We start from the raw sequence: 60,434 nt of genomic DNA on the forward strand, positions 1-60,434 counted from the left end.
AGCATTGCCAAATTTGCATAAGGCGGGAAGTTAAAGTTCAATGGACGTATATGTTGCAGCAAATACATTACACTACACAAGCCCGGGAAGCTTAATAAAATAAAATAGAGTTGTTATATTGCCCTACACATGAGCCCAGTGTATAGTTTATGTGCCATATGTTAGGAAATGTAGGGGGAAAGTCGGTTACCCCAAAAAGAATTTACACTTTTTTTCAGCCTATCACCCTGAAGTAGTAAAAGACGCTAGCGTTTTTTGGGACTATTCAACTATTTTTTTAGGAACTCCTATCTAATCTATTGCACTTCGCCTAGTCTGAGGTGGCGAAGGCAAGTCTAGCGAAGAGGTAACACTCCGTAAAATCCGCATCTTAGTGAATTTGTGTAGTTATATCCATTCACCAGAGCACAAATTCGACAGCTGTTAGGGAACTAAGTACCGATAGAGTCAATCTCCTTCTCTAGCGAAGTTACGTCAACGACCATTAGTAAATTGGTGAAGTACCAAAATGACGTCACACTGCTGAATTTTCGCCCGTGTTAGTCACTTCGCCCTTTAGTAAATTTGCCCCTAGAAGTGAATTCATCTGCCAAACTAATGTATGTTTTAGAAAAGTGGTGTCATATCTTTTATTGTAAAATCAGAAAATGAGTCAATTCTCATCTTCCTATCTTTATACTCCAATGACAATGACAATGAAATAAAATGAGTAGAATCCTCTATAAACTTGAAACAAGTTGTCTCACAGATACTGTGAGGATACACTTGGTTAAGACAAACGATACACTGGGCTGTTTCTTACAACCCCCAGACCTGGATTTGTGGGAAGGCTACAAAGGCCCAGGCCTAGGGCGGCAGGATTGTAGGGGTGGCATGCTGCCCAGCCGCATCTGAATTGGTTTCCGTAGCACTGGGGATGCGTGGGAGATTTGATAGCTCTTTAAATCTTCTGTGAGCCAATCCCCAGGACTCTGGACATGACAAGGAAAGACTTGCCCATGCGTGTGTATGCAAAGGGTATGCCAGGGGGTAATGAGTCATGACAAACTTGGGCCATCCATCCAGGCCTGATAGCCTCATCTGCTATTTTCAGTGTCAGCAAAAAAATTGAGAAAATTCTGGTGCAAAATGTATACTTGTGTTCTAGCACTAAAATCCGCTCCATGTGTCTGAACCCAGGTTGGCACAGTGGGTTATATCTGACAGCAGATATAATCAGAGGGACTGCTTCACATCTTGCACTTATAGGGCAAGTCAACCCCAAAATAAAAATTGCCTAATAAGAGAAAACATAATTCTAAGCAACTTTCCAATATACATTAATTAAAAATGTTCAATTGCTATTGAAAGCAGCATTTGCTCAACTCCTGGTTGTTAATTTTTAAACAAGTTGCAAAAGTCTTGGTTCCCTAGCAAAGACAGGTCTGTTAATCAGCTGCCTTGTCTTACATTGTATCAACAGTCTGAATCACCAGGGCAGAGAATAGACAGGGACAGACAAACACTACCAATACATATACTACTAACTGAAAAACCATAGAAAATGTGTAATGAATGTATACTGCAAAGTTGCTTCGAACTATATTTTCTATTACGCAAAATGTTATTTTTTGGGTTGATATTCCCTTTATACACATCTCTGTGGACTATATAAAAAGGAAAACATTACACAATTACATCTGCGGCTGCAATACGGTACTAAGTGCAAATGGGTTAAATGTTGGGAAGATGGAAAAATTGCACAAAAGTCTGAGTGGGAAGAGGCAGGGTACTATTGATCACAATGCTGCACTGGACAAAAGAGCCACTGACCATGTCCTACTTTCCAAGACACTTTCCCCCTATACATTCACAAACACATTTTTAAGTTATTTGTAAATATAACTGCAACTGAAAGACATATACGTTTCAGTTTCTGAACTCTTGGCTGTGATGCTTGAAACAATGTAGTAGGAGTCAATTCTCCTCCAGCCATGGTTCTGCTACATTGTTTCAATAGTCAGAACCACCAGATCAGATGGAGAGCAGTCACTTTTAAAAATAACTTTGAAACCACTGGATATTTTAAATGAGTTTATAAGGGAAAATTATTTTCTTAGGCATACTTATATTTTTTGGGTTTACACCCCTTTTATGTAACCTGCACAGCTCCCACAATGCATCATATTACAATGCATATCAAACAGAGGATTAGCCGGGGACAGAAATGACTAATATATATGCTTGCAATCAAACAAAACATGCCAGAGTGTTTTAAGGTCACCAGGCTTAGTATGTATTGTACAATCATACTAACACATCACATGAATAGAATATGGCAGGTCCGGATTGGGATTTAAAATAAACCCTGGCAATTCAAATGAACAGATGCCCAAAAAGGCCACAACCAGTCCAATAAATAGGGACTGTCTATGGCATCTTACAGCAGCCAGAATCCACAGATTCTGCCACTTCAACCTGCCCCTAGTACGTTGGCTGGGTACGAGTTGGCAGCATTTATCAATGATAAGCAGGTGGTGGGAGGAAGGGGGCCCAGAGAAGGGGTAGGCAAATACAAGAGTTACATGCCTGACCCCCCCCCCCCCCCAACGGTTGGAACCTGCCTCTTCTACCTACTTGTAGTTCTGGCCTTGCTGTACATGATCAGTAACATACCCATGAATAAGAGAGAGAATTCATGTTAGTTGATTTAATGGATCATGCACAGTGGATTGACTTCCAATAAGCAGACCCAGAGGAATAGTTGGGGAGTATTAAAGGCCCGCATGCTCCCCATTATGCACCTTCCCCTCCTGCCTGCATTCCTGCCATCCTATACAAGTTGCAGGTGAGTGATTGTGGACCGATGATTGCGGTGTGCTACAGTAACGTGACATTGAAGTTTTGGTGAGGGTGGGTGGGTGGATGCAATGCTCTGTTGAAATACTCCAGAGCAATATCCTATGCAGGATAGGGCACGCTCCCTCCATCTTGAGTGCAATTCACTAATTCATGTGGAAATTAACAATGTTGATGATAACTTGTGTATAGACAGAATGGCATCACCCCCAGCCGGTTTATGTGCATGACATCAAAATCAACACTACTGGTACAAGTATTAAAACTGCTTGAAATCTTTCTTCAAGGCAGCTGTTCATTCCTAGACTTCCTTTGGGCTGGACTTCACGAGCGGTTTTGGTCAGACCGTCGCCCCCGCCGACAAAACGAACGCGACAAGTCGGATGGAATCGCGCAGGTGAAGATATGATTGGACTGAATGAAAAGTCGGATTAACAACTACACAATCCGACTGTCGGATGAAGACGCTGCTTTCTGCGTCCACATCCAAAAGTTGTGTCGGATGTAAGGTAGTTGTTGCCACAGACTTTCCATTCAGTCCAATTATATCTTCATGAGTGCGACTCCTTCTAAGTTGTCGCGTGTGTTGAACGCTCGTGGAGTCCAGCCCAAACCCTGTACTTTGCACGTCCTTGTGTGCAATTCATCACATAGCCTGATCCAGCAGCAGGACTGGACTAGGCCCTGGCATTTCAACTGCACAGAGGCCCAAACAGCCCAATAAAAGTGACTGTATATGACATCTTACAGCAGCCCCTGTGGCATTTGCCAGAACCCACAGTCTGGTTCTGTCCAGCAGCATTTTGGCTCTCGCACAAGCCCAGCGCCCATTTCAGATGCGTTTACGTGAGTATTGCATTTGGGTTCATAAATGATCCCTAAGGTGTTCTAGTCCAATCAGCTGCACGCCTTTCTGACTCTATTGTCTTGTAACAGACTAGATACTTGTGTGGGTACGTTTATGTTACGTAGAGAAAATATACGATCAAAATGTAACTGCTACACGGCATTGCCCTATCATATACAGACGTGTGAACGTCAGAGAGCATTCACACAAGGACTCATAGAGAAAGTAAAAGTCGTGCTTAGGGCGCAAGGCGGCAGTGAGAGGCTTGTGGAAGGAGCCATGTGCATGAGGCTGAACTTCCCCGCACTACACATTGGTCCTCACACGTGAGCATCTCACTCACACACATCCAATCTCCAGCTCATTCTGTAAACGTCATTCGGTGTGTACACACGCCCCGCCCCATTGGCTGAGCCGTCCGTGTTTCTTTGCCGTATCATTGGCAGAGGGCCGTTACGTCGTACCTCTCCTGTCGGCTTTGATTGGCTCCGACGCGCCCACTCTTGCAGCTGCGCAAGCCTGCCCCCTTCCTCCTCACCGCTCTGTGACAGTCACCGGCCATTCTGGGGGGCAGCGGAGGAGGAGCTGCGTCACCGGCTGTGGTGTGACAGGGCGCATGGGAACAGGGCTCCTTATCGCTTCACCGTGGGAAGTTTAAACCTCTTCCCGTTTTGGGGGCTGTGCCCAGAGGGAGGTTAATCCCTGTATGTGCACTGACATGTCCTCCAATCACCCCAGAGTGAAACGCACCTCCAGTTCCCCTACCAATGGCCCCCCGGGGGCAGGTGCAGCAGCGGGCAGCCGTCTCCTTCAGCCTATTCGGGCTACAGTGCCCTTTCAGCTCCTGCACAGCCCCAGCCGGTCCCCTTCCGCTTCAGTCGGGAGTAACACGGAGCCCGCCCCCCCTAGTCCCTCAAGCTGCACCCCGCCGCCCCCTCTCCCCCTTGCCCAGCATCACACCTCGGCCAGTGAAGCGGTCGGAGCCCGAGTCCGCAGGAGGAGAAGCACTTCCCCGGACAGGAGGAGCGCAGGGTCCCCTGGAGGCAGAGGTGAGACACTTAATAACGTACATGCGCCTTCCAGCTGTTCCACAACTACAACTCTCAGCAGCAGGACGCTCTGGGAGTTGTACTCATGCCCTGACTGCAAGAACAGAGCTTGCTGGGAGTCGCACTTCTGCAACAGCTGGAGAGATATTAGAATTATTCTGGATTTCATCCCCCCCCCTTTTCAGCCAGTAACATGAAGTGATCCATAGTAATGCTAAAGCAGCAGCACATACCATTGGGTGGGGGGGTATATGAATTATATAGATGTGTGTGTGTATATATATATATATATATAGTGAATAAAGTACCCCCTCTTGTAAAATATAAGGATATTATAAGTTACCAAGGAGTTCCATGACCATATAAAAACACGAGGCCGAAGGCCGAGTGTTTTTATAAAGGTCATGGAACTCCGAGGTAACTTCTAATATCCTCATATTTTGCAACTGGGGGTACTTTATTTATTATAATACACACGTTTCAGTGAGTCATGTGACAGAAATGACATCAGAACTCACCGTTTATAACTGATGACATCAGAACTCACAGTTTATAAGAATATAATTTACAAGATATTCATGGCTTTTGTGTATTATATATATATATATATATATATCTATACATACACATATACAAGTTGTGAGACTGCTGCACACACTTCAAAATGAGATAATGCCCTGGTGCCAACAGAATATATATATAAATTTGTAGAAAGAGAGCTGTTGCATGCAACGGACTATACCCATTGAGGGTCGAAACGTCGATCCAAATAGAATTTATTTTTTTACCTTTTGACAAAGTCCCTTGCGTGCAACAGCTCTCTTTCTACAATATATACACATCCTTGAAAAAGTTCCCAAGAGGGACTGAAAGTTGGAGCACTGTGATGTGTGAAAAATAAAATCACTTGATTTACTAAAGGAAGTGCTGGCCTGGGAATGTTTTATTCCAAATTGTGAGTATATGATTGATATATGGCCGTGCACCCCTGAAATTGCTTTGTTGGAGTGCGGATACCGAAGATATAAAAATATATATATATATATATATATATATATATATATATATATATATATATATATATATTAGGGATGCACCGAATCAAGGATTCGGTTCTGGATTCGGCCTTTTTCAGCTGGATTCGGCTGAATCCTTCTGCTCAGCGAACCGAATCTGAATCCTAATTTGCATTTACAAATTAGGGGTGGGAAGGGAAATCACGTGATTTTTGTCACAAAACAATTTTCCCCATCCCACCCCTAATTTGCAAATGCATTGGGTTCGGTATTTGGCCGATTCTTTCGCGAAGGATTCGGGGGTTGGGCCGAATCCAAAATAGTGGATTCGGTGCATCCCTAATAATTTCTGTAATAAAAAGCACAAAAAAACTGCTGGGGTAGGCGATATAAGGTGCTGTCTGGCATCTCTGCTACTAAAGGTAAACTGTTCTAAATTGATATGTTTCTTATCTTTGTCCCTGCTGCGTAGAATCTCTGGGTTTCATTACAGGCAGCTGTTAGAATTGATACAATAGTTGCTAATACTCCAGAGATGCTGCTGAGAAATGGATCAACTACATGTTGCACAAATGTAACAGTTTAGGGCCTTGCACCTGAGCTATCAGACTCAAACACCACAGACAGAAACATTCAAATTTAATTTTACATTTTGGAAAAACAGTAAAAAATAAATAATGGAAAGTGATTGAAAAAAGTCTTTATTTTTGAGGAACAATCTGAAAACAACTCAACTAAAAAAAGTGTTTGGAAGGTTAACAACCCTTTAATTAGAATTTAATGGTCTCCAGCACAAAATGATATAAGCCCCCCCCCTTCCTAAACTTTTCATGTAAGACATTTGTCATAAACTTATATTGAACTGCTTATCAGTCAGTTTCTTAGTTCCGCTACAATTTTTAGGCTTTCCAGCAGTCACAGGTTCTGCTTCCTCTATACTTTTTGCTCCTGCTTTTCTGTATGGTTTATAGGGCATAGAAAAATGACTCCATGCTCACTATAACCTATTCCAAATCTGATGTGAATATGCCCTCTGTTCAGGGCCGGATTTACATAATGGGCGCCTCTGTCCCCTCCCCTTTATTCGTGCAAATTTTCTTCATTTGGACTGGAGCAATGGGGATTGGTGCATGGGACATTTAAAAAATTATTGTATCTCCAGCGCATCCCACTGTTTTTCAACCAATGTGGGTGTGGTTGCTCAGCATGCCGGCCCCCTAAAATCCTGCCACCCTAGACCCGGGCCTAGGTGGCCTTTCCACAAATCTGGGCCTGCATCTATTAGAGAATAATTCAAAGTGCTTTTCTTTTAGTCTTTGCATTTTGATCACTGTACTATTCCAAATGATAGAGGCGACCATGCACAATTCCTTGTACAGTTAAGCAAACTGCTGCTGGTGCTACTTTGTCTGCATGGACAGTCCTGTTTAGTCGATCATAAGAGAGACGACAGCTTAAAAGTGCATAGCAGCTAAAAACACCTTATTGAATTTTTTTTGGCCATGCCTGTTTTTTTGTAAAGCTTGCATCAGCTGCATTGCATATTAGTCACCTGATTATGGGTGTAGTTTGTTTCATGAACTGTAATGGATGGCAGTGCCCTGCAAGATTATGCTGCTATTTTTGTGAAGTAGCCTTCATTAAAGGCAATTTTGCAAAAATAACAAACTCTCTCTTGACCGGCGTTTCCCATAATCTGTGTGTGGCTAAAGGATCAGTATAGAAACTCCACTTAAAAGGGTTGTTCACCTTTGTGTTAACTTTTAGTAAGATGTAGAGAGTGATATTCTGAGTAGGGATGCACCAAATCCACTATTTTGGATTCGGCCAAACCCCTGAATCCTTTTTAAAAGATTTGGCCGAATACCAAAACCGAATCCTAATTTGCATATACAAATTAGGGGTGAGAAGGAGAAAACATTTTTTACTTCCTTGTTTTGTGACAAAAAGTCACGCACTTTCCCTCCCCAACCCCTAATTTGCATATGAAAATTCAGATCGGTTCGGCCGGGCAGAAAGATTCGGCCAAATCTGAATCCTGCTGAAAAAGGCCGAATCCCGAACCGAATCCTGGATTTGGTGCATCCCTAATTCTGAGACAATTTGTAATTGATTTTTATTTTTTATTATTTGCGTTATTTAGCATTTTATTCAGTAGCTCTCTAGTTTTGCAATTCCAGCAATCTGTTTGCTATGGTTCAAATTACACTAGCAACCATGCATTGATTTGAATAAGAGACTGGCATATGAATAGGAGAGGCCTGGATAGAAAGATGAGTAATAAAAAGTAGCATTAAAATGAATGCATTGCCTTGCAGAGCATTTGTTTTTTAGATGTGGTCAGAGACCCCCATTTGAAAGCTGGAAAAAGTCTGAAGAAGAGGGCAAATAATTAAAAAACTCAAAAAAAAAAAAAACTATTGAAAAGTTATTTTAGATTTGGCCATTCCATAACATACTAGAAACAAACTTAATTACTTTAAGTAGAAAAAAAGTGTTGCCTTTACCCCTTTTATGAATTTCAGGGTTATTAATAATTTTTATATTCTTGTGGCATAAGAGATAATGGGATATAAAAGTAAGTTTGCCTATAAAACAATGCTAAATGCTGTCCATATGAGTGTAGTAATTCATTTTGAAGTTATAGTTGACTGTGTGATTAGGTTGCCCCTTGTCCCAGCCTTCACCATATTTGGCCTTACTCTACTTTAGTGTAAATGATACATAATCAGTAAGTTTCCATATTTAGGCCTCTTATGTTAATGACAAAGTGATTATAAAACATGTGCACTGACATGTCCTCCAGTCACCCCAGAGTAAAACTCTGTTTTATTTGTTTTACAGTTCAAGCCTTGGTCATGGCCAGTCCACACTGATTCTAAATAGGCTCTAGGATTACAAGTACAGGTATGGGATCCGTTATCCGGAAACCCATTATCCAAAAGGTTCAGAATGACAGAATTATAATGAAATAATCCAAATGTTTAAAAATGATTCCTTTTTCTCTGTAATAATAAAGCAGTACCTTGTACTGGATCCAAACTAAGATTTAATTAATCCTTAGTGGAAGCAAAACCAACCTATTCGGTTTATTTCATGTTTACTTGATTTTCTAGTTTGTCTTCGTATTGACAAAACGCATCCTACAAGTCGGTTGTAGTCACAAGGGTCAAACTATAATGGGACTGATATAAAAATCTGATGTGTAAACGACATGGAAAATGTTCTATCCGATGCAACACGACTGTGTGCTGCAAACGCTGCATGTTACATCCTCATCCAACTAAATAAAATCTAAAGGTGTCTGACCGACTTTTATTTTCCATTGAAATACACTGACTGTCGGATAAAGATGCATGAACAAACCACAGCATCTGACTTTATCTGATCCGACTTTATATTCTAGCTATAGGGGGATCAGATTTTCATGCTGTTGCATTGTGTTATGTGCAGTTGCATGGCAAGATCAGAAAAAAACGGACCCACAAAATCTGATCAAAATTTCCCGTGTAGTTTTATCCTATAATGTAAGCATAGATGTGTGCGCTCTTAATAAGATTGGCTCTGTCTGCCCGTGGGTGTTATAAGAACATTTTGCAGATGGCTTTGTTTGTGTCATTTACAACTGTCATTGGCAACCTGTGTACAAATGTTAGCCAAGTGTGAGTTTATTTGGCATAGAGACCAATGGACTTGAAATGTCACTGCCTTTCAGATGTGTTTGTGTTACAAAGGTAAATTGTGTCAAGGGGCTGACCTAGTGAGTGGATGTGGCCCTGTAACTGGTTAGCAATTGGCTATGAATAATTATGATGGTATTTGCTTCTCTTTGGTTGAGAACCCCTTAGAGAGGTTATATGGGATCCGTTATCCAGAAAGCTCAGAATTACGGAAAGGGCGCTTAAGGGGTGATATGATAACTATGTATAAATATATAAGGGGATCATATAATAATCTCTCTAATGCTTATTTTACCAGTAGGTCTTTCCAGCTGACACAAGGTCACCCATTCCGATTAGAAGAAAAGAGGTTCCGCCTAAATATTCACAAAGGGTTTTTTACAGTGAGAGCTGTGAAGATGTGGAATTCTCTCCCTGAATCAGTCGTACAGGCTGATACATTAGATTAGATGGCTTTTTAGCAAGTGAGGAATACAGGGTTATGGAAGATAGCGCATCGTACAAGTTAATCCAGGGACTGGTCCGATTGCCATTTTAGAGTCAGGAAAGAATTTTTCCCCCTCTGAGGCAAATTGGAGAGGCTTTTTTTGACTTCCTCTGGATCAAGTAACAGGCAGGTTAAAAAAAGTTACTATGTAAAAAAAAAAAATTAAAAAAATTACTATGTCTCCGTTAGACTCCATAATAAAATAATGCAAATGTTTAAAAATTATTTACTTTTTCTCTGTAATAATAAAACAGTACCTTGTATTTGATCCAAACTAAGATGTAATTAATCCTTATTGGAAGCAAAACCAGCCTATTGGGGTTTAAATGATTTTCTAGTAGACATAAGGTATGAAGAACGAATTACGGAAAGACCCGTTATCCAGAAAACCCCAGGCACCGAGCATTCTGTATAACAGGTCCCATGCCTGTATTTGTTTTCAAGGCCTCTTAGCTCATAATGAGCTTACAGTCATAACAAAATATTGATGTGTTTGCCATTTAGCCATATATATCTAAGCCAACAAAAAATGGTCATCCCAAACCTTAATTTTGTTCTTTCAGGTGTACCCACCTAGAAGATCATTCTCCCCAAATCTAACCCTAACTGTCCTGCAGCCCCCCAGTCACTGCTCACAATGTGGGAACTGCCCTAATGAGCCATTCAGTTGCTGACACAAATCGGAAGCTGTATTTTTTTTTTGGTTAAATATTTGTCAGTATATATCAAGTTCTGCATACAAATTTAGTGTAGTTGAGGTTGTAAGTTTGTAACCTTTACACCCTTTCAGCAGCTAAATGGTTTCTCTATGTTTATGGTAAATTGCTTAATTTGACGAGGATCCAGAGCAGTGAGCTGTAACAACCACCACTTCCCCAAACAACAAACAAATGTGCTTAAAGGGGTGGATCACCTTTAAGTTAATTTTTAGTATGTTATAGAATGAACAATTCTAAAAAAACTTTTCAATTGGTCTTCATTATTGATATTTTTATAGTTTATGAATTATTCTTCTTCTGACTCTTTCCAGCTTTCAAATAAGGGTCACTGACCCCATGGAAAAAATGCTCTGTAAGGCTACAAATGTATAGTTATTGCTGCTTTTTATTGCTCATCTTTCTATTCAGGCCTCTCCTGTTCAAATTCCAGTCTCTTATTCAACTCAATGCATGGTTGCTACGGTAATTGCCACTCCAGCAACCAGATTGCTGAAACTGGACAGCTGCTGAATAAAAAGCGAAATAACTAAAAAAAACACAAAATGAAAACCAAATGCAAATTGTTTTAGAATATCACTCTCTACATCATACTAAAAGTTAGTCTAAAGATGAAAAACTATTTTAAAAAATCTGAACGCAGAGTTATTCAGAGGACAATGTATGTGCCAGGGTTTAGTTAGCCTTTTTAAAAGTACTCTTGTACATGGTTGACTAGTAATTGCAGTGCCCTGATTGTTTGCTATGGATTGCTAGCTCTGGTGCAAATTTTCTGTCTTTCATTGCATTGTCTCAGTATGATTTCTGTGCTGAAGTTGTATGTGAATGCACCAGTGCTTCCTCTCCCTCGCTGCTCGAGTTGTTACTAAGGCAGTGTTGATGTTTATTGTTTGAGGTTGTAACCACTGTGAATGGCTGCACCATAGCATTAACACTACTGTCTCAGCCATAGCCCATGTCTTTCTGAACAGTCACCAAAAGTTTTAAACTCAATGCTGTCTTTGTACCCCTTGCAGAATAATGCTATTACAATAATTACTGTACGGTACTGTAGTATTACAGTAATGTTATAAATGGGGTTGTTCACCTTTAAATTAACTTTTAGTATGACGTAGAGAGTGATATTCTGAGACAATTTGCAATTTGTTTTTATTTTTTATTATTTGTGATTTTTGAGTTATTTAGCTTTCTGTTTAGCAGCTCTCCAGTTTGCAATTTCAGCAATCTGGTTGCTAGGGTTCAAATTGCATTAGCAACCATGCATTGATTTAAATACGATATTGGAATATGGACAGAAAGATAAGTAATAAAAAGTAGCAGTGACTATATTATGTAGCCTTACAGAGCATTTATTTTTTTTTAAATAGGGCTACTACCAACTAGCCAACAGCCATATAGCAGATTACATCTGCCCTCTTTCCAAATGAATCTTCCAAATTTCTCCATATCTCTCTCCTTCTCTAGCCATATCCTATTTGACATGGGGATGCTGGCAAATCACAGCTCTTCTGCAACGTTGCCAGCCAGGAGGCCTCATTTAATTTTTCCATAATAATAAAACATATATAATTCTATCACACTTTAAGCAGAATTAAAAAGCAAGGTCCCACAAATGTCTGATTCAGCATTGGTTTCTGGATTCTGTCCGATGTCCTCTTGTTGGATACACTGCTATGCTCCTGTACAGGGCTTTTGGTTCAGTTAATCTACTAGTTATATTTCTGGCTGGAATTCTTGTGAATGCATCCTTTTCCTTTTGTGATGAATACTCTTGGGATCTCTGTTCTTCGTGCCCTGTTTTTTTAAAAAAATCATTTTTAGAACAGCTATAATTAACATTTGGTTGTAGAGATATGAAAGCATTTACCCCCGAATAAAGGATTTGGAACATACGACAGGTATGTATATGATCCTTATCCAGAATGCTCGGGACCTGGTGTTTTCCGGATAACAGATATTAACGCAATTTGGATCTACTAGAAAATCATGTAAACATTAAATAAACCCAATAGGCTTGTTTTGCTTTCAATGAGGATTAACTATATCTTAGTTTGGATCAAGTACAAGGTACTGTTTTATTACAGAAAAATAGGAAAATCATTTAAAAAAATTATTATTTGATTATAATGCAGTCTATGGGAGACAGCCTTTCCGTAATTCAGAACTTTCTGGATAACTGGTTTCCGGATAACTGATCCAATACATGTACACTCCGATGAAGAATACTGTTTGACAATTCTTGGCATAGGGCATTCTTTGCTTAGCTTGCCTTGAACCTTGGATGCAGATATTGTTTTGTCACATAATCAAGTCAGCTTTATATACCGGTATTCAGATGCATTGGAAAGAAATGACTTCGTTTGTGAAAATCTCCCCAGTGTGCCTACATGTTACTTTCATAGAGACTTGAATTTAGCTGCTTTTGGATATTTTGCACTGGAACCACTTCACTTAACTTTATTTAACATTTCTTATAATCAGCTGGAAAAACTTGAGTTTTTTTTCTAGCAGTAGTAATAATAATGCTAAAAGAAACAATATTATATTTAAAGTTTCACACAATTACAATGTTTTACTTGTTGGGATAACCCAAATGAAAATGTGTTCTTGGTTGTTTTATCTCCTTTGGGGAGCACTGTTTCCCGCAGGTGGCATTAGCGGCTAGTTACAGAGAGTTAGTTTCTATGTTTATGACAATTATGAAGACAACTTGGGTGCAGATTTATCATGGGTCGAATATAGAATTTGAAAAACGTCAAAATTCCAATTCAAAAAATTAAATCGAAGTTTTTTTGGCCGAATAGGTCAGTTTTAGATCAAATAGGTCCCTTTTCGATCAAATTTGAATCCTACGAATTGAAGTAATAGCGCATTCGAATCGTACTAATCTAAGTTGTTCCTTCGATTTTTCAAAGTCCACCAATCGACTCCAAATGGGTTTTAGGAGGTCCCCCATAGGCTAAAACAGCAATTCGGCAGGTTTTAGATGGCGAATGGACATTTAGAAATTTGAATTTTCAAATTTTTTTTCAAATTCGAATCGAATTTGGACTATTCCTTACTCGAAGTACACAAAAATTAGCAAAGAATTTCACTTCGAACTTTGATAAATCTGCCCCTTGGAGTCAGAAGACTCATCATTTTTCTTTGTGCATTCTCAGTAGAAATAGAGAAAAACAATTAGACCTTGTAAACCAAGCTCCAGATTTACCATAATAAAAAAGCTGTAGAAGCTGGTCACTCATACACTTTCTTGCTTTGAGCGTCCATCCACTAACATATCACCTTGTCTGTCCTCTTTGAAGGGTTGGTTCACCTTTAGGTTAACTTTTAGTATTTTATAGAACTGCCAGTTCTTAGCATCTCTTCATTATTTTTAATTTTTTTTTAATTATTTGCCTTTTTACTCTGATTCTCTCCAGCTTTCAAATGAGGTGTCACTGTCCCCATCTAAAAACAAATGCTTTGTAAGACTACAAATGTATTGTTATTGCTACTTGTTATTACTCATTCTATTTAGGTCCTCTACTATTCATATTCCAGTATTTTATTCTAATCAATGCATGGTTGCTAGGGTAATTTGAACCCTAGCGATCAGATTGCTGAAATTGCAAACTGGAGAGCTGCGGAATAAATAGCTGAATAATCAAAAAACCACAAATGCAAAGAATGAAAACCAATTGCAAATTATCTCAGAATATCACTTTTTACATCTTACCAAAAGTTGACTTAAAAGTGAACAAACCCTTTAAATCTTTAGCTTTACTTTGTCTACACTTGATCCTGGTTTCAAACCCCTTGACAGGTAAGAAGTCTCTTATAGATCACAGTCTCGACCTAGGAAAAAATCACTGCCCTTGGTTTCCATTAGTTAATACAGTGTTGGCATTATGGATCTCTTGAAGGCCGAAGCCCACAATCACATTTTTTGCTCTTTGCTGCTTTCTCAAGACAATAAATTTGACCTCAACCAAGCTTCAGATTTAATAAAAAATGAGTAGAAACAGCTGTCCTTGTGCAGTAACAGAATTACTACAACCTACAGAAACTACTATACAGTTCCCTTAAACAAATATATATCAGGGCTCTCCTTAACAACTAAACAGCTTAATAAAAGTCTAATAACTAATTACTCCGTACAACAAACCTAGATTTTACTATTTTATTTATTTATTTATAATACACAAAAGCCATGAATATCCTGTAAATTATATCCTTATAAACGGTGAGTATTGATGTCATCAGTTATAAACGGTGAGTAGTGATGTCATTTCTGTCACATGACTCACTAAAATTTGTGTATTATAATAAATAAAGTACCCCCAGTTGCAAAATATGAGGATATTAGAAGTTACCTCGGAGTTCCATGACCTGTATAAAAACACTCGGCCTTCGGCCTCGTGTTTTTATATGGTCATGAAACTCCTCGGTAATAATATCCTTATATTTTACAAGAGGGGGTACTTTATTCACTATATCTTTGGTGTGGACTGTGACAAAATGACTTAAAATAAGAAAAGTAATGTACAGTGGGGCATTACAGTAGAAGCGGACTGAAAAATAACAGCATAAATTAGGGAAATGTAATCAGAGTTTACAATAAAAGACAAATAACTCAAAAGCCACAAATAAAAAATTAAAACTAGATACAGACTGTCTCAGAATATCACTCTCTACATCATGCTAAGGGCAGAGACATATGCGAAGATTCGGGAAGATGGTTGCCCGGTGACAAATTGCCTCTTCTTCGGGCGACTAATCTCCCCAAAAAGCCTTCCTGCCGGCTAGAATCTAAATCGCGGGCTGGGTGGTGTTTCGTAAGTCGACTTCGGGGAACAGATCCGAGTGCCATCCCGTCTGCGATTTAGATTCTAGCCGACAGGAAGACTTTTTTTGGGAGATTATTCACCCAAAGAAGAGAAGATTTGTACCCGGATGACTAAATCTCCCCAAATCTTCGCATGTGCCCTTAACCTAAAAGTCAATTTGAATGTGAACAACCCCTTTCATAGTGCTTTGCATTAATTAGAATGGGTTATGGGTGTGTTATGTTATGCGTGTGAATATTATAGCTTCTGATTTAGTGTTAATGTCCCTTGCAATGTTTCCCAAGATAAATAGATTTGGTCTGTTGAAATGTATATATATTGTGTTTACAGTCTCATTATCTAACTGAAGCATGTGCATTTTTGTGAGTTCAACATACATAGCTCTATTTTAATAAATGTTGAAAGCTTGGTATAAGCAGGTTGAATAAAATGGAATCAGGTAGCTTATGCTCTTGTGTTTGCCCAAACCTGAATCCTACACACATAAAAAAGATTAAAAAAAAAATACTAAATTCCTTAGCTCAACTTAGGGCTTTTTATAGATCATTTGTAGTCAATAAAAGCTCTTTACCAGGGTTACCAAAGCATTTAAACTACGGTTGCAGAATGCTCTGGAAAATCATGTAAAAATTAAATAAACCCAATAGGCTGGTTTTGCTTCGATTAAGGATTAATTATATCTTATTTTGGATCAAGTACAAGGTACTATTTCATTATTACGGAGAAAAAAGGAAACCATTTTTTAAAAATGAAAATTATTTGGATAAAATGGAGTCTATGGGAGACAGTCTTACTGTGTTTCCGTTGGTGTGCACCGTGAATCCTACGATCCCAAGGGACTGTCCTTATTTTTTAAAATGGCAATTTTCTATTTCTGATTACTACTACTAAAAGTATATTATTATAAAAATGGTTTATTTACATCAGGGGTGTCCAAACTTTTTGCAACAACTGCCAGATTTGGTGAGGTGAAAATGTGTGGGGGCTGACCATGCAGCCTGACATTCTTTGAACCATTAACATCATTTAGCTCATTTAAATAAGGAATCGCGTAGCTGCAGCAGTAATATTTGGGCACATTAGCACACAGGCATAGACCAAGTGGCAGATCATTTCACTAATGTGCCCAAATATTACTGCTAGGCCATGATTGCACTGTGCTGGCGGCCGCATGATTATTAATTTCATGATGGAGGCTGAGGGCCGGTGTAAATTTGAAAACGGGCTGCATTTGGCCCCCGGGCCTGATTTATGAAGCAGGGTTTTACATATGAGCTGTTTTATGCAATATCTTTTTATAGAGACCTACATTGTAGGGGTATCGTTTTTCTTTAACTTTACTTTTACTCAATTTGTTATCCCCCCACCAAATGAGTAAAAGTAAAGTTTTTTTTTTTGTTTTTTTTTTAAATGTTTTTATGGCTTTAAAGGTGTTTTTGCACCTGATTCTTTATCATGACAAAGGGAGAGTGTACCCCCTTGAAAAGTTGATACATTTGGTGATACAATAAATGGAGTAAGCTCCCCAACTGCATAACATGAGCATGTGGAACTCTGTGTAAATTGTAAAGTATCAGTGGGACCAAGCCAGGACAACGGAAAGCCTGCACCACCAGTGAAATCTATGAAAAAAACAGGTGTGCGGGGAATCAATTACATTTATTACAGGCCAAGGTGCCTGTTACATCCCCTGAATACAATAGGAAAAAATGAATCAGGGCCCAGTAATGTTTCCTGTATGTTATGAGTGTGAAAGAGAGAACCTGAGGAAACTCACTGAGACATGGGGAGCGCATACAAACCTCCACCCATTTTGCACTTGGTCTCTAGACTTCAGCACTGCAGAGCAGACATACCAGTCTGTAAACCACTGTACTGCCCACCAGCACTGACTTTGTTAGTGCTCTTGACCCAGCACCACAGCTCTGTTGCTTATGTATATATTTATAGGAGTAACTGCCTTGCATAAACTGTGGTCTTTCATTTAATAGCTTCCATGTAATGATGGTCTGCTAATGTGAATCATTAGAAACTCCTGCTGTCCAGAATGATGGTATTTCTTGCATTCTGTATGTAATGAGCTTTGATTTTATGCTTAATTGTTTTTCCTTTTCCTTACTGTCCTGCAGCTGAGAGGTCAAATTCACTTCAGTTAAGAACATCGAATGCAATCAGGAGAACTTCTTCCTTGGATACCATAACTGGACAATACCTCACCGGACATTGGCCCAGAGACACTCATGTGCACTACTCTTCATGCATGAATGATAAATCTACGCAGGTAATGTCTTGGAAGTCTACATGGTTTTTATACCCCTGGTATCTGATTGCTATCTGTTCAGCAGCCTGAGCTAATGTTAACATTAGGACTATATTGTAGGTGAGCCCAGTTTTCAGACAGCAACTAGCTGTACCGGAAATTGTTGATGTGTTACCATATCCCCAAGGGGCTGATATATCAAGGGTCGAATAGAAAATTCAAATTTTCAAATTTTTTTTATGGTCAAAACTGTCAAATTCTACTAGGGAGGTATTCCACTTCGATTGTAGTTTTTAAAAAAATTCGAATTTGATTTTCGAGATTTATCATACGCTGGCCCTCTAACTCGGATTCAATGATTCACCACCTAAAACCTGCCAAATTGCTGTTTAGGTCAATGGGAGACGTCCAGGGATCAATTTGGAGTTGATTTCAGCCTTCCTGACTTTCGAGTTTTTGGGGTTTTTTTGGAGAAAAAAAACTTAAATCGAGGTTTTTAAATTAGATTTGAGTTTTCGGGTCGATCAATGCATCTGAATTTGAGAAATGTAATTTATTTAATAAATTTCGAATGGAGTTTAGAGGAGTTTTTATAGACTCGCATGAATTCAAAATTCAACCTTTGATAAATGTGCCTCTAAGTAATCCATGATTTCAAACCCCACCCATGGTTTTCCCACGCTGTGCCCATTTAGCAGCTAATGAATAGAGCTTCTCCATTTTGGATCCTTTCATCTGCCAGAAGTCTCCTGAATAGAGTACCCCTTGTAAATTCCAGATGTCTGCTGATGGTTAGCGTTGTTGTATAAGGTCAGTGTATTCACAGTATGCCTGAAGCATTCTGATTTGGAGACACTTACTTGTGTTTCCAAATAGCATTTAAGTGGCTTTCTTGCAGTATGGCAAAACCCTGAATTGCATCACAGATTGCTTCGGGTAACTCCAAATATAGTCAATTGTTTGATGGCCAAAACAGACCATTATTCATTTTCAAGTGTTAGTCATCTGCTGTGGGCTGCTTACTGTGGTTTCTATTGATGTCAGTGGAAATGAAACTGGATAAATAAAAAACATCATAGCCCAAATTTCAGGGTAAACCCTATTGTAATCCTCAGGAATTTTTTAACACTTGTACTACTTTACAGATACAAATTGTGTTTTATGTCTACTCATTGCATGGCTGGTATTGACTGTTGAAACAAAGTAGCTGTAGCCAGTTTGTGGGGGATTTTAAGACCATTTTACACAGGAAGCAATCATTCCTTTTAAGAGGAACACCATCATAAGGTATCATCTTTCTTCGCAGTTGAAGAACTGCATAGGGGCTGTAAGGGTAAAAGGGTTGCGATTTGGGCACATTTCTCTAGCCGTCCCATGCAACACTGCCTATATATTCTTTGGTACATTACCATTACATATCCAAAGTGTCACACAGACCTCTCCCACCAAAACATGAATTTTAACATTTTACTACTTAAAGTGGTTTCTAGGATGATCAGGAGATTGTTTAATTTTTGAAATTATTCAGGATGGGCAGGTTGCCAAATTGATTTAAACCAAGATGGGTTTAGTTATGCAGGTAGGTGTTGGTACTTGGTATTAAATTAGAATGCATACATAAGAGGAGGTCTATCCTTTTTCCTTGGCAAACTGTTCTGGACAGAATTGTAAACTGATTATCTGGCCATTGTTGGAGTTATAAAATAATAAACACACACCCACACACACACCTCTACTCCATTTTATCCAAATAATCCAAAATTTTAAAAATTATTTCCTTTGTTTCTGTTATAATAAAACAGTACCTTGTACTTGATCCCAACTAAGATATAATTAATCCTTATTGCAAGCTAAACCAGCCTATTGGGTTTATTTAATGTTTACATGATTTTCTAGTAGACTTAAGTTATGAAGATCAAAATTATGGAAAGATCCCTTATCTGGAATACCCCAGGTCCCGAGCATTACACACACACACACACACACACACACACACACACACACACACACACACACACACACACACACACACACACACACACAACACACACACACACACACACACACACACACACACACACACACACACACACACACACACACACACACACACACACACACACACACACACACACACACACACACACTGTATCCTGCCACAACAGACACTTTGTTCATATTAAGGCAGTTTATAAATACACAGGGGTGACTATATTAGAATGAAAAAACACAAATCATAAAAATAAATCCTGCCCTCTGGGCACTACTTTCACACATTGGGCGAGTTCTCACTACACTGGACACCATGTGACTACCAGTAAAAACACACGTTGGGGGTCATTCCTGTACTCACGGTACCTACTTGTGGGATTGTTCAGCCTCGTGGCTTTCCACTCGGTTTCTCAGACACTCATGGGTAGATTTATCAAGGTGTGAAATTAGACCTCACCACAGAAAACTCGGATGCTTGGTCAAATGCCCCTTCTACGTCTTGCAATGGAAGGCAGAACCCACAGCCCATCTGGGAGTTCCTTACACAGACATGTTACCTTCCTGCATTCTCAGTTGAAATACAGTTAAAGGATCCGTTATCCGGAAACCCATTATCCAGAAAGCTCAGAATTACGGAAAGGCCGTCTCCCATAGGCTCCATATTATCCAAATAATCCAAATTTTTAAAAATGATTTCCCTTTCCTCTGTAATAATAAAACAGTACCTTGTATTTGATCCCAACTAAGATATATTTAAGCCTTAATTGGAGTAAAACCAGCCTATTGGCTTTATTTAATGTTTAAATGATTTTCGAGTAGACTTAAAGGGCATGTAAAGGCAAAAAAATAAAATCCCATTTTTACTTTCTTTAATGAAAAAGAAACCTATCTCCAATATACTTTAATTTAAAAAATGTGTACCGTTTTATAAGAAACCTGACTGTATGCAGTGAAATTCTCCCTTCATTTACTGCTGTGGATAGGAATTGTCAGACGGTCCCTAACTGCTGAGCAGGGAAACAATCATACTTATGAACAGCAGGGGGAGCCCCCGCCTTACTTCCCAGCCATGCAGAACTCAAGCAGCTTTGTTTATGACAATCCCTAAGCAGCCCAGACCACACTGAGCATGTGCACAGTCTTAGTCTTGCAAAGATGTTTAACAAAGTTACAAGATGGTGACCCTCTGTGGCCAACTTTGAAAGCATAAATCATTTGTTTGATTAGGCTTGTGGTGCAGTAAGTTCATGTTTATATTTAGTATGCAAAATACAGCATTTCTAGCCTTATTCTATTTTAGACTTTACATTCCCTTTAAGGAACAAAGATCCAATTTACGGAAAGATCCATCCCAAGCATTCTGGATACCAGGTCCCATACCTGTAATATCATCTCACTACAATTAAATCATGGAAGAGCCATCACTTAGCAAACAATAGCCATAAAGTTGCTCAAAGTACAGCCCACATCAGGATCAAGGAAGCAACATATATTCCATTATGTATCTTGGAGGAGTTCATACAAATTGTTGCAGAGTTTTAAGATGATAACATTTGTCATAAGGAAGATAATAATAATAATAATAAATATATAATAAGCTCCTATAATAATGCATTTGTTTTTTAGGTATAGAAACGTGGAAAAGCACAATAATAATCCTTGTGTTGGAACAGAATTTGTAAAATCCTTTTAAAAAGAATCTAGAAAAAAAAAAGAGAGTTTGGGTGGAGCAAATTGGCAGTTACAGTACTTTCCTAAAGGCTCTTCAGTAAAAACCTGCCCAGTCATCTGGAGTTATTTTTGTGCTAAGTGTTTATTTGGATGAAAGAGCAGTAAGTGTTGTGTTAGAGTATAGAGTGCCTCCCAGCCCTGCCCACAGCCTGCCTGCATCAGGTAAAGCTTAAATCCCTTTGGAAAGTTCATTGCTATTAAAACCAGACAAAAATGATTGCAAATGTTCTAACATTGTCATATTCTTGCAATTTGTTGATGTTTTAGTCTAGCAATGAATTGAGAACTGAAACCCAGCAAACAGGATCTTAAATGCGAAGTGTTTGTATGTGTGTGTGTGTGTGTGTTGCACATTTTGCATCCACTCATGCCTATATACAAAAATATAACACTTTGGCCTTATCATTGGTGTTTGCCCATCACTGTGTGAGTTGACATCTGTCCACTCCCTATGACACAAAGTTCTTATTCTGCCGACAGATAGTGAATCCCAGCAGTGAATCCCAGCAGTTATATAGATGACATATTTATTAGCCTTTGTTAGTTTTGGTTCTTTAAAATTGGCATTTACTGATTATGTTCTGTGTTACTACCAATTTTACTACCAATACCAGAGTTGCCCACAGAAGAGCATTGTGTTAATGTAATGATTCTTCTTTGTTGGGGTCTTTCCAAATCGGCAGGGTGTTTGTTCAGCTCTGCCATGAAAAAATGTGACTGCTGACTGAAAGCTGTCAAGCCATTGGCATATTGTAAAAAGGCTTTGATAAATGTTCTACCTTGTGAAAAACACATGCCACATACATAAATTTGATAACATTTGAGGTTGTTCAGGATTCTCTGTTCAGATTTCAGATTTTTGTGAGAGTGCACAGAAAAAATATAACATTACTGGTATGGGATTTGTTATCTGGAAACCCGTTATCCAGAAAGCTCCAAATTATGGAAAGACTGTATCCCATAATGAAATAATCCTCATTTAAGAAAAATGTATTTCATTTTTTTCTGTAGTAATAATAAAACAGTACCTTGTACTTAATCCCAACTAAAATATAATTAATACTTATTGGAAGCAAAGCTAGCCTGTTGGGGTTATTTAATGTTTACATGATTTTCTATTAGATTTAAGAAAATTATGAAGATCCAGATTACGGAAAGATCCGTTATCTGGAAAACCCCAGGTCCCAAACATTCTGAAAAATAGTTCCAATACCTGTATTTATCTAATACAGGTATGGGATCAGTTGTCTGGAAACCCGATATCCAGAAAGCTCTGAATTACAGAAAAGTCATCTGCCATAGACTCCCATTTTATCCAAATAATCCAAATTTGTATTTGATCCAAACTAAGATATAATTAATCCTTATTGGAGGAAAAACAATCCTATTGGTTGTATTTAATGTTTAAGTGATGTTTAGTATACTTTAAGGGCAAGTCAACCTAATAAAAGAAAGCATTTCTAAGCAACTGTTAAACATTTTCAGTGCTTTTAAAGTTATTTATAAAAACAATTGCTATTGAAAGCAGCGTTTGCTTAACTCCTGGTCGTTACTTTTTAAACAAAGTCTTGGTTCCCCAGCAAAGACAATTCTGTTAATCAGCTGCCTTGTCTTCCATTGTATCAACAATGAGCCCCCAGGGCAGAGAATAGAAAGGGACAGACACTGCTTTCAACAAAAATACATATACAAATAGCTTAAAAGCCATAGCAAATTTGTAATGACTATACATTGCAAAGTTGCCTAGAATTGTTTTCTTTCTACATTTTTTTTTATTTTGGGGTTGACTTGCCCTTTAAGGTATAAAGATTCAAATTACGTAAAGATCCGTTATCCAGAAAACCCCAGGTCCCGAGCATTCTGGGTAATGGATCCACATTTCAACTTTAGCCTGCACCATAATTGATGGGGGCTTCTGAATCTTTGCAACAACATTACCATGTAATATTGCTGCATGTTTTCCGTATCATTCATATTTAACTCTGTCAGAGGAGGCCACATAAATAATTCATTGAAGACTGCATAGCAGCATATGAGATCCACGGAAATAGATTTCTCCCTGTAGGATTAGGAGGCCTGACCCTCATAAACCTCTTTTTCCCGTGGTATAAGAAATCAGCCATTCAGGATGTTTATTTTAATGTAAACATGCAAATATACATAGTCTGTGTTTATTTGTAGCCTCCATTTTTAAGACTGGGGCCCAGGCTTTTTCTGTTTAGTGCTCTTTCCCTAACATGGATCGCCATGCCTGAAATATACCTAATTCCTTCCATACTATTATACTGTATACCATTGAATATAAGGCAGAAAGTTTAGTTATTATTCCCTTTTTATCATACAGAGTTGTGCAAAGGCATTTTCAGGTACAGTGAGCCCCCCTGCTCCTATTATCCTTATTTGGTGTCTGGTCAAATTTTATTTGTAAGTAGGATTTATTCATTCGATTATTTGCGCAATCTGTTTAAATTTGTTCTTAGCTTACATTTTTTGTGAAACATGTTTAGCTGTACAGGGCACCATATTTCTTGTAACCTTTCCTATTCCCCTTGCATGACTGGTTCTTATTTGCATGGTTGCTCTGTCTCGTAAATCCACTTTAAAGGACTAGTAACATCAAAAATCTTTATTTAAAAAATCCATTCTATATGATAAATATAATGGCCATGCCCTAATAATGTCCTAGCGTTTTTTTAAAAAAAATGTCAAAATACCCTTTCTCCATTACCTTGGAAAATGGCGGTAGGGCGACCAGTTCGCCACTGCGTGTGTGCTCCCGACACTGTTCCTCCACACAGCACCAGAAGTCAGGAACAGGAAGTCAGAACACAGAGCAGCCAGATCGTGCGAGGCAGAGCGAGAGGCAGTGAAACAGTGTCTTACATTTCCCAAATTGTACTCCATATTCTCCTTACAGTTAACATTTACTGAGATTTGGATATTCTGAGACAATTTGTAATTCTTCTCATATATGATCCTGTTCATCTTCCGGTTTGTCATTTAAACCACTGTCTGGTTGCTAGGGTAAGTAGACCACGGCAACTGCATAATGGTTTAAACCTTTCATTTGACAGTTTTACAGTTTGGAAGGCAATCCTGCATTATTCACAAAACTAAAAAATGATCCAGTAGTAATTGCCTTAGCAAAAATTTTAACAGCATTTTTTTAGTACAGGTATGAGATCCATTATCTGGAAATCTGTTATCCAGAAAGCACTGAATTACAGGAAGCCCATCTCCCATAGACTCCATTTAATCCCGATAATTCAAATGTATATATATATATCTATATATATAGATATATATATATAGATATATATATAGATATATATATAGATATATATAGATATATATAGATATATATAGATATATATAGATATATATATAGATATATATAGATATAGATATATATAGATATATATAGATATATATGCAGTTGAGTATGCATAATGACTTGTTTTATAATGGGACAATAAACGCTATGTTTTAACATATATTTGGGAGAGCAACTCTGCTGGAATACATATATGCGTATGTATGTGTGTGTATATATATATATATATATATATATATATATATATATATATATATATATATATATATATATATATATATATATATACACAGCCATTAATGAGCTAGTTCAGGTACACATAGACAAGCGCTTGTCTGATTGTTGGTCACCAAAATATTGTATCTGGTAGAATTGTGTTATACAACTAGACATGATATGTATTGATTTTGTCATGTGCTACTTGTCCCCTTTATTCTTATGGTCAAACCTGTCATCAGAATCCATTTTTATTAGGACACCCACACAGAAATAACTTGTTGGGTATGGAACATTCAAATGAGCAATAAATATTGGGTTTCAGGAACTGTCCGGGCTCCCATATCTGTACCTCAGTAACTCTCTGATGGCTACTCTGGTTATAGTAAAGACAATATATAGTGAATAAAGTACCCCCTCTTGTAAAATATAAGGATATTATAAGTTACCGAGGAGTTTCATGACCCTATAAAAACACGAGGCCGAAGGCCGAGTGTTTTTATACAGGTCATGGAACTCCGAGGTAACTTATAATATCCTCATATTTTACAACTGGGGGTACTTTATTTATTATAATACGCAAATTTTAGTGAGTCATGTGACAGAAATTACATCACTACTGACCGTTTATAACTGATGACATCACTACTCACCGTTTATAAGGATATAATTTACAAGATATTCATGGCTTTTGTGTATTATATAGAATTACAGGTGTGTGATATTATGTTGAAAGCTGACAATGTTCTTCCTTACTGTGTGTTGTATTGCTTTGTGTTTTTAAGGGTTTGAAGTTCCTTGGTTAAATGTACCGAGTGCTCTTCTGAAGGTAATTGAGTCAGAGCAGTGGTTTTATGAAAGATAGATAATATTTAGCTTTGGAGTATCTTGGAAATATTTAGAGCTTGTGGGAGCAGCCATTCCTTCTGGTTGTCCAGTCAGCATTAATGGGTTAAAAGACATAAAAGTGAATTGATATAAACTTACTCAAAGTGCTTCTCTGAAAATTATGCAGTTTACTTTAACTGTTTTAGTGGTTTCTGGGATATTTGCTCTTTTAGGCTGCTGATATCCGGCTTTAGTTCAGCAGCTCTCTTCCAGAGTCTAGTGTGCTAGTGAACCTGAGTTTAATAACCTATGCAGGTAACACGGACACTCAAACTCTGATAGAGAGCTGCCTGGTATTAGCATTTTAAAACTGCAATTATCTCACACATTTAAAAATGGATTATTACTGTTAATTGTAGTGTTCAGATTTTATATAGGACAGACCCCTTATCTGGAATGTCTTTCCCACTTTGTTCATTCTAAGTTAGGTTGTGCAGTTCACAGCTGCATTATTACTCAAGCCATCTGTAGAGTATCAGAGTGGCAGTTAGGAAATATATTATCAGTATTTAAGTTGTCCCGCCCTGCAATTACAGCAAGTGAAAGCATGTCACTGTAAAAGATAACAGTTTATTTTCTTACTTAAATGTTTTCCCCATGCACCAAAGAATCATTACAATTGCATGGTTACTATAGTAGCTTTGCTTTAAAGGGGTTGATATAGAGAGTAATTTTCTGTGAACGTATGCAATTGGTTTTCATTTTTTTTTATTTGTGGTTTTTGAGTTATTTAGCTTTTTATTCAGCAGCTCTCCAATTTGCCATTTCAGGTGACTGGTTGCTAGGGTCCAAATTATCCTAGCAACCATGCATTGATTTGAATATGAAACTGTTAAGGCGTAGTCTCAAAATATTAACTTATAAGGGCTCATACAAGTGCTGTGCAGTGTTTGGATGCTAATTGCCCCCCAATAAACCCCCCCAATAAGAAAAGCCCCTACCTACTACCCTAGATAGTCCCCCCCACACCCCACATAATTCATCACCCCTGAAAGTGTCCTGAATGCAGTGCTCACTTATCAGAGGAGCTCATAGGCGCCATCTTCCGGATCTTCGATCTTTTTCCTTCCCTTCGGCAATTTCTGGCACTTTTGGAGCATGCACAGTTGCTATCAACTGGAAGACTGCTCCATCTGAGCATGCACCAATATGGTGCTCCCTTTACAGATGAAGACTGAAGAGCCGGAAGATGGCACCCATGAGCTCCACTAAGTTTACTCTGCACCGATACTTGAGCAATGTATTCGGGACACTTTCAGGGGTAATCAACTATGTGCGGGAGGGGGGGGCAGGGGGTGGACTGTCTAGGGTAGTATGTAGGGGCTTTTCTTATTGGGGGCTTTACTTCTCCACAAACCACAATATTCATAGTAGCATCCTCCATAATGATAGTACATCAGCATCTCTTCTGCATTTGTGTGTGAATGGTGTCACCAGTGTGTGGCCATGGATGAAGTTCACTAAGAAAATCATGGAATTACTGCCAGCTCCTCCTGCTGGTAATTTAATGGTTTTTCTTCAGTCCATGGGGTAAATTTACTAAGCGCCGAAAATTCCCCAGCGACGGCTTCACAGCCAACGCAAAACACTGCACTAGGCAAAAATTCACTCACAACACCAATTTACTAAAATGCAAATTTGCTTCCAGTGCGCCAAACACTGGCGGATTTTCTCTAGCGTTACTTCGGCAATGCGAGTGAATCAAAGTGAAGATGCGCTAGCGTTCATTTCTGCCTAGTGCAACTTAGTTAGAGGTCTTCGCTCAGGCTAGTTGGCATATGGCAGTAAATTTAAAGTTGAATGGACGTATATGTTGCAGCAAATACATTACATTACACAAGTCCAGGGAACCTTAATAAAGAAAATAGAGTTGTTATAATGCCCTACACATGACCCCACTGTATAGTTTATGTTCCATATGTTAGAAAATGTATGGGGGAAACCGGTTACCCAAAAAAGTTTTAAGGACCTTTTACGCCTATCACTCTGAAAAAAGGAAAAGACGCCAGCATTTTTTGGACTTTTACAAACTTTTTCTACTAAAAAATATGATGTAAGCAACAGAAGAATAAGGAAGATCTATGCACCTCAGTGCACTTCGCCTGGTCTGAGCTGGCGAAAGAGGTAACGTTCAATAAAAACTGCATTTTAGTGAATTTGTGGAGTAACATCCATTCGCCAGAGCGAAAATTTGCCTGGCGATAGAGTGCAAATCAGCGCTAGCGTCTGTCTCCTTAGCTAGCGAAGTTACGCCTGTGCCCGTTAGTAAATCGGCGAAGTCCCTGAAAACGATTTTTCGCCAGTGTTAGTCACTTCGACCTTCAGTAAATCTGCCCACATTTGTGCATTTCATCAGAGCAGGTTGTGCAAGTGCAATGTCACTAGCTGAAAGTTGCCAAGGAGCATGTATGAATGATAGTGAACATGTTAATGAGGGCTCCATTTTGCTTCCATCTTTGTGCATTCAGTTGTGTTTGTGTTCATGAATGAGCCCTATTTGCTTATTATAATTACAAAGAGCGACAAAACCCCTTGTAAACCCGTGCTGTTTCTGATTAGTTCTGGTGGTGTGAGTGACGACTCCCTAACCTAAAACAAATTTAGCCATGCTTATAAAATGTATCAAAAGTAAACCGATTCTGTATATGAGAACAGCCATTTATGAAGCTAAATGTATTATTGTACTGAAGTCCTGCAAAATGATCCGTTAGCCAGTTAACAGATACGGACACCAAACAAAATGTTCATTTGTCCATGCTGCCCATTTATGTGCAGGAATAACATAGAAACTGTTCCATTTCCTCAGACACCAAACTGCTGGGGGGAAGAAGGTGCAACAAAGAGAAGTCATCAGCGCTCGGCCTCTTGGAGCAGTGCTGACCAACTCAAAGAGGTATTTCTACATCTTGTATGAAGTGCAAAATATATAAAAATGTTTGCAACTGAAATGTATCCACTAGTAATGAACTTCACATACATTCTGTTTGTTTACTGAAATACAAAACTTTCAGCTGTTATTTGGAGGCTGAGAGTGCTAGCTGCTGTTTGCCCAATTGAAATTAAGCGTATAAATAACTGAATACAAAACTATAACGTGGGGGGGTGGAGTATTTTTACATGTTTTATTTTTTCAAGATTCAACCCAAGATGTAGGATTCCAAAGACCATTTGAAAAAGTTTGGTAACCCCTCTCAGACTGCATAATAATTGACTCCACTTTCAACAAAAAAAAGATAAGCGATATGTCTTTCATTTCCCAGGAACATCTGAGTACTAGGGTGTTTTCTGAACAAAGATTTTTAGTGAAGGAGTATTCAGTTGTATGAAATTTAATCAAATGTGAAACACTGGCTGTGCAAAAATGTGGGTACCCTTGTAATTTTGCTAATTTGAATGGAACTGCTCAATACTGATGACTTGCAACACCAAATTGGTTGAATTAGTTTGTTAAGCCTTGAACTTCATAGGCAGGTGTGTCCAGTCATGAGAAAATGTATTTAAGATGACCATTTGCAAGTTTTGCTTCTGTTTGACTATCCTCTGAAGAGTGACGGCATTGGATCCTCAAAGCAACTCGCGAAAGATCTGAAAACAAAGATTGTTCAATATCATGGTTTAGGGGAAGGCTACAAAAAGCTATCTCAGAGGTTTCAACTGTAAGGAATGTCATCAGGAAATGGAAGGCTACAGGCACAGTTGCTGTAAAACCCAGGTCTGGCAGGCCAAGAAAAATACAGGAGCGGCATATGCAGGGGATTGTGAGAAAGATTACAGACAAGCCAAAGATGACCTGCAAGAACATTCTGCTGCCGATGGTGTATCTGTACATCGTTCTACAATTCATAGATTTTGTATGGACGAATGGTCAAAAATACCACCATCCAGTATCCAGACACTGATCAAAGTCTATAGGAGGCGTCTAGAGGCTGTTACATTTGTAATATCTCTGCTGGGGTGCCCAAATTTATGCACTTGGCTAATTTTATTATGATGCATATTGCATAATTTCTGTTAATCCAATAATCTTCATGTCACTGAAATACTACTGTTTCCATAAGGCATGTTATATATTAAAAGGAAGTTGCTACTTTGAAAGCTCAGCCAATGATAAACTCCAAAGGGTTCCCAAACTTTTTCATATGACCCTATGTTACAGTGGAAGTATTCTGGGGTCCTACATTAAGCTTTTACCTGGACAAAAAGAAAAATGTCCATATATTATATGCAATTAGATATACAATCACTCCATAGACCTGGTGGAGTTTGTGTTCTTAATTGGTGGTTTTTCCATTTTGGTGCATCTGTTTCCCTTCACAATCCAAACATTTTCTGGCCTGTAATTTTGTTTCTTGTTCAGAATGAAACTTGGTATGCATGCATGCTTAATTGTGATAGGGTCATTAAACTGTAAGCTGTTTTGCATCAAGGAATGGTGTAAGTGGTGAAACATTGTAAATGACCTCATAAGGTGTTTGGCCTTTACTATACTGGTTGGGAACTGATGTAGTAGTGATGTGGTGTAGTTCACACCTTTCTTGTGTAATTATTTGTGCTGAGATACTGTTCCATATAACTCACTAAGTGGGGGTCATTTATCAACACTGGGCAGATGTGCCCATGGGCAGTACCCCATGGCAACCAATAAGATTGCTGATTCTAATTGCAGCTGGCTTTAAAAAGCCTGATTGGTTGCTATAGGTAACTACCCATGGAAATGCTTATGCTACCTACCATTCTACCACTATATATATATATATATATATATATATATATATATATATATATATATATATATATATATATATATATATATATATATATATAGATACACACTCACACTATATATTTAAATTAATCTCTTACCTTGTCTGTTTTTTCTCCAGTAACTGAAAAAAAGTTCCTTCATATCTGACGTATCAGAATTAGTATTTCCTTTGTGTGTGATTACTGTTTCAATCTCTCCAAATGTCATTTTCTTTCTGCCTTATTATACAACTAACAGTTATCAATCTGCTGTCCCACTACTGCCACTTTCACAGCTTCTTCTCAATAACGGATTTCTTTTCTCTCTTCCTGTGATCTTTTTCATTCCTAATTTCTACTACCTCTCTTTTCAGTATGTTATTCCTCCCCCACAACCTTATCCACCCCTATACAGTGACGCACTACCATCCCAATATCTAGTTTATTTGCTACGTTTTCCTCAAAATAGGTCCTTATTTTACCTACTTTCAATCCAGCTGAAATTATGTAACTATCCTTCTCTGTTTCATGGGCCTTGGCTATCAAAATTCTAGCGTATAATCTTTATTTCATGGAGAATGCCTCTAAATGATACAGCTAAGTTTATTAGTAAATATGCCAAATTTTAAGATATTTTATTCCTCAATACATAATCCAGTAAGGAAATACTAGGATTCCTTTCTGGCTCATGGCGTTCAAGTAGTAATTAGGAATGACTTAATGTAAGAATTTTACTTTTACCATATGGTGTAACTTTTCCTGTTTCTGTACATTCACCGTTATTTCAGGTCAGTTGCTATTCTAATGATACATAACCCCAATCTGTCATTGTCACTGGGAAAATTGCTCATTTGAAATGAAAGCACAGGTTGTTAGTGAGTGTGCGTCATGCTGAGATCACCCCCGTACATTTACACTTCTCTCTAGAACTTCACACCCACTCCTGCTAACCTACTCATCATTTTAGCTTCTTTTGTTCACCGTTCCTATGCACTAGATCCTTATTGCATCAGTCACTTTGCCGGCAATTGATCACAATGCCATGCTTAAATTCTTGCGCTCCTGTGAGGGGGAAGACGGACAAACATTGTATGTGACTACATTTATCAAAACAATATGTGGCACAAAATGCACGCCATTTGCCCAAAGGATGATGTTTGCATTTGATCTTTTTATTCTGTAATATACCTGGACTTTGGTAACTACTTCTATCAAAGATCTTTTACAATTATTTTTGTTTTCTTATTATTTGGAGGAAAATGTACAGAATACACAAGAACAGAACATGAATACAGTACACGTTAATTAAAGGGGTGGTTTACCTTTAAGTTAACTTTTTTTTTTAAAAGATAAAATTGTATTGATTTTACAACAACAAACACAAAATAAACAATTGCAATACAATATCTCGTAGAACGACATGTAATTGTTGTCAAGTTCAGTACTGGTTTGTACAGGTAAGATATGGCAGTTGACATTCTGCGTGTAACTGTAAGTAGTCTGTAGTCCTGATCACAAAATTCCCCCCAAATTTTTTTCAAACTTTTCATGAGCTCCCCTTGTTAGCTTTATAAGGGGAAGAGCTCCATCCACCAGACGTCTCCAAAGGAATAGTTCACCTTTCACATAACTTTTAGTATGATGTACAGAGGGATATTCTGAGACAATATGCAATTGGTTTTAATTTTTTATTATTTAAGGTTTTTGAGTTATTTAGCTTTTTATTCAGCAGCTCTTCAATTTGCATTTTACACAATCTGGCAGCTAGGCACCAAATTACCCTAGCAACCATGCACTAATTTGAACAAGAGACTGGAATATGAATAGGAGAGGCCTGAATAGAAAGATGAGGAATACCAAGTAGCAATAACAATACATTTGTAGCCTTACAGAGCATTTGCTTTTTAGTAGGGGTCAGCGACACCCATTTGAAAGCCACAAAGAGTCAGAAGGAAAAGGAAATAACTATAAAAAATAAATAATGAAGACCAAAGAAAAGTTGCTAAGAATTGGTCATTCTATAACATACTAAAAGTTTCTCCCATCCAGTGCATGCTCACTGTTTTTTCACATAGAGTGTGAGCATTCGTAGTCGAATTGTAGCTGCATTTGTGGGTAGTGCCCTGTCTATTATTTGTAACTAACAGACTGCTCGGTCCACTATCTGTGGTGTGTCCAGTTCTTTTGCAAGAGTCTCCATTATTTTAAGTTAACTTTTAGTATGTTATAGAATGGCTAATTTAAGCAACATTTCAATTGGCCTTCGTTTCTTATAGTTTTTGAATTATTTGCCTTCTTCTGACTCTTTCCAGCTTTGAAATGGGGGTCACTGACCCCATCTTAAAACAAATGCTCTGTAAGGCTACAAATGTATTGTTATTGCTACTTTTTAATACCCATCGTTCTATTCAGACCATCTCTTATTCACATTCCAGCCTCTTATTCAAATCAGTGCATGCTTTCTTGGGTAATTTGGACCCTAGCAACTAGATTGCTAAAATTGCAAACTGGAGAGCTGCTGAATAAAAAGCTAAATAACTCAAAAGCCACCAATAATAAAAAATGAAAACCAATTGGAAATTGTCTCAGAATATCACTTTGTACATCATACTAAGGGACAGATTTATCAAAGGTCGAGGTGAATTTTCAAATTCAAAAAAATTCGAATTTCAAGCTATTTTTATGTGTACTTAGACTAGGGAATCTTCCAGATTCAATTTGAATTTGAAAAATATTGAAAATTCAAATATCGTTTTTCATCTCATAGTACTGTCTCTATAAAAATTCGACTTCAACCATTCGCCATCTAAAACCTGCCGATTTGCTGTTTTAGCCTATGGGGGACCTCTTAGAACCTATTTGGAGTCAATTGGTGGACTTTGAAAAATCAAAGTTTTTTTTGGGAAAAACGTTGATTCGAATTAGATCAAATGCGCTATTACTTCGATTCATCAGATTCTAATTTGGCAGAATACGGACCTACTGTATTTGATTGAAAATGGACATATTCGGCCAAAAAAAACCTTTGACTTAATTTCGGTTGGTCTTTTTAAATTCGAATTTCAAAGTATTTCAAATTCTAAATTCGCCCCTTGATAAATGTGCCCCTAAAAGTTAACTAAACGGTGAACAACCCCTTTAAGCATATGGCAGTAACGGAAAAAAACCTTGGCTTACTGTGCAGATATATCTTTCAATATACCACTCAACTTGTTTGCCAATAATACTCTTTATTTCTGGCCTGTGTCAAGAACACGTTGTATATTTGTTCAGTGGTTGTTGTTCAGGTGATTTGTGTTTATATTTGTTTAAGACTTCCATATCACTTGATATAAGGCCTACTGTGTGCAAAGCATTATATTGGTTGAGTGGGGTGTTTATGTTAAGCACCCAGGCAACTCACTGCAGTGGAATGTTGCTCTACAGCTTAGTGAAGGTCACTTGTTAGTTGCTGGGTCTGCTGCAATACAATTCTTAAATTCAGTATATCATTGTGAAAACTTACATGGGATAGGAAAGCACACTCACCGAGTGATTTTTACTTTTTGAGAGAATGAATCAACATGTGCATTTCATCTCAACACAAATCTCCTTGCTAAAAAAATTATATTTTGTGATGCATTCCATTTTGCAACCTTATTCCCCAACACAAAGGAAACATATTTTTTTTTTTTTGCATGATATTGTATACTTGTGTGTAATGGATTCTGGCATGGCTTACTCAATAAAATAACATGAATTCCATATACAATCATGAAGCTAATAAAGCATTAGACACACACACATTTGAATATATCTCTGTTTCAATAGATTGCCAAGCTAAGGCAACAACTCCAACGTACCAAGAACAGCAGTCGTCTCCTCAAAGAGAAGGACAATCAGCTGCCTGTGCAAGGGAATCATGTAGCCGTCAGTCACACTCAGGTGAGTAGGCTAAAACTAACTTTTTGTTTTGGGGAATATAGTTCTGCTTTGAGTTTTCAGAAACAACCTTTATTTTATAATAGGTAAAATAACCAAGAATAACATTTCAAGGATTTATTCTGATGAATTTGGAACTGGATTGAATGCTGAACGAGTTACCATGATTTTGGAATGAAAATAATTTCTTATTGACCTTGTGCAGAATTTTCTTAAAGGGCACCAATCAAAAAGATAATTTACGAAGTAAATACACTATGTGGAAGTTCATGAAATAGTTTTTAAAACAGTTAGAACTGCAGTTCTAGCTGAGGCAGGCATCTTGCATTTCACTGGCTCCTCCTACCTATCTTTACAGCCAACAACAGCTCTGAAATCTCACACATGCTCCGTTGAAATTCCTTGGTTGCTTAGCAACCCTTCTAAGCTATTTTCAAATCCGCCAAACTTCTGTGTTAAGCTGCCCATAGACTCAAAAATACGATCGTATGAATCATCGTGCGATCGAGCTTTCCCATCTCCCGAGCTGCCACTAACCATTCCGATCAAATAAAGTACAAATGAACAGATCAGCCGATGTTCTGCCCCTGACAGCAATCAAACGAAAGTTATGTCCGACCAAAGCTAGTGACAGTCTCCCTCTGAAAATCAAATTATCGGCAATACATGCAGAGAAATTATCGGCAGCCGACAAATCTTTTAACCTGTCCGATCGACCAAACGACTGATCTCCACTGGATGAAAAATGTGGGGACTCTCCACACACGGTCCGAAAATCGTACGAATCCTCGATTCGTAGGAGCAGATCTTTGCATCAATGGCCAGCTTTAGCTGCTGTTCAGTAGTGCTGCCACCTTCTGAAAGTTAGTGTGTACTTTTCATTTGCATAACGACATCACCAGTAGGGGACAAGATAGGGAAATTTTGTGATGCTTCTAGTGGAGGAGTTTACTAAAACAAGGCATTCTGGGTAGAATACTCAAGGCAGTGCTTCAATCTGAGCATGTTTCTAAAATTTGCATGGTATGGTCACTGTTATAGTCACTGTATGGACTCCCTCAGTGAAAGAACCCATTTGGCAAAGTAAGGGATTTTTTAAACTATACTATACTATATGTAGTATGATTAAACATGTTTAGGTTGTGCTGGTCAGATTATTCTTCTGAATCGCAAAGCACCTGCCCTGACCTGCTGTCAGCTTAGGGATCAACTCACAATATACTGTATAATAAAACTAATAGTGATTCAGACTACATGACACCATAGAAACCAGTGCATTCTGCATAAGCATAAGAATGAATTAATTAATCCAGGCTCTAGTATGACATGTATGATCTCATTTTTTGCTTATTTTGATAATGATCTGTAACCCCCTAAGCTTAGCTTTTATCAGCCGAAGCACAGTGCACATTGAGCATGTGCAGTCTCACTGGCTTACAAAAAATGTCCTAACCAGATTAAAGATGTGGAGCTGCTGTGGACAAATTTGATTGAGATCATTGCTGTTATAGTGCTGCTGAACATTTGGACTGGTAAAATTCAGTATACAGGTATAGCATCTGTTTTCCGGAAACCCGTTATCCAGAAAGCTCTGAATTACGGAAGGTCCATCTCCCATAGACTCCATTATAATCAAATAATTCAGATTTTAAAAAAACGATTTCCTTTTTTCTTGTCGTAATGAAACCGTACCTCGTACTTCTACCCAACTAAGATATAATTAATCCTTATTGGATGCAAAACATCCTATTGGGTTTATTATGTTTAATTGATGTTTTAGCAGACTGGATAACAGGTCCCATACCTGTAAAAGAAGCCTCATGTTTAGCCATAGTGTTCTTTAGGCTTTCATTTTCCCTGAAAATTAACATGCAAGCTCTTTTATTATTAACACACTCATCTTGTTAGTCTGAAAATGCGGAGACCATTAACTCCTTACCTGCTGGCGCAGGGCCATGACAGCCTGTGCATTAGGTTTTACTATAGGCAGGTTGTTAAAAGACTGTAGATTTGGGTTATGGAGGAAACACCAGACAATTAGCTTGAATATTGACTTTTCTATACTTATCACTGCTTAAATTCTTCAAAACTGAGAAAAATGTTACTTCAAACATTTGTTTAGAAAAGTTGTAGCATTTCCAAAAAAATGTGTTGCTAATATAACAGCACTGCCATTTTCTCATTATAGTTTCAGGTGTTTTGGTCTTGTATCTCTGTTTTCTTCCGTTCAAGGTCATTTCCCAAATTGATATTGTACCATCTGTGCTAGTGTTGTTCTCATGACAGGTGCAAGGAGTCATTCTCCATATCACTTCTATGTCGGGGAGTTAAGCCCTTTGCTATCTGAAAACATGTTGATTTATATAGTTTCAAGAACCTTTTAAAGGAGAAGGAAAGCTACGGAGGCATTTTATTGCCAATAGATTAGCTGCAATAGTGCAAGCTAGAATGCTATATTTATTCCGTAGAATGTTTCACCATACCTGAGTAAAAAGCTCTAGAAACTCTCTGTTTGTTTAGAATAGGAGCTGCAGTATTAACATGGTGTGACATCACTTCCTGCCTGAGTCTCTCCCTGCTCTGGGCTCAGATTACAGTAGAGAAGGGAGGGGTGGGGGGAGAGGAGCAAACTGAGCATGCTCTTGCCCAGGGCAATGAGGTTTAAGCTGAAAGCAGGAAGTCTGATACAGAAGCCCATGTGTACACAATAGAAGGAAAGAAATGCAGTATTTCTTTTCACAGGGGACTCAGAGCAACATTACTTTGGGGGTTTACTGGTATATTTAGATGGACCTTTCTGATAAAGCTTACTTAGTTTTAACCTTTCCTTCTCCTTTAAAGGACAAGGAAAAGTAGTTCCACATCATGTACTAGAATGCCCCACTGAGCGCTAAGATGTTTTTTCAAGAAACCTCTCAGTTCTCCAGTACTACCCTGTGGAAGGTAACGTTATCTCTTCTTTATCGGAGCGAACATTTTCTTCTCCATGACATAACCAAGATGGCACAGACGAATGCCTCTAAATAATTATTCCCCTAGATGCTTTGGAGGAGGCTTGTGGCTGAGTGCTGGTTGTAGGTCTAATGAAAGTGAGCTCACGAGCCTTATTTAATGGGCATTCCCTGTCCTCATGTTTGCTCAAGTGCACAGACTTGCCGGTCTTTGTCTTTGTGCTGGATTTTTGCCTGATGGGACTTTCTCTTCTAGAACGCTGCATTTTTTCTTCTGCAATGCTGTAGATCTGACAAATGGCTTAAAGGGGTCGTTCACCTTCCAATACTTTTTTTAGTTGGTTTCAGATCGTTCACCAGAAATAAAAACTTTTTCCAATTACTTTCTATTTTCTATGTGTGACCGTTTTTCTAATATTGAAGCATGAAGTTTTATTTTTCACCTTCTAAAGGGGCTCTGGGAGGGGGGGGGGTCACTGACCCTGTAAACTGTTTTAAATTGATACATTTAGTTGATACATTTGTTATCTTTGTCCCTGCTGAGCAGAATCCCAGTTTCATTACAGGCAGCTGTTAGAATTGATACAATAGTTGCTAATACTCCAAAGATGCTGTAGAAAAATAGACAGACAGACATAGTGACAAAAGATATGTGCTTTTAACCATTAAAGAGATACCGAACTTTTTTTTAAACCTTTTTTTTTTTTTTTTACATCATTTAATGCTACTTATACTTTTGCCATAAAAGTATTTCCCTAATGCTTTTACATTACCTTTCTTACCCCCATGTTCCCCTATGAGGGGGCTGCCATATTTGTGCAGCAGGAGTCCGTTAGCATTAAAAACATTAACTGACAGGCTGAGAAGTGACAGTTGAGCTGGCAAAACAGTCAGGTTTAGGAACTTAAGTACCAATTACTTACGAAAGCAGCAAAAAAAAACAATCAATATGACTAGGGACTAGGGAATAGTCCAAATTTGATTTGAATTTGAAAAAAATTGGAAAATCCAAATATCGAAATTTATCATGTACTGTGTTTTTAAAAATTCAACTTTGACCATCTAAAACCTGCCGAATTGCTGTTTTAGCAGGGGGACCTGCTACAACCTACTTGCGGTCAATTAGTGGACTTTTTTTTTTTTTTTTTAAAAAACTTCGAATCAAATTTGTTAGAATACGATGTTACTTCCATTAGTATGATTTGAATTCAAACTAAAATGGCTTATTTACCCGGAAAAAAAGATTTTTTGAAATACATTTCGGTTGGTCTTTTTTTTATTTGAATTTTGACATTTCTCTGCAAAAATGACTATATATACAGTAGAACCTTTTTAATGTCCCTTGTTGAGATCCTTTTAAAAACTGACATAAGTGGCCTATTGCATGTGGGTTGATCAGCCTGTGCCTGTACATGCCCTCAGATGCTGCTATAAAGTGCTGGAAGTTAAAAAGGCACAGGCTAAAGAACTAAAATTTTCATCAATAAAAGAGCAGAAGTAACTTAAAAAGTCTGTGTCAGAGGAGCATAAAAAAATGGTGATCAGTAACAGTAAGTGCATATTAACAGGCAATACAGAAAGTTGCCAACTAAAAAGCAACAGTAAAATAAAAGGAAAGCATCATGCCTGAGTTTGAATTGAAGAATGAGTAGGAAATGATCTAAAGAAAAAAGGGAAGTAACTGATCCTGAGGCCAAATTTGAATATTTATTTTAATCTGCCATCTGTTTTCTAGGGTCAGTAACATAAGCACAAAATATGATTATAGATTTCCGTCTGGAATACAGATCTGAAAGCCAAATACTTCACAAACTAAAAATTAGAGACCAACTGCAAGTAGGCTTCTATAAAAATGTATATTATGAACAGAATTGAATGTGAGTATGTTGCCCATCACAGTGTTCTAACAAATATCACAGACCTGTCTTTGTTTTTCTGCAGTTATTTCACTTATATCTGTTTCAGGGTTCGGCATCCAGATCTATTCCTGTGCCCACAACAAATATCTCGGTGCCAAAATCGGTGGGGTCTAGAGCTCCGTGTAATGTTGAAGGGATAAGTCCAGAACTTGAAAAAGTCTTTATTAAGGAAACAAGCGAGAAAGAGGAAAGTGTGAAGGTAGGATTGGGAGTGATACTATATTATACACACCCACCCCAAGAGTAAATATATAGGGCTACTTCATTACCTTAAAAGAGCTACTAATAGGTAGGTCCTAGAGAAGTGCCCCTGAAAATTAGTGTTGCACCATGTGCAATTGAAAAGAGGTAACACTAGGGCAGACTATGCTCCTGTGTATAGCCATTGTTTTTATCCATATAAACCAGCAGTCATTGTTGACGTTTCCCCAATAGGACATGTTTGCCTATTTGTTTTTGCTAGTTTGAAGCATGTTGCTCTGTTAGTGTATTCAGAACATGCAGGCAAACAGCATGAATTCTCTTCCTTGTGCTGTCCTTAGATAAGCTACTATACTGGGTATTCTTTCATGCTGAATTCATACCATTGATAAGTACTGGGTGTTTCTCCCCAGTACCAGTAGCAGTCTCTTTCACAATTCTTTTACTTTTCCCAAATTTACCTGCAGACTTGGGAGTTTTGAATTCATGTGAGTTTTTTTAAACTCCCTTAAATTCGAATTAATTCAAATTCGATTGGCCGAAATGTATTATTAGAATCGAATTTTTAAAACTCGAAACCAATTGGAACGACCAGAAAAATCGAATCGAGTTTGATTTCGACTTCGATCAAACTCAATTCCAGTTTTTTCCTCCAAAATAAACTCGAATGTCGGGAAGGCTGCAAACATCTCCAAATTGATCCCTGCACCTCTCCCATTGACTTAAACAGTAATTCACCAGGTTTTAGGAGATGAAAAGTCAAATTCCAATTCTTAAAGGCCAGAGTATGATAAATCTCGAAAATCAAATTAGAATTTTTTTTAAAAAACTGCTTTTGACCGTAAAAAAAATTCAAAAATTTGAATTTCTCCTGTGTGTTCTGTTTGTTGCATAATTGCCAGTAAAAGCTGTTTAAGAACATGGAGCAATACAGTGGAGACAGACTATAGAGGATAGACAGAGCACAGACAGATTCCATTTTAACTTTCTACCTGCCATGCTAATTAACAGCCTTCCTGGATTCCCCTGCTTATCTGTGGCAATACATATTGCCTAAGGGGGATTGTGGGTGCACACCTGAGGCCAATTTCAAAAAGTTTAAAGCCCTGTCTAAATGATTCAAGTAAATATGCAAGTGCATGTAATTTTGAAACCGGGTTTTTTTTGTTACAAAGTTATGATCATAATATTGATAAGCCACCATACCACGTCAAGGTAAAACCCCACATGGTGGTCCCTAACTTATTTATCTTTAATCATAGTAAAAAAATTGCCTCCTTCATTTCCCTGACCCCAAAACAGACTCCTAACTAACTCTTTCCTATGGTTCTCATTGATGGAAATAAATAAAACACAAGCTGAAGGTAGAAATTAGTTTATTCTATTTGCTCCATAAAGGACAAAAAGCCTGTTAAGGTCAGGCCCCATTAGGAAACATACTGGTTCCAGCCAGGACAGTCCAACATTGCTCACTCAACCCATTCACTTCAGAAAATACGTAGTGTGCCTCAGCTCCAAAAAGTGCGTAAAGTTCTGTACATTTAAACCAGGTATTGTTGTGGCCAAGTACACAATGTATAGAGAAAGCATGGCGAACACATTATTTATTATTTATGTTTCGTTTTAGCCTGTAGAAGTTCCAGATGGGAGAAGAGCACCAGTACCTTCCACCTGTCGGAGTAGCAGCACCCGCAGCATTGACACACAGACTCCCTCAGTTCATGAGCGAAGCAGCAGTTGCAGCAGCAATCATTCTCCTTGTGCTTCTCCATCTTGCCCTCACGAGTCACAGGAAGGAAGTCCATGCTCAGCGGATGATCTGCTCTTTGACCGAGACAAGGGTAAGGTTTTATAGGACCACTTGCTACATTTGTTTGGAAATTCTGGTATCATGGCTATAATGATAGAACTGAGCATCACAAGCAGCAGATTCAAAAACAACAATAACGACCTGTCTAGACTTCCCCCATGCCTTTCAGCTTTTGCCCAAAACAGCTCTATGAATGAAAGATGGAGGCTTTTGAGCAGTTGAACTATAACCCTGGCTGAATTTGTCTTAGAATATATGCCAAATCACGTGGACTTTCTTTTTGGAAATTTCATTCCTCCATTACTCCTACCATCCCGTTGTCTTACAAACATCTTCCATAAATTGCTTGGAAAAGCTTTTTTTATATAAAAGGTAAAAAAAATGCTGCACGTGAAGCAGGATTTTATTTTTAGGTATGAAGATTATTTATACTTGTAAAAAAACCTGAGTGACACTCCGTAAATGTGGGTCAATAACTATTTATTCTGTTCTATTTTGTAGATACTTTGTTGTGTGTATAGATGTATGATTTATGTGTGGATATGTAGTTTACTTCAAATAAATTCCTTAAATAAAACCACCATTGCTGCTGCAGACCAATCTAATGTTTTCCCTGCATTTTGCAGATCCAGTGTATGGGTTTTACTTGTTTTGTTTTCATACAAAAATATTTGTTTTAATAAATAAGAACTGAAATGAATGGAACGAATTATTTAGATAATTGCATATTTTGGCAGCTATCACAGCTGTTACAATTCTCCCTGCTCCCAAAAAGTCCTACCTTAGAGAAGGTGGCGCCATATTTTGTCTCAGCTTCACCCATGGGAGGTTTCTGTCACAAGACCACATCCACAACCATTTTCCTGCCATACCTGCTTTTATAAAATCTCACCCACAGCATCGACTCCAATATTTATTCAGTCATTAGATAAATATGAATGGCCCTTACTATACCTGCATGGATTTTGGTAGGAACAGCAGCCCAGGTTGTATATTTATTTGGAAACAAAAAGACAAGGGCGCCACTCAAACACTCACACTCCCTTAGCCGCTCTCTTGTAAAGATCCAGGTGTTCTGCCTATGATTAAGGGATTTACTCCCGAAACGCGTAAGGCGTTTGTTATCCGCAAAGCAATAAACCTGCTTTTTTCCGGAGTGCCATCCTTCTTTGATTGTGGAAATTGTATATTTATTTGGAACTCAGGGGAAACCGAGTTTTATTGTTTGCTTAATTCGGTCTTCTCTTCTGTTCATTCTTTTATTGTCCTCTGCTCTTCTTCTTTTATGGATTTATGTAATTATTGTCATTTTATTTTATTTTTTCCACATACCGTACTTCTATCCTCCCACTCTCCATCTTGATTGCCTGATTTATCTGATTTTTTCCACGGTCACTATCTGACCTTTGCCTTTTCCGTCCTCCCTGCACCACTACATGTGGCGAGTGCAAAATAAACTGCTCCAAGTACAAGCATTTTTAGTTCACTTCATATAATGCATGGCCTCTCTAGTAACATGATTCTTCTTGCTGCATTGCAAGAGTCCATCATTGGCTGTCCTATTGGTTTCCAAAAATGATTGTGTCTCATTATTTGTGGTTTTTTAGTTATTTCGTTTTTTTATTCAGCAGCTCTCCAGTTTGCAATATCCGTAATCTGGTCTGAATTATTGATTTGAATAAGAGACTGGAATATAAATAGGAGAGGGCCTCCATAGAAGGATGAGTAATAAAAAGTAGCAATAGCACAAAGTTTGTAGCCTTACAGAGCATTTATTTTTACATTGGGTCATTGACCCTCGTTTGGAAGCTGGAAAGAGTCAGACAAAGAAGGCAAATAATTTAAAAACTATATGAAAGAAAAAATGAAAACCAAATTGAAAAGTTGCCTAGAATTAGCCGGTCTGTAACATACTAAAAATGAACTTAAAGGTGAACCACCCCTTTAAGATGCACCACAAAAAGCACTTGCCCCAGTTCTTTTATCCACCTGTCTTATGGCAGCTTGGCTTTTGCTTACAGAGATTAGACACACACAGAGAAAGGATTAAGTACATATGTTATGGGCTGGAATAGTAGTGGAAATAATTATTTTTTGAATTATTATGAGGGCCCAAAACATCAGCGGATGTATAAAAGCATTTTTGGACATGCAGACTGTAAGTAATGTAGCTCAGTATATACAAGTTGCTTAGTCGTTTTTTGGTCAGTCTAATTTTCATCATCCAAAGTCAGGCAGTTCTGTGAGTTGTGCAGTTCATTTTAGAACCCTGAATGTTTCGGCTTTGGCATGACCATAGCAAGTGGAACTCCAATAGTTAGCTGAGTTGTGCAGTGTAAGCTGGAAAGACACAGGTTTGACAATGATGCAGTATATCTGTGAGAAATTCTGTATTCCCAGTGTCGGACTGGGACACCAGGGGCCCACCAAAAGACCTTAGACCAGGGGCCCACTCTCAGTACTATTATTCTTCCTCTCCTCACACAACCTCTGTTCTGCTAGTCTCTTTTCTTTACATACTATAATCTAATATTCCATCTATTTAGTCTCTTTGTTCTCATACAAATAAGGAATGGCCATGAAATAAGCCAAATGTTTTGAAGCAGGAGGGCCCCCTGACACCTGGGCCCATCGGGAATTTTCCTGGTATCCCTGTGGGCCAGTCCGACAGTGTGTATTCCTGCATTTTCCTATTACATTATAGTATAGCAAAGCACAGTGTAGGGAAGATGCAATCATAGGTATGATAGGTGGAATTCTCTTATCAAGGAGATCAACACTAGAAAAAGGATACTGCTGACTTAACATCCCTACACACCATGCATGCAGCTGCTTATATAAAGCCTGCTAACATTTTATGATTAATTATGTTTTTGGGTGGTTATATAAAAACTGATTCTGATTGATCCCCTGTTGCACCACCCCTAGACAAGTAGCCACTTACAATGAATAGTTGAGGCAAATATTTTAAATTAATCTACAAGACTGAAATGAGACCTAAGACTAGAATGCTACTGCTCCATATGTAATGATACTATTAAACCCTCATACATCACATTGTGTGTCATTTAATAGGATTGCCTCATTATTATTTGACCAAAAGCAAATATATTGTGTTCAGTTGCTCATATACTGTTTGCAGGTATTTATCTCCAGCTTTGTTCAGATATTGTTTAATGGCAATGGGTATTAATTGACCCGCTGCTTTAAAATATCAACATACCAGAAGGTCTATTTGTGCCGCAGGCTTTACTTCTTAAAACAAGACATTTCTTATTGTTATATGTAGGGTATAGGATTTCTAATCATATGTGTGTTTCACTGACTATTAGCAACATCATTTAGCATAAAGAATGGATTATACAGGTTATTTGTATTTATAGTTATACCATGAACTGTCAGTGGCAATTAGAAGGAAGGGAAAGAACGCAATGGAAATCAGGAATTAAATCTGAACTTTAATAGACCTAGCTGCCTGCACATTTCTATTTTGTATAGTTTGCATCCAGGGCATCACCTTAGCCATTAGCTCCTAAAGCACATCTATATCCAAGTACACACATGGAATCCCTTATTCGGAAACCCAGTAGAAGTAGAAGGCATATAAACATATTGGCATATGCGCCAAATAGTATAATGTAACTGTTTCTCTCCCCATTACCTGTTGTTTCGTTATATTGTATGTTTTGTTATGTAATGAAAAATAATGTAATGAAAAATAATATTAAAATAGTACCTTGTACTTGATCAATTAATCCTTATTGGAAGCAAAACCAGCCTATTGTGTTTAATTAATGCTTAAAGGAGAAGAAAAGCTAAAATTAAGTAAGCTTTATCAGAAAGGTTTATATGAATACACCAGTAAACCCTTAAAGTAATGCTGCTTTGAGTCCTCTGTCAAAAGAAACACAGCTTTTTCTTTCCTTCTATTGTGTACCCATGGGGTTCTGTAGCAGACTTCCTGTTTTCAGCTTAAACCTCCAGGGCTAGGGCTTGAGCATGCTCAGTTTGCTCCTCTTTCCCTCCTCCCCTCCCTGCTGTAATCTGAGCTCAGAGCTATGAGTGAGCAGGGAAAAATTCAAGCAGGAAGTGATGTCACACCAAGCTAATATGGCAGCTGCTATCCTAAACAAACAGAGAGAGCTTTTAGAGCTCAGGTATGGTAAAGCATTCTGTCGAATAAATATGGTGTTATAGCTTGCACTATTGTTTTAGTAGCTTTCCTTCTCCTTTAAATGATGTTCTAGTAGACTTAAGGTGATCCAAAGATCCATGATCAGTAAAACCCCAGATCCCGAGCATTATGGATAATGGGTCCCATACATGGTACTTGTGCCACTTATTTTCTTGGACTTCATGCACCAAGTTCTACTAAATCCATTAGTGTTTGTTCTCTTGTTTTTGTTGGACAATGCTTGTTTCTATGAAAACAGATTGTGTGATTGGATGAGAGTCTTTACTGGTTAGCAATAGCATTCCACCAGTTTCTGTTTCTCGCCAACAGCCAGTGAAGCCTGTACCTCTCTAATAAACAGCCTAAGCGCATGCAGTATGGCTTCCCAATGTCAGACTGGAGTTGGAAGGGTACAAACCTTTGTTAAGTGTTATCTGATTAACAACATAAAACATCTGCAAAGTTTTGCAGCAAAAAAAAGAAAAAAAAAAAGAAAAATGTCCATTTACTTTGAGCTAATGAAAAATATGGCAAAAGGTGTGCGGTGTTTAAAGATGTGCACAGTGCTTGTGATGTCCTTCATACTGTACTCACAGTGTGCCCTTTGCTTGCTGTCACTTCTGCTATGAGATGCTTCACATTCCTCTTTCTTCAATTTTTATTTCTACACGCGTGTGCATATCTGGAAACCAAATTCATGGCTCTCGACCGCTAGTAATACGGCTCCTTTAAATTTTCAGACAGCGGGAGTAGCTCACCGCTACCCAAGTATGCCTCATCTCCCAAACCAAACAACAGCTACATGTTCAAACGAGAGCCCCCAGAGGGATGTGAGCGAGTGAAGGTCTTTGAGGAACTGTCGTAAGTAATGCCTTTTTGTCAGCTGTTGGCTGCTATGCAGGAGCGTATATACATATATCTATATATGATCTGTGTTCAGCCTTGCAATTAAACGCTGAGCATTGACACGTCCAGCTGATCATTGGAAGAGAGGAAAAGCAGCTCTTACGCATCAGTAACTGCCACACATCCTGTTTGCTTAACATCCAACTTTCAAGGGGTAGTTCACCTTTAAGGTAACTTTTAGTATGTTATAGAATGGCAAATTCTAAGCAATTGTTTTTTTTATTATTTATAGTTTTATAGTTGCCTTTTTTCTTCTGACTCTTTGCAGCTTTGAATTGGGCGTCGCTGACCCCTTCTAAAAAGCAAATGCTCTCTAAGGCTATAAATGTAGTTATTGCTAATTTTTATTACTCCTCTTTCTATTCAGACCTCTTCTGTTCATATTCCAGTCTCTTATTCACATCAATCCATGGTTGCTCAGGTAACTTGCACCCTAGCTACCAAATTGCTTAAAATGCAAGTTGAAGAGCTGCTGAATAAAAAGCTAAATAACTCAAAAACATTATGAAAACTAAGTGCAAATTCTCAGAATATCACTCTCTACATCATACTAAAAGTAATCTCAAAGGTGAACAACCCCTATAACAACGCTTTGTAACCCAAAGCAACAGAAGTCTTTGTTTACATATCTAGGCTCTGTACTGTCATTTCATAGAAGGAACTTTAGTAAATGGGTGTGATAATTAAAATGAAATATGACATAGCTGCCATACCCACCTACCTTATGGACAAACCCTTTAGCTGGTCCTACTTACTGGCTGCATTATTTCTACAGGCCAATCTCCGCCTGCTTTCACTTTCATAGACGAGAGACGGCTAAGACACCACATATTTTTTTAATGGTATAGGGACACCATTAAAGGGGGTGGGGAGAAAGGTTGGCTACAGCAACATGGAATTTAGAGCCGCATTCCTGGTGGCTTAGCAATTCTATGGAAAACATTAACATATAACAATTATTTTTATATCGTCTACTAAACATTAAAGGGGAACTCCACACAAACATAACTTAAGCTTTTTGAAAAGTAAACCTAATTTCAAGCAACTTTGCAATATACATCAATGAAAAAATATGCAGACTTTTCATGATTTTTAAAGTGGACCTGTCACCCAGACATAAAAATCTGTATAATAAAAGTCCTTTTCAAATGAAACATGAAATCCTAATTTTTTTCTTATTCAAGCATTCATAGCTGTTGTAAACTATTTAAAAATCATCTGTAAATCAACTATTGTCTGCCCCTCCTCTATGCTTTAGGCATAGAGGCGGGGCAAGCAATTACTTTCACTTTCCATTCAGCACTTCCTAGATGTCACTGCTCTCCCCACATTCCCCTGTTCTCAACCATTTAATTGTGTAGCCCCATTCTGGTGCACAAACAAGATTCTGAGATGATGCAAGGCTTGCCTTAAGAACAGTGTCAACAAAATGGCTCCTGCCTGCTTACTATAATCATGAGTTCCCAGACTGACAGAAACAAGATTCAAATAATTTATACAGTGTAAAGTTCATTTTGCTTGACTTATATGATAAAATAGGATTTGGAATAATTTTTTTGGGTGACGGGTCCCCTTTAATGGTTTCTGACAGTTCCCTAAGCCTAGCCCCCTGCTCTCCTGCTGATCTATCTGACTACTTTGCTGAGCTGGCTGACTGTTACTTTGTATCAGCAGCCATCTGTCCTCAGCCTGCATCCTCCAAACCCCACAATTCCCTGCACACGTGATTTCAATAAGGAAGTGCAATGCATTGTGGGTTATGTAGTTCCTGCATGCTGTCTGTAAGCTGTGGAGAAGTTGTTACAATTTGTAACATCAGTGTTTAGTCCCTCCTTCCCTGCCAGGATTTCAAATGATGCAGAAAGAGAAAAACTGTTAAACAGCTGGATTTCAGCATGGAAAATGTCATTTATTCATACTTTTAGAAGAAACAGGTAACTGTGATGGGTATATTAGGGGTTTCTGTGTTATGTGGGCCTCTTTATCAAAATTTGGTTTGGAAGCTGGAGTTCCCTTTTAAGAACAGAATGCAAAGATCTGCTAGATTATTATGTAAAGCTGGCCATAGGCATGCTGATTTTATTTTTTGTACAACAAAAGATTGTTTGTTTCAATGTAACAACCTACAACTAATTATTAAATAAAGTAGTTAAAAGAACAAATCAGATAATGTTCTGCCCATTAATTGACAGACAGCAGTCGTACAAAAGTTAAATCCGACAAATAGTAGTGACATTCACCCATTGAAATTGTCAGATAGACAATACATGCAGAGATCTTATCATTAGCAGAAATCTTCTAACCTGTTCGATCGACTAAACAACTGATCACCATGGTACTGAATGATTATTCTGACTCCACACAAGGTCTGAAACGCGTACGAACCTTTGTTTCGTACTTTATCTTTGCGTCTATGCCCAGCTATACCGCAATAGTGTAATTTAGCATCTATGTTAGTAAGCCTGAAACTTTCACATTCTTACACAGCACCATTGCAGTTATCAACGCAGCTAATCAGGAACGTTCTGATTGGTTCTTATTTGTATTGGAGCCATTAAATGATCTGACTGATTCAGGCTTCTTTACGGGTGAATAGACTTCTTTTTGTATGGTTACATTTTAATTCACTGTATTGTATTACCTGAGTGCAGAGTAGTCTTTATATAGATGCCTTATTTATTGGTATAAACCAAATGTTTCAGTCACATCATGAATTCTATATTTATGTGAAAAGTTTTACATTGATGAAAGACTTAGAGTAGATTTTGTAAGATATTTGTCAGTAGATGATGTTGGTTTGAAGCAGATAACCATTAAACAGATTGGAGAGAAGGATAACTGAGAAGTCATTTATTATAATTTGGGCTACTCTGAGCAGTAATGTCTGTGCACATATGGAAGATGTTTGGCCATCAGCTCACTGACATTGCCTCATTTTGGAGACATTTCATTACAGCATGTTTCTCGGTCAATTGCTCACATTGTGTTTATTGGTAGATATTTTAACATTTTGTTTTTTTTCCTTATTCTCCCCAGGACTCGCCCACCAGTCTCTACCGCTCTCTTTTCATGCCCTGACAAAAACAAGGTTAATTTCATCCCCACTGGATCAGCCTTCTGCCCAGTAAAACTGTTGGGGCCTTTACTGCCTGCTTCAGATCTAACTCTCAAGAACTCCCCAAATCCTCCCCCAAGTTCTGCAGTGAGCCCCATGACAGTTGAGCACCTTTCATCTCAGGTCTCCTCTTCATCTCTGTCTGATGGTGCCCCAAGTGCAGCTGATAACGATGGAGACAATGACCATTCATCACCCCAAGATCAACAGCTTGGGCTGGAACTACTGACTGATGATCAGTTGTCGGCACCCTCACCTACTCAGAACCATGTTTTCATGTAACCACCAGCAGAGCTGGACTCTGTTGCTACAAGTTGACTTGAATCCAGATCACCAACTTCTGCATGTTGATTGGTAAAGCTTTCTGATCAGTTAAATAATAATAAAAAAAACAAAAAAACAACAATAATGTAATGCTTAGCGTGAATTATCATATTTGCCATGTAATCTTGGACTGGGGCTGAACTTATGTTTTCTCTTGACTAGCAACAATTAGTACAGGATTCCCACTGTTATAAAGAAATGATCTCTTTGTGGACTATGCATTACACAGTACATCTGAACAGGTATAATCTGCATTCTTCTGTCTTTAGAAATATTCCTTAGCTCCACCTATACCAATCAAATGCCTGTCTCTGCAGTGTATGACCTTGCTGTGTTGTGTCCTATGAGGAATACTGTGCTTCAGGGTTCTTTTTACAGTTGGTCCAGCTCTTTGACATTGAATCGGTTTGAGTGGAGAGAACATCTGCTATGCATTGCATTCCCGAACCCTCTCGCACTGAAAAGAGTGCAAAAACTCATGGGCCTCATGAGTTGCACAGATCCTGTCCTAAGGCCTAGCTTTCAGGTACTTCAGATAAAGTCTAAAACTCAGGTAACATGGAATGTAAACTACATTGGAAATATCACACTTACAGCTTCACACAGAAGCTTACTAGTGGCACAAAGCTTTTTTGACATTGACTATTTTGGAATAAGTTCCAGGTGGAAGGTCCTGTCACTGGTCTCTAATAAGAACCAGCAAAGCTGTATATCGCTATGACAATGTATATTCTTTCAATTTTTTTACTTTTTCAGCATAGCCTTGTTGTGGCTATATCGATATTGCATATCCAATCCCAGTGGTTAGACCAGGGGTCCCCGACCTTTTTTACTCGTGAGCCACAAACGAGTTGGAGAGCCACACAAGCATGGAAAAGTCCATGGGGATGTCAAGTAAGGAATGTTATTGGCTATTTGGTAGCCCCTATATGGACTAGTAGCCTACAGGAGTCTCTGTTTGGCAGTGCACCTGGTTTTTATGCAACCAAAACTTGCGTCTAAGCCTGGAATTCAAAAATAAGCACTTGCTTTAGGCCACTGGGAGCAACATCCAAGGCATTGGTGAGCAACATGTTGCTTGCGAGCTACTGGTTGGGGACCACGTGGTTAGACTATTAGCTTTAAAAATAAACAAAATACTATTTTGAATTCACAAGTGTGTTGAGTGCGTCATAGAAAGGCTTCTCTTTCTCCCTACCATCCTTGCTTGTATCTTTTTTTTTTTTTTTTATGAAGCCATATTTAATGGTTGCCCTTAGTATGGGAAATCAGAGTTGATGTTTAGTTTCTCATGTGGGAAATGCATTTCTGCTGACTATGTCCAGCATTTTCCGCCCTCCTTCTATTTTCAAGATATTGGACATTTTGATAAATAGCACAAGCAATACTTTGTTCGCCTGCTAATCAAAATGGTAGAATCCCACGCAAGCGCTGGGATTATATTTTTATATTTAGAGCTGTCCTGTAGATTTTACTACTTGCAATTCATATCTTTTCTCACACGTGCACTTCAAGTGTCTTCATTGAAGAATAACGGCACTACAGTGTCAGGCCTAATATCAAATTTTGTTACCGTGTCTCTGCCCCCCCCCCCCCCCCCGTTGGGCATTACCAATGTACAGATTACATTACACTTTTATGCCCTTCCAGTATATATAGTACCTAGCTTTCTAGCTATTGATGCAGGAATTCTCCCTGCTGCAATTCAGCATTCCTTCGTTTGGGGCAGATTCTTTAACGATGGAAAGTGGGAGTCCGGATGGAATCCCTGTCATTTGTTCTAAATTCTATTTCATCTAAATTCCTATTTGCCAACACTGGAAAATGTTAATAAGGGAAAGCTTTTGCTTTTAGGGGTGTTGGTGCTCAGAGCTGCTCAGTAGCAGCAGTGAACGCCAACATCCTCAAGAAAGGGTTCAAACCATTATTTTAAAAAAAAATAAACAAGGACAAAGTTAAATAGGAATAAGATCTGTAACAGTGTGTACCATCTGTAAACAGATATCGTCCCTCCCACAGCACTTGCACACAATTCATGTTTAATAAGAAAAACAGAATTGAATAAGAAAAAGCCCCTGAATACTTGGCCCAAAGTCGGGCCGAACGAATGACTGTACTTTGCAGTGTATGATTGTAGGCAGGAAATGAAATATTAATATTTAATTTTTTTTCTATTTATATTTTTATACGTGTGGAGTCGTAAGTAGCAAATAATATATATATATTTTTTTTCTGTCTACCTACTTTTGCTTACGCTAGTTTCTAAAGTATCTCGAGCACTGCGTAAAGACATCCCGTCCTGCACATATCTCCAGTCTTAGGACACGTCGGCAGATAAAAGAAGGATAGAAGCTATTTTACACCCCTCTCTGCTGAATGTCCAGGGCAGTATTTCTAGTCTTTCTAATTGAATCCCTAAAAACCCTATCATAGCAAATCAAGGAGTCCACTTTCCAGTGACCTCCTCGCACCTTGAGAGAAGCTAAGTATTAACCTTGCCTGTTGTGTTGTCCACATATTCCGTGTGTTTAAATCAAGGTTGCAGAGAAAACTCCCAATTCTGTCACATTTCCTAGCAGGTTGTTTCCACTGTATCCTGAACATGGATGTAGATTTTCTTTTCTTTTTGTTAAATATAAAGAATTGTACATAGTCGTACTGTTATTTCTAGCCAATGTGCTTAACAGTATTCCAGTTACCACACAATGTTGCTTCAGAAGAGACGTGTGGCTTTTGTTTTGTATTTTTTCATTATAGAAGTTCTTGTGTTCATATTTAAAATAAAGTTATTAGTAAAAAGGAAATTGTGACTTTCCGTTTTTTTGTGCCTTTCAGTGAATCCTGAGAATTCATATGTGAACTCTTTATCCCTAGGATAGAGCCTGGCAGCAGAAACCCTTGAGATTGGATGATAAAAGGTCTTCTTTTTGTATGGAAGAGTAGCCATATCATGGAATTATTTACTAGGAATGAAGGTATTTCTGTTCAGTTATAAAGGGGTTGTTCACCTTTAAATTCAGTTCTAGTAAGATGTAGAGAGTGATATTCTGAGACAATTTGCATTTGGTTTAATTTTTTTATTAGTGTTTTTGAGTTACAGTAGAATCCCCATTTTATGTTTTTTAGGGGACCAGAAAAAAATGGTGTAAAATCAGGGAAATGTAAAATCAGGGAAATGTATTATGCATAGATATAGGTGGGACTGCAAAACAGCAATTATATTGCTAGGGTTCAATTACCCTAGCAACAATGTACTGATTTAAATAAGATTATGAATATGAGAGGGCCTGAATAGAAAGATGGGTAATAGAAAGTAGCAATAGCAATACATTTGCCACCTTACAGAGCAAATTCTGTTTTAGACCCAGAAAAAGCTGGAAAGAGTCAGAAGAAAAAGGCAAAGCACTCACAAAATATAAACAGGACCTATTGCAAAGTTGCTTAGAAATGGCTATTCTATAACATACTAAAAGTTAACTTAAAGGACCAGTAACATAAAAAAAAATGTTAAAAAAATTTGTTTGTATATAACGGAAAAAAACACCAGGACACATTTAACTTTAAAATTGAAAAGTCTTTATTAATAAATAACTTACCGAAACTCTGCTTGCGCTCCTCTTCAGAAAAGGCGACAGGGCGACAATCCATCGTGCGTCGCTCGTTATATACAAAAATATTGATGTTACTGGTCCTTTAAGGGTGAACCAACCCTTAAAAAAACAAAATCATATTATTATTATTATTATTAATAATACAAACAACAGCCACAGTGATTAAGGGAATGTTCAAACTGCAGTTTAAGATCAGGAGTGTTTTCCTCTGACCTTTATGAGATGTGATTGTATTTGACCTGCAGGGTCTGAATGGAAAGATCAGGGAATAGATAGTCTGAATATAAATTTGGTAAGTTCATTAAAAACAAATATTTCTGATGGTGGCAGTGCTTTTTTAACTATCTGCCCGTTCATCTGCCCTATCACCTGCAACATACAGTATAGATGTGACCTAGAGAAAGAGAAGGAGAGAGGATGGATGTAAAGTATGAGACATTGGGCCAGATTCAATACAGAGAAAAAAAAGTTATCTCTTGGTTTATCACGTGAAAACTCATGGACAAGATTCAATTCTAGGAGAAAAAACTTTTCACCTAATCCAGTTCTGTTTTTTCCCATTGACTTCAATAGATTTTCATGTGATAAACCTTTTCCTCACTGAATTGAATTTGGCCCATTATTCAGTTTTTGATTCTGAAAGACAGCTGGGAAAATGAAGTTAACCAAACGCGTTAGAGACAAAACATACAGGCATAGGACCTGTTATCCAGAATGCTCGGGACCTGGGGTTTTCCAGGTAAAGGATCTTTCTGTAATTTGGATCACCATACCTTAAGTCTGGTAAAAACTTTCCCCGCCCGCAAACTTACTGTGCCCCCTTCTGTCTCTGGCAGCTTTTATTTATACTCGTGCTTTCCCCACCCCGCCCCCTTCATGATGTCAGAGATCAGCTGGGGCGGATGTGGGTCTATAAATAGAAGAGGCTTTTCTGAATGAATTGGGTGCAGCTTGGGAGTGGGCAGGTTAGGATCGGGTGCATGTAGACTTTTTTTTCTACCCGCACACCACTACTGCCCTCACCTGAGAAAACCGAATACCTGCAGTGCATTATGGTAACAATTATGGGGCTGCTTTAAATCAGAAGGAGGCCTCTTATTCCTATACGAGGAAGCTACAGGATCAACAGCATTCATGATTTGCTAGTGCAGTGTTTCATTGGAGCAGGCAGTATGGATTCAGGATACACATGTTTTTGGGGGCCTCCCACCCTCTTTCTCAGTGTAGTAAATGAATGGATGGTTCCATTCTGGCCAGAGGTAGGGGTGGATCATGAAGTCACAAGGGGTGGATGATGTCAAAAGGGGTTGTGGCTATGCCGCAGCAGGTGAAGATCGGTAAGTTCTAGGCTGGTTGGGGGCTTAGGTTACGGTTGCCACCCGGCCGGTATTTTACCGGCCTAGCCGGTAAAATACCTGCCAGGGCCGAGGCCGGTATTACAAATTTACCGGCAATGTAGCTGCCGGTAATTTGTAATACCTATAACCAAAGCCCCGGCCGGTATTTTACCGGCCTAGCCGGTAAAATACCTGCCAGGGCCGAGGCCGGTATTACAAATTTACCGGCAATGTAGCTGCCGGTAATTTGTAATACCTATAACAAAAGCCCTTGGCCCTCCCGCAGAAACTTACCTCTCTTTCGTCTTCTGCCCCTCTAGTGATGGGGCCCCACCACTTTTGCACCGCAACACACGCGGCTCCGCCCCTTTGTAGGTCACAGCCGCCCATTCATCCATGGCCCCGCCCCTTCTTAGGTCACGCCGTTACCGACCCCATCACTGGCCGGTAAATGTTTTTAAAAAAGGTGGCAATCCTAGCTTAGATGGGCGAGCCAAAGGCTACATTAAAGGGCATTACAGATTTACCAGCAGCTACATTGCCAATAAATTTGTAATACTGGCTCCGGCCTGGGCGGATGTCGTACCGGCAATCCTATTCATAGTACAGGGGAATACTGTTAAAAACATATTTCAGTCTGCTACAAACTGAAGCTTGGGGAGAGGTAATGCTTCAGAAGCATAATAATTCCACACACAAGGTCAAAGAACAGCAACAAAAAAGTAAATGTCCTAGAATGGCCTCCTCAAAGCTCTGAATTCAGTCCAATTAAGATTGTGACAAGGTGAAAAAGTGTCATCCAACTGACCTAAACCTGCAGGAAATCTACCTGTAAAAATGGCTCCTAAATCCCTCCAGCAAAGCTGCTACATAATTACCCCAAAGCATTTCAGTAAGTATAGAAGTGGTTACCTGCAATATAAATACAGTTATGGGATCTGTTATCCCTACTAACTGTTAGTATGTTAGTATGTTAGAAAACGGCTAATGCTGAGCAACTTTTCAGATGGCCTTTATTTTTTATAGTTTTTAAATTATTAAAATTTAATAATTTAATAATGTGCATCATGTAGCAGCTTTCTATATACAGTAGAAGCCCTATTTTACATCCCCTGATTTTAAGTTTTCCCTCATTTTACATTGTTGTTTTGTGGTCCCACCTATTTTTCTGGATTGTACACCATTTTATCTGGTCCCCTGAAAAACGTAACAAGGGGGTTCTAATCTATTTCTTTCTATCTATTTCTATCTATCTATTTTTTTTCCATCTATCTCTATCTATCTATCTATCTATCTATCTATCTATTTCTTTCTATACCAGCCTATTTACTAAGGGCTTGTCCCTCTGTGCCAGGAAAGTCATTCCTTTTGCTTGTTCAGCAGACGCAGCTGTTTCCCCTGAAGACAAGTTGAAATCAGTTGATTATTTATAAACCAGCAAGAACAATAAACTGCATGTGCAAACTCAGTACCAATCACACTGCTGTGAGCAGAAACATTTCAATGAGCAGCAGTTTCCCATGTTATTATAGAGAGTTTGCATGCATGGCAGGACTGCTACAGACCATGTTATACAAACACGGGTACAACGGGAAAATGTTCTGCTCTAAAGCTGTTGTTCCCAGAAAGCTCCCCATTACAGAAAGGCCGTCTCGCATAGATTCCATTTTATCCAAATTTTTATAAATAGTTACATAGTTACATAGTTAAATTGGGTTGAAAAAAGACAAAGTCCATCAAGTTCAACCCCTCCAAATGAAAACCCAGCATCCATACACACACCCCTCCCTACTTTTAATTAAAATTCTATATACCCATACCTATATTAACTATAGAGTTTAGTATCACAATAGCCTTTAATATTATGTCTGTCCAAAAAATCATCCAAGCCATTCTTAAAGGCATTAACTGAATCAGCATCACAACATCACCCGGCAGTGCATTCCACAACCTCACTGTCCTGACTGTGAAGAACCCTCTACGTTGCTTCAAATGAAAGTTCTTTTCTTCTAGTCTAAAGGGGTGGCCTCTGGTACGGTGATCCACTTTATGGGTAAAAAGGTCCCCTGCCATTTGTCTATAATGTCCTCTAATGTACTTGTAAAGTGTAATCATGTCCCCTCGCAAGCGCCTTTTTTCCAGAGAAAACAACCCCAACCTTGACAGTCTACCCTCATAATTTAAGTCTTCCGTCCCTCTAACCAATTTAGTTGCACGTCTCTGCACTCTCTCCAGCTCATTTATATCCCTCTTAAGGACTGGAGTCCAAAACTGAACTGCATACTCCAGATGAGGCCTTACCAGGGACCTATAAAGAGGCATAATTATGTTTTCATCCCTTGAGTTAATGCCCTTTTTTATGCAAGACAGAACTTTATTTGCTTTAGTAGCCACAGAATGACACTGCCCAGAATTAGACAACGTGTTATCTACAAAGACCCCTAGATCCTTTTCATTTAAGGAAACTCCCAACACATTGCCATTTAGTGTATAACTTGCATTTATATTATTTTTGCCAAAGTGCATAACCTTGCATTTATCAACATTGAACCTCATTTTCCAGTTTGCTGCCCAGTTTTCCAGTTTAGACAGATCACTTTGCAAAGTGGCAGCATCCTGCATGGAACCTATAGTTCTGCACAATTTAGTATCATCTGCAAAAATAGAAACAGTACTTTCAATGCCCACCTCCAGGTCATTAATAAACAAGTTGAAAAGCAAGGGACCTAGTACAGAGCCCTGTGGTACTCCACTAACAACACTGGTCCAATTAGAAAATGTTCCATTTACCACCACTCTTTGTAGTCTATCTTTTAGCCAGTTCGCTATCCAGGTACAAATACTATGTTCCAGGCCAACATTCCTTAATTTAACCAGTAACCTTTTGTGTGGCACTGTATCAAATGCTTTAGCAAAGTCTAAGTAAATCACATCCACTGCCATCCCAGAATCGAGGTCTCTACTTACATTCTCGTAAAAAGAAATTAAGTTAGTCTGGCAAGATCTATTACGCATAAAACCATGCTGGCACAAACTCATAGTATTATGATTTGCTATGAAGTCCAGTATCTTATCCTTTATTAACCCTTCGAAAATCTTTCCTAATACTGACGTCAGACTAACTGGCCTATAGTTTTGAGGCTGAGAACGGGATCCTTTTTTGAATAGAGGCACCACATTAGCAATTCGCCAGTCTCTTGGCACAATACCAGATCTCAATGAATCCTGAAAAATTAAGTAAAGAGGTTTGGCAATCACAGAGCTAAGCTCGCTAATTACCCTGGGATGAATACCATCTGGCCCTGGACCTTTGTTAATCTTAACCTGTTCAAGTCTCTTTTGAATTTCTTCTTGTGTGAACCATGCATCATTAGTTGTATTACTAGAATTGGGAGTGTTAAGAAGGAAACCTTCACTTACTGGTTCTTCATTTGTGTAAACAGATGAAAAATACGAGTTCAGAATCTGCGCTTTTATTTTGTTTTCATCAACCAGCTGATCCCCCTCTGATAGTAAGGGTCCCACCCCTTCCTGCTTCATTTTTTTACTATTGACATATTTAAAAAATAATTTGGGATTTTTTTTACTGCTTGCTGCAATATCCTTTTCTATAGCAATTTTAGCTTGCCTTATAGCTTCTTTGCATGATTTATTGGCCTCCTTGTACCTTATAAATGTTTCGGCTGTACCAGCTAACTTGAAAGCCTTAAAAGCACGTCTTTTCTTACCCACCTCAACACCAACGCTTCTATTGAACCAAAAAGGTTTTGCTTTGCAACGACGTTCCTTGCTTACAAGTGGAATATACTGACAAGTATATTTATTAAGCAGCATTTTAAAGACTTCCCATTTTTGTTCTGTGTTTGACCCTGTGAAAAGCATTTCCCACTTAATATGTTGCAGAGATGCCCTTATACTGTCAAAGTTTGCACGTCTGAAATTTAGTGTTTTAGTTACTCCCTTATAGAATTGCTTCTGCAACAGAATCTCAAAGGAGACCATGTTATGATCACTATTCCCTAAATGCTCACCCACACAAATGTTAGAGATGAGTTCAGTATTGTTAGTTATTACAAGGTCCAAAAGAGAGTTATTCCTAGTAGGTTCTTGAACGAGCTGGAATAAAAAGTTGTCATTCAGCATATTTACAAACCTACTAGCTTTTTCTGTCTTAGCAACCCCATTACCCCAGTCAATGTCTGGATAATTGAAGTCACCCATAGCAACAACTTGACCCAGCTGTGAAGCCGCTTGTATCTGCAAGAGTAGCTGGGCTTCATACTCGACACTTATACGAGGTGGTTTATAGCATACACCAATGATAATTCTTTTTGATACCTTTTGCCCAGTCGAAATCTCTACCCAGAGTGATTCTACACCCTCACCAGTGCCAGCTATTTTTATTTCTTTAGCGCATGGCTTTAATTCAGGCTTTACATACAAACCCACTCCTCCACCCTTTTTAATCCCTCTGTCCCTCCTAAAAAGGGTGTAACCATTTAAATTCACAATCCAGTCACATGTTTCATCCCACCAGGTCTCAGTGATACCAATTATATCATAATTTTTAGAGCATGCAATTAATTCTAGGTCTCCCATTTTACCTGACAAACTCCGTGCATTTGCCAGCATACAGCGGAGGTTACTACTTTTACTTTTGAAATGTGCATTACTTAGTGAAGAATTATACGTTAAGTTAGTATTATTCTGTTTTCCTTGTAACAGAGGGACCTCCTTAGCTGGTAAACTGTATGCCCCCCTCACTCCTCCCCCATGACCCCTTACTAACCCCACTACCCCGTCTACACTAGCTTCCCCATAATCCTTTATCTCACCCACCCCCCTCTTGCCTAGTTTAAACACTCCTCCAACCTCTTAGCCATTCTTTCCCCTAGCACCGCGGACCCCCTTCCATTGAGGTGCAAACCGTCACGGCTATATAGGTTGTACCCCAACGAAAAGTCAGCCCAGTGCTCTAGGAACCCAAACCCTTCCTTCCTGCACCAAGACTTGAGCCACGCATTAAGCTCCCTAATCTCCCGCTGTTTTCCTAAACTTGCACGTGGCACAGGCAAAATTTCAGAAAAGATTACATTGGAAGACCTTTCCTTGATCTTAGAGCCTAGATCCCTGAAATCATTCTTTAAGGTCTTCCATCTACCATTTATTTTGTCATTAGTACCGATATGCACTAAGACAGCTGGGTCGTGCCCAGCCCCACCCAATAATTTGTCTATCCGATCAACCACATGCCGAACCCTGGCACCAGGTAGACAGCAAACTGTTCGGTTGTAGCGATCCGGACGACAAATTACCCTATCCACTTTCCTAATAATTGAGTCCCCTACAACCACAATCTGAAAATGATTTCCCTTTTCTCTGTAATAATAAAACATTGCCTTTTCCTAATCCAAACTAAGATATAATTAATCCTTAGTGGAAGCAAAACCAACCTGTGGGGTTTAATGAACGTTTACATGATTTTCTAGTAGACTTAAGGTATGAAGATCCAAATTATGGAAAGATCCATTATCCAGAA

General features: G+C 38.4%; 1 protein-coding gene across 2 annotated transcripts; it reads left to right on the forward strand.

Annotated features, from left to right (window-relative positions):
• The first annotated feature begins 4,209 nt into the window (after window positions 1-4,209).
• On the forward strand, window positions 4,210-51,877 carry glcci1.L (glucocorticoid induced 1 L homeolog). Of its 2 annotated transcripts, NM_001099899.1 has the most exon segments (8): window positions 4,260-4,734; window positions 17,592-17,743; window positions 28,690-28,776; window positions 34,437-34,550; window positions 39,464-39,616; window positions 41,246-41,459; window positions 46,343-46,463; window positions 49,545-50,009. In NM_001099899.1, coding segments are annotated over 8 exon segments (1,533 nt in total). In that variant the 5' UTR covers window positions 4,260-4,403; the 3' UTR covers window positions 49,906-50,009.
• Window positions 51,878-60,434: the final 8,557 nt, after the last annotated feature.

The sequence above is a fragment of the Xenopus laevis genome, chromosome 6L (assembly GCF_017654675.1).
Source record: "Xenopus laevis strain J_2021 chromosome 6L, Xenopus_laevis_v10.1, whole genome shotgun sequence".
Classification (NCBI taxonomy): Eukaryota; Metazoa; Chordata; class Amphibia; order Anura; family Pipidae; genus Xenopus; species Xenopus laevis.

Excerpts from the sequence above, each read along its gene's own strand:
- glcci1.L (XM_041565193.1), top strand. The coding sequence starts at position 4,392 with ATGTGCACTGACATGTCCTCCAATCACCCCAGAGTGAAACGCACCTCC. Across the intron at positions 28,777-34,436 it reads GTGCTGACCAACTCAAAGAG|ATTGCCAAGCTAAGGCAACA; the intron begins GTATTTCTACAT and ends CTGTTTCAATAG. Across the intron at positions 46,464-49,544 it reads AAGGTCTTTGAGGAACTGTC|GACTCGCCCACCAGTCTCTA; the intron begins GTAAGTAATGCC and ends TATTCTCCCCAG.